The 66,192-nt window shown below is 43.6% G+C and overlaps 3 protein-coding genes and 1 long non-coding RNA gene across 5 annotated transcripts; 2 read left to right on the forward strand and 2 right to left on the reverse strand.

The window, feature by feature from the left end:
* Positions 1 to 11,009: 11,009 nt before the first annotated feature.
* LOC144707080 (uncharacterized) lies at positions 11,010 to 13,792 on the reverse strand. Its single transcript, XR_013582401.1, has 2 exons — positions 12,942 to 13,792; positions 11,010 to 12,330 (listed from the first exon to the last, which is right to left on the reverse strand). It is a non-coding gene; the product is annotated as an uncharacterized LOC144707080 (long non-coding RNA).
* A 1,880-nt stretch (positions 13,793 to 15,672) lies between these two features.
* ASY3 (asynaptic protein) lies at positions 15,673 to 21,908 on the forward strand. Its single transcript, XM_078580088.1, has 9 exons — positions 15,673 to 16,899; positions 17,807 to 17,933; positions 18,010 to 18,076; positions 18,712 to 18,861; positions 18,934 to 18,992; positions 20,659 to 20,793; positions 20,947 to 21,038; positions 21,139 to 21,538; positions 21,625 to 21,908. Exons 1-8 carry the CDS (start codon positions 15,739 to 15,741, stop codon positions 21,208 to 21,210), a joined length of 1,863 nt encoding a protein of 620 aa, XP_078436214.1. The 5' UTR covers positions 15,673 to 15,738; the 3' UTR covers positions 21,211 to 21,538; positions 21,625 to 21,908.
* Positions 21,909 to 37,036: 15,128 nt separating this feature from the next.
* LOC144706299 (putative transcription factor At5g28040) lies at positions 37,037 to 39,895 on the forward strand. Of its 2 annotated transcripts, none has more exons than XM_078579184.1 (2): positions 37,037 to 38,319; positions 39,732 to 39,895. In XM_078579184.1, the coding sequence occupies exon 1, from the start codon at positions 37,463 to 37,465 to the stop codon at positions 38,306 to 38,308; it is 846 nt and encodes a 281-aa protein (XP_078435310.1). In that variant the 5' UTR covers positions 37,037 to 37,462; the 3' UTR covers positions 38,309 to 38,319; positions 39,732 to 39,895. The 2 variants fall into 2 exon arrangements, with proteins under 2 accessions (XP_078435310.1, XP_078435309.1); XM_078579183.1 differs by lacking the exon at positions 39,732 to 39,895 and adding an exon at positions 38,420 to 38,627.
* An 81-nt stretch (positions 39,896 to 39,976) lies between these two features.
* LOC144706301 (Cytidine/deoxycytidylate deaminase family protein) lies at positions 39,977 to 42,774 on the reverse strand. The gene is made up of 5 exons (XM_078579185.1): positions 42,614 to 42,774; positions 41,733 to 41,792; positions 41,473 to 41,663; positions 40,647 to 40,751; positions 39,977 to 40,306 (listed from the first exon to the last, which is right to left on the reverse strand). The coding sequence occupies exons 1-5, from the start codon at positions 42,627 to 42,629 to the stop codon at positions 40,118 to 40,120; spliced, it is 561 nt and encodes a 186-aa protein (XP_078435311.1). The 5' UTR covers positions 42,630 to 42,774; the 3' UTR covers positions 39,977 to 40,117.
* Positions 42,775 to 66,192: the final 23,418 nt, after the last annotated feature.

Genomic DNA, 66,192 nt, shown 5'->3' on the forward strand with positions numbered 1-66,192 from the left:
TATGGGATAACAGGATTCAAAGTTAATGTAAACTCTGAATCCCGTAATCCCACATGGAAGATGTTAGAAAATCCTCTGTATAAATTAAATGAGGCCGATATATTATTTAATGTTTATATCTATTATCGCTAAAATTTTAGAGCGTTATATATATAAATTATTTAATTAATGAGTACACCGTCTAATAAATAGAAACAAAAATTTCTATATCTTTCCATATGGGATAAAGGGATTCCGAGTTTAACACAAAACCCGAATCCTTCTATCCCATATGGAAAAGATTTAAAATCCGCAATTGTATATAATAGTTGAGATGTATGATCAAATAGAAAGCTCTTCTGATTCACCCGTGCCCATGTTATTTATGCAAAATGCAGGATATCTAATAAATAAATTTATTTTATAATAATTCGATGCGGATATCGGTTTTCGATATCCGCATCCAATATCCGATATCGTAATCTGTCTCGTTGAGACGAAGACAGATGCAGTCATCGAGACGGATATCGGTGTCGGATATCGGCACTGTAGCAACCGATATCTGATACCGATATCCGGTATCCGGATATAAAAAAAATGGATACTGGAAAATGCCTTTCCAGTATCGGGACGGATGCTGTATCCGCCCGAAGAATGCGGATAGCATCACCTTCCAGGACCATCTTACCGCCGATCGATAGCACTTGACCATGTCTTAATCCGCTTATAAAAACACTGACAACACTACCCACGCTCTCGCTCCCGCTTTCGCGCCTAAGGGGACTCGAAATGGTTTATCAGTAAGGTCGTGGTAGAGTGGAAGCTTACCAAACCATAAGTGGATTCCGTATCAAGTCAAGAGCTAGCCGAACACCTAGTCTCACTGTTTGCTGAGGTGGTTTTCGTTCAGCTTCCTAGAGACAAGAACAGCCTACCCGATACCGGCATCCAATACCGGTATCGGGACGGGCGAACCCTAAGGGAACAACACGTCCTGGATATGACGGGAGGGATGACAAACGGTGCGGACGGGGACGTGACGTGTATTTCGGTCAGGTCTGCGTCTCAGGTACACATGTTCGTTCATTTTTTTTGTGCTAATTGTTCGTTCTGTCCGGTTTTCAGAACAAAACAAAAACAAATTCAAACAGAACATTGCGCAGACCCGTGTGCAGTTCTTTTATTCGCTTTGTGTGAATTTTGTTCATTTTTTTAAAAAAAGAAAAGACCAAAGAACAAGGCCCTGTGCGATTCTTTTGTGCGAATTTTTTGTTCGTTTAAAATGAATGGAACAGAACGACCATGTCTAGTCCTAGGTTTTTGAAAAGATCTGTCACATTCCCGTCAAGCGTCACCGCACGAGTCGACTCATCACCGGACGGGATCACCGTCACAGGTGATGAAAGTTCAACTCTCTCTCTCTCTCTTAAATAGATAATTTTTAAAGGTTTTTTTGGCCATTTTTAAATGCTTTTACAAATCAGTCACCCGTCCGAGGACCTCCGTCACCGTCACATCACCATCACGGATATTTCATCACTGTCAACGTCACGTCATCTGTCATAGTGTCGTCACCGTGACGTGTGACGTGATGGATGACGATTGTCGATCCCTAATCGCAAAGCTTTTTTTTCGAAAACAAGTCTTCTTCTAGCAGTCATTTTACTGTTTGATTTCAGCACAAACGCGGATGATACAGTTAAATTCTTCTGTGGACGAAACAACTGTTGACGAATGACGAGACGTAGAATTGTCCGCCAGTTTCCTGATGGGACTACTTTTTCGTCCATGGACAAAATAACCATCCCCGTGTGGAGCTTTGGACGACGTGTCACCCTCCGATCACTAACGGGGTTCAACCCGAACCTCCAGGACGATCGGATCTTCCAGGGACCCTCATTTCAGACGAGGACCTAGAGGCACAAGCATACCCACAATCCAATCGTGAGTAAAGACTAGGCAAGGAGGGAACGTAGGCCATTATCTCCTCCCTTCTTCGCCTATAATATTGACCATCGAGGAGAGTGGAGGCAGCCCCATCCGATGTCATTATATCTCTTCTATTTTCTCGTTGAATGATAATTTCTTCTTCATTTTTCTATTTGTTCAATACACTACTTTGGTTATCACATTCTCTGTTGTGAAATGACGGACTTGACAGTTTTTGCATCATGTGGGAGTCAAGTAGAAGCCAAGAGGGAAAGCCGAGCGGGAGCTGCGGGCAGCTGAGAGCCTGAGTGGGAAAGTCAAGGGCATGCATGTAGCGCAAGAGAGATGGCAGAGCATGAGCGAGCGAGAACCAAGAGGGAGTTGAGAGGAAAAGCTGAGCGAGAGACGAGGGCTCATAAGCATGACATATTTTGTTCGTCCCAGGTGTCGGCAAGGGTGAGAATGTCTCGGACAATATAATTTTTGAAGGGAACAGGATGTAATATTTGGGACTGGACAAACTATGGACAGGACGATTCCGAATAACTTCTAAAAAAATTAGAATGCAGGTGATAATCTCAATTGTAGGGGTTTTAATTTCATCGTCAGTTATTGAGATTATTCAATATAAAAATGTATTTAACCGTACTTATTTAAGAATATTTAGTTAATGATGAGTATGGATCATCTCCGCAATGAAGGATGATTATAAGGATTTAATTTTCACACTATAGTGATTATTGGTATTAGAAGAGATAAATACGAGACTAGAATAGGCGAGATAGTGATATCGAAGAAATATAAGTAGAATTACGCGAAGTGTTACAGGAATAAGGTGGATGGTGCGACAGATGCTATAGTGATTGAATGTGTGAACGGTATGGTGATAAAGATGGAGACGAGATAATGGGGTAAGTAAGTGAAACGATAAATGAAAAAAACTATAATTATGGTAATAATGATGTCGGGAGATAAACAACATAAGGCGAGGATACTTACCTTAGATCCTAAGTTCCGCTAGGATCACGGCAATTTGTGAGTGCCAGTAAGCTCTCCCTCTTCTCTTATGCTTCTTCCCACACACCCAAGACATCAAGAACACACTTGATGGATCTCAAAACTCACTATCTTTCAATCAGCTCACACCAGTAGGAAGCAAGTTCAAGATGAATTTCACAATGATCCAGGCCTCTATTTATAGATCAGATGGTATGGATAAAAAGAGGAGGAGAAGACGAAACAATGCTGAAAATTTCCTTCTCTCTTTTCGTCAGCGTCCTCTTTTTTGTGTCCATTAAGAAGTCAAATCGCTTGAGATTTTGCGCTTTTTGTATTCCATGTGGGGGCTTTTTGTATTCCGCGCCCACATGTAACTGAAAAAAGGACAAATAAAAACAAAAGAAAAAAGCTTTAAAAACTCTTTCTTGAGTCTAACGTGGTGGCACGTTAGTGCGTCACGTCACCCTCTTTCTTCTTTCTTCTCTTTTTTTTATTTTGTTTTAAATGAGGGGACACGAGCATGCCACCTCACCCTGCGCCAAAAAACATAAAAAATGTGTTAGTCATTGGTGCAATCATCGCTTCCCGAATCGCAAATCGATGATTGCTTGGTTAATGATTGGCTGGCGCCAATCATCATAGAGCGCTGTGATTCGTCGCCGTTTGACGAATCAAACGGCGACACGTGGCTGCGCGTGTAAAAAAAATCCAAAAATACTTTAAAAATTCATATTAAATAAAATAAAAGCCCAAAATACGTATAAATATATATGTCTACTTAGAAATATCATATCTTTCCAAATTTAATGTAAAAAACTCCAGAAAAATCATATTTTGTCTCAAAAATTATATTCTTTTAGAATTTACTGTCAGAAATTTTCCAAAAACTACACAAAATGTATACAATTTATAAATCCATTCTAAAAATATATTTAATCATTTTAAGGTTGATAACATGCACATATGAGTGATCTGATGCAGATAGACATGTAAATATGATCATATAAATGTACTCGATATGCATGTTATCAGTAGGATCGGATGATCTTTGTCATGTTCCATCCTTCGTCCCCGTCCTAGACAATTGTACACTATAGTTTAATGTAATCAAAGTCATTTGTGATTATTGGATAACTGCTTCATCAAATTTTAGAAATCATATTAATGTAAAGCTTTGAGATGGATGATGGAATAAGGAAAAGGATGGACAAGGCAGTTGGCTCGAGCATTTGATATGATCAAATTTGAACTCTTATCACTCATCAAAAAATCTAGAGAGATTGAGAGAGAAAGAGAACTAGTGAGAGAACAAATAAGAGTGAGAGAGAGATAGGAAAGGACACGGTCCAGTCTCCGTCTAGTCAGGTTGCCTAGCCAGTGAGAAAGTCAATGACAAGTTGACTTGGTCGTCTCATCGCATCTAACTAGACCTCATTTGAATGTCACCTCCAGTGCCAACTAGTGTTTGATAATGAGAGAGGGAGAGAGAAAGAGTGTGTGGGTAGAATTAGAGAATAAGAGTGAAAGAGCAAGAGAGTTAGAGGCGGAGTTGAGAGAATGGGAGAGTGAAAGAGCAGGAGAGTTAGAGGCGAAGAGGAGAGAGTGAGAGAGTGAAAGGGCGAGAGAGTTAGAGGCGGAGGGGAAAGAGTGAGAGAATGAAATAATGAGAGAGTTAAGGGGGGAGAGGAGAGAGTGAGAGAGGGAGAAAATGAGAGAGAAAGGAGAGAGGGAGAGAGTGAGAGAAAGAGATAATGATAATGAGAAAGGGAGAGAGGGAGAGAAGGAGATAATGAGAATGAGAAAGGGAGAGAACGATAGTAAGACAGGGAGGCTGAGAAATAAAGGGGGAGAGAAGGAGAGTGAGACAGGGAATCTGAGTAATCAAGTGGGAGAGGAGAGGGACAGGGAAATAATGAGAAATTGAGAGAATGAAATAGAGAGTGAATGAGAGTGAGAAAATGAGAGAGTGGGATAAAGAGAGAGGGAGAGTGAGAGTGATACAAGGAGAGAGTGGGACAAAGAGAGAGGGAGAGTGAGAGTGATACAAGGAGAGAGTGGGACAAAGAGAGAGGGAGAGTGAGAGTGATACAAGGAGAGAGTGGGAGAGAGAGAGAGGGAGAGTGTGTGTGAGATCGAGATCGTGCAAGATGGAGAGCGTGTGGCAGGGATTTAGGGGGGATGTGAGGGGAGTGAGAGGAGCGAGACTAAGAAGAGAGAGTGCGAGAGGGATGGAATAGGAGAGGTAGAGAGGGAGAAAGAGAGAATGAGATAGGGAGAGAGGGAGCGTGGGAGATAGAGAGAGGAAAAGAGGGATAGAGTGAGCCTTCAAGGCTCAGAGAGAGACTGCGCGAGGGAGAGAGGGAGAGAGGGAGATAGTGTGAGAGGGATAGAGGTAGAGAGGAAGAGAAGGAGAGAGGGAGAGAGTGAGATAAAGAGAGTGTGTGATGGAGAGAATGGGAGAGAGAGAGAGAGAGATGGGACAGAAGGAGAGAGGGAGGGACTCTATGAGAGAGAGAGGGAGAGGGAGCAGACAAGGGGAGAGAGTTAATATAATATAGTATTATATATCATACTTATACAAAAAGTCTGCATTTCGGTTTGACATGCCAACCGGAACGGTTCTGTCAGCACTAGAAAGGCTGATTGACGGTCTAGTTCCATGCGATCTGACAAACTTTGCTCCGATCGTGTCCTTTCCTAGGAAGAGAGAGAAATGAGAGAGAAATAATTACAAAGATAGAGAGAAAGACCTAGAGAGAGAGTGCAAACAAGAAAATGATAGAGAGAGAGAGAGATAAGTAGAGAATGACAAGGAACGAGTAAGTGAGAGTGAACGAGTGAGAGAGAGGCACAGAGCAAGAAAGAGTGAGATAGAATAAACGAGTGATAAAGAGCGAGCAAGAATGCAAGAGAGAGAACAAGTGAGAGAGTCAGAGACAAAATGAGAGAGTTTATGAGTTTGGGATAGAGAAATGAGAGAGAAATAGATGAGAGGAGAGATATTGAGAGAGAGACAAAGTGAAAGAATTCTCATTTTTTCAGAAGTTGTATTTTGATCAATTTTGTAGAATGATCTTGACCTAATTTCTTGTTTGATCTAGTCAGATTAATTTGACTTTTGTTCAAAAGAAACTTTCTATCAATTTTTGAAAGATCTCATTTGATTTGATCACTGATCTCAAGTTACTATTGGGTTCGGTGCCTTGGTTCACCATGGAAAACACGTTCCATGGATGTGGAAGCGTGTCGATCAATTCACAATCTATCTTTAGAATACAACACTGAAAATACCTTTTGGGGAATTCGTTCCACCCATGACTTTGCCACTTCGAGATCATTTTTAAGCCATTCGCGCATCCGGCCTTTAGAAGTATCCACGAGATCACTTGGTGCTTGGATTTCCATGTCTTCTTCTTCAACTCTTCTTGAAAATCTAGAAGATCTCCTCACCATGAAGACACTCTTCGTTGGATGAGTGGAGAAGAGAGTGGAGAAAGGGTAGGGCTCTCAAATCAGGCTTGCATGGGTGCTTAAAATGAGACCCCTTTCCCTCTTTATATATCACTTAAGGTTTTTTTCAAAAATCCTACAAAGTAAAATATATCCACCAATGTCCTCATGATATTGTGCATGTGACCCTCTAGGCCTATGTATCATTCTAGTTAATAACTTTAGTGGCCCAATAATATTTATTTTTCATCCTTATTAATTAACTATATCAACATAAAGATTAATTAAATAATGATTAATTTAACCCAATCGATAGGTTAAGTTTCTAGCCCGTGGGGTGTCAAGCTACACCTCGTGCTCTAGAAGATACTGAGAAATCTAGAACTCTCTCATGGAATCTTTATCGTCATCGATTACCATATATGTATAATCCATCATCCACGCTAGACTCTCAAATGACTTAGGGTATGATTTATCGTCAAACCCTAATCCGTCATTCGATTAGAACTGATGCGTAACGGGGATCATTGGAGAACGCCTTCTCCAATATCCCCACTACCATGGCTAGGGATTTTCTTGCATCATCTTCCTCGAGTTAGTCTCCTCTAATACCGCGGGCGGATGATCCCATCTTGACCACTCAATCATCTTTGTAAGATTCTTACTATGTCAGATCTATAACTAATTTGAATCCCATGATTAGAGGCTTTTATGTCATAGTCAAAATTTAGTCGTCCACTCACGAGATGTCCTTGGTGTCTCAGGTCAGTAGATCACTTATATAACCATGACTTCAATCAACTTGATCGACGTTTAGGTATTATACCATTAAGGGATTCGTACAGATCAATTCAGTGAACTCTTTCTCCAAAGAGCACCCACTATTTGTCCTCCGTGTCGCCACACTAATAGCCACATGATCAGCTACACTTATCATCTGAGTAGGATCAACTAGTGTTATTCTATCCGGATAAGTCGATGGCCCTCTCGACTATCCATCGAATAAGAATATTTAGAATACATGTTTAAAAATTAGTGATAATTGTATAATGATCTCATCATAATTCATTAAGTCATTGCATGTATTCATGGACTTCAGTATAAAAATCACACGGAATAATAATGAACACAAATATTTTATTTAATGAACTTAAATAAACATGGTAGTGCGATTGGCTTGACAGCCACATAATATCCATCACTTACGTGTGCAGAAAATGTCGGTAAATCATGACTAATGATTAAAATTTTAGGATACAGTATTGGGATTACACTTGGGACGTGTTGTGTCTTGTCTTGGGATTGGTACATCTACACGCCAAAGACACATTGTACTTTTTAAGTACAATGTAGCCTCGAAGCCCATTTTTCAAATCACATTAACAAATAATGGCCTAAAATCAATATTCTTCTAGAAGCTGACAAGATCTCCATGAAATTTCCTAGAGATCCAAAAAATAGACACAAACCCAATGCCTTAGTGGCACCGATATCCTAGAAAAATTGCACGATCCTAGGCATCACTATCAACAAGTATCCCCAAAATTCAATGTTACTCTGATCGACTTCTGCAACTGCCCTCAAGAAGCCTACATAAACAAAACCTCTCTTGTTATTGCAACTGTCATCCCTCCGCTTGATCTCGATTTTGCTCGTTGTTGTTTCTCTATTCATCACTTGACTAACCATTGCCCCCTGCAACCAGCCATCTCTTGATAATTTGCTCCAAATTTCAATGATATTATGAATAAAATTAACCAATGAAATTTACATTATTAACTTTCCATTTCCTGTACACGACTCCCAATCATCATTGTTGGTGTCATCATCAAAGAAGCAACATGTCAACGTCCAACTTCACATTGACCATTGTCATTGCTATCTTTGTTGGTGTAGTCACCTGAAAAGAAAATATTCAAATTCATCTAAACAGATAATTCTATGTCAATAAAAATAAAACTCAAATCAAACGAATTAACAATTAAAATGAAGTGCAATGGTGAGTCGAGGTCGAATTCATGAAGAAATAGGTTTTATGTTTAAATTTGTGCATTTGAGCAACAATTCTAGGGAATTGAACAAGGAATTGGGGTGAGAAGCAAAAGTTCACGGTGAAAGCATGAAGAGAGCTCCAATAGCTCTCCAACATATCTAGAATTACACAAATCATATTTGAATTGGAGGAGAAATCGAGAATTGAAATCTCAGATTGAACAATTTTGGGAGAAATTCTGGAATTGAAACCAAGTTTGACTTTAAAACATTATATGAAACCTAATTAAGTGAGGAACTCAAATTGGAAATGAGAAACTAACCTGGATGCATGATTTTGGCAATTCAACACGGCTTGAATTGGTGATTTCATCATCATGAACTGTTGGGTTCTGTTAGCCTATATATGGATGAAGAATCCAAAATGATTCGAAGAAGAAAACTTTAACTGAATCGTAAAGACATCATTAAAATATGAAACAAGTCACCTCGACATAGATCACATCCATGATTCCTTTGATCCTTAAATTAGTCATGTCGAGATGCTCATGTGTGTAACCTTTAGAAGTATTCACGCTATCTTCAGCACATCGAATCACGTCACTCACTTTGATGAGCTCTGTTTAACCTCTAACGTTGTCCCCGTCGCATCGAGAATGGGATGGAGTTCAAGGGAGAAAGGAGAAGAAGGGGAAGTCCCTTAAGAATTTTGGCCTACGTGAATTTTGTTCAGGGAATTGTTCATAAAACTCATATTTATATTAAGTGGGTATTCTTCATAAAACTCCCTAAACTTAAGTATATCTTCCTACATCTAAAGACCATTTGGGTGTGGCCCTTCAGGCCAATGTATCAGTCTAATTAACAACTCTAATGGCCCAATAACCTTTATTGGGCTTCCAAATTAATTAATTATATCATCATATAGATTAATTAATGTCAATTTGATTTAACCCAATCGAAACGTTGAGTGTCCAACCCGTGGGGTGCCAAGCTACACCTCTTGTTTTAGGAGATACAAAGGAGTATGTATCGACTCACTCGTGGAACCTATTCTTCATCGGTTATTGTGTACGTATTGCACCTCATCCACTTGACACACATAAGATGACTTAGGTATGTTCAACTATCAAATCCTAATCGATCATCCGAGTTAGTATTGATGCATCAATAAATCATCGAAGAACTCTTCTTTGATATTCGCTACTTTGGCCAATGACTTCATCGCATCATCTTCCTTTAGCCGTCTCCTCTTATATCGAGGGTGGTTGATACCATCTTAACCACCAATCATCGTCGTGAACTGCTTGATGCATCAAAGTAAGACAGTTTAGAATCCCATGATTATTGACATGTAGGTCATAGACAAAATACAATTGTCCATCCACATGAGGTCTTTGGTATCTTAAGGACGACTTACACAACCATGAAATGAATCATCCTGATTGAAAGTTTGGTATAATATACTTCAAGGACTCTTACGGATCAATTCAATGAACTATTCCTACTAAAGATCAGCTACTATCTATCCTTAATTCCACCACAATAATGGCTATGAGACAAGCCATATTCATCATATAAGTGAGGTTAGATAGTGTTATTCTATCTGGATACTTAGATATCCTTCTCTAGTACTGTTAGAATAAGAATATTTAGTACACATGTTTAAAGACTAGTAATGTATGTATTATGATCTCATAATAATTCACAAAGCTCAAACATATATCAATGGACTTCATTATAAGCATCACTTGTGCACTATAATGAATACATTAATGAACATGGAATAATATATGGAATGTGTGATTAGCTTACCAGCCACATACATCTTGATCACGAACTCCCCCTGTTCAAGCTCCATTCCCAAGTGAAACACCTTGCTACCAGCAATGATTCATGCTTCTCCAAGGAAGTATCTCATCCTCAAGTAAGCTAAAACCGACCAGTGATCCACCCTCCACTATGAACTCACTGAAAAACTACAAAAGCAATCCAATTTCTATTGCAAAAATGGGGGATTGTTTCAATGTTTCGAAGAACAAGGGTTCAGAGATCATGCCCCTCCTAGCCATCCAATTGCCGGTTGAGTGGGGGGATTGGCCAGGATGAAGCCACATCAACCCCTATGAGGAGAGAGAGAGAGAGAGAGCGAGACAGAGCGAGAGAGAGAGATATATAATGAGAGAGAGAGGGAGAGAGAGATAGAACGAGAGAGAGAGGGAGAGAGAGCAAGACAAGGAAAGAGAGAGAGAGAGTGAGACAAAGCAAGAGAGAGAGAGAGATAGAATGAGAGAGAGAGGGAGAGAGAGAGAGTGAAGGACGATGTGAGTCCCATCGGATTGGCCACACCATGGACGTTTGATGGGTATGACACATCACGTGGACAACCATGATTCATTTGCGAATAGAGAGATGAAAAGGGGAAGGTTTATATGATGTGTGCATGTGTGTTGCTGCTGGGGGACCATCCAGCCCGGAAGACATATCTTCTATGTTTTTCTCACATGCACGTGTATCCGTTTATTTTTTCCCTAATTTGGGCCCTCCTATAAACTTTTTGGCCTTCTTCCCCCTTTTTTCTCAAGGGGAAGGCTCATGTTTCCCTATAAGAGAGGGGGATGCCCATTGTGAAAAAACGAGAGCCAAGAGAGAAAAAAGAGTAAAAATGTAGTCTTTTGGGATTTTCTTGTTATTTTTAGTTTAGTTAATTACAAAAATGCCCCTTCGAGAGAGAGGAGTTAGGGTTTGTCGCAGGCCCTCGCCGGAGTGCCGCCGCTGATATTATCGGTGTCGTTGTCCTCGGCCGCCTGCAATCGCCTTGGCCATCTCGGCCGCCCTCGGCCGCTCGATCCAGGCGGCCCAGTCGCCCCTCCGCCGTCTCAGCTGCCCTGGTCGCCCGGCCGCCTTAGGCCACCTCATCCGCCCTCATCAGCCGCCTCGGCCGCCTTGGTTGCCTCTGGCCGCCTCCGGCCGCCTTGGCCGCCTCCGGCCGCCTTGGCCGCCTCGTCTACCTCGGCCGCCCTCGACCGCCCCGGCCGCCTTAGACCACTTCGTCTGCCCTCGTCAACAGCCTTTGCTGCCTCGTCTGCCTCCAGTTGCCTCGGCCGCCTCTGGTCGCCTCGTCCGCCGTCATTAGCTGCCTCGACCGCCTTTGGCCTCTCCGGCCGCTCGGCAGCCTTTGGCCGCCTCCAGCCGCCGTGGCCTCATCCGCCTTCATTCGCCGCTTCGGCCGCCCTCAACCGCCACAGCTGCCTCCGATTGCCGCGGCCTCGTCCGCCCTTGTTCGCCACCTCGGCCGCCCTCGGCTGCCTCAACTGCTAGGGCTGCCTCGGTCACTTTTGCCTCGGCCTCGTCAGCTGCCTCGGCCGCCTCTGGTCGTGCCACCGTGCTCGTGTTTGAGCCGCCACCGTCCTCATCACTATGCTAGCCTCCGAGCCTGTCACCGTGCCTAGTTGCACCACGTCCTTGCTATCGCCCTCGCCTCTAAGCCCGTCACCATGCCTAGCTACATCGTCACCGTCCTCACCATCGAGCTCACCTTCGAGCCCGCTGCCGAGACTAAATGCTCCACACGCATTCCTAGTGTTCCCTAGAATAGTTTTGAGGAGAGCGATCGCCGGATGACCCGCAGCCGCCACTTCATCGCCGCGAAGTACATGCCGCTGCAGAATGAACCGCCGCCGCCGATGCCTACCGTTGTTCGCTGATAGCTAGATTTAGTCAGTCACAACCAACGACATCGTAACGATGCCTAACATCATCATCGTTGAAGATCGATGCCCACCCGGATACTGTTACCTACGCGGCCGCCCTGTGCTGTCGCTCTACTGATCAGCCCTCCTCTCTTTGTGGTGTAACACGAGCCGTTTGATCCCGACACGTCGTGTTACATCAGTTGCTGTGAACGCACGCAGTTTGCTGCTCCTTGCTAGTCTACTGGCATAGTCTTCCTTCCTTCATGTGATGAAATTGCGGTGAATACTGAAATGATCAAAATAAATGATAACGTACATCAAATTAGCGAGTTAGGAGTTTAAATCGGTAATAAACGCCAATAATACATGTCATGATGGGACCTCATCATCACCGTCGTCATAGGCCTCCAATGTAGACGGATGATGTCTACTGACCTAGTCTTCCAGTGATGCAGGACAGCGTCGGGGACGTCGTTCGGTCAACACCGAGTATGATGGCTCGGTGCCAATAAATGATGAAGTATCGGAAAACGACGGTGTTGTCGACCGACGATTAGCCTAACGGCTATGTAACTACGATGCGAGACGATGCCCTACGTGTCGTACGTGCAGGCTCTGACTCGTGGGAGGCGCCGAGCTCCTAGCTTGGACGGGTTGCCGAGTGACGGCGACGATGACCTCTCGAACCTTGTCGGAGCGACGAAGGCGACCACGGCCAAACGGAATTAATACGTAGGGCTCGCACATAACGGACGTACTCGTCTGTGCCGGTAAGACACTCAAAATCATAGTTTCTCTCGTTTAATCTCACTCACCTACCTAGCCCGATCGCGGTGGAGTAGGAACAAAAATACACAGCAAGGAATAAATAAACGAGCAACGGGGAGTACGGCGTACCTCGATGGCGTGGCTCGTAGTGCAGTGAGTCATCAATGGTCGGCGAACGGAGCAGGTTCGATGAAGGGTGCCGGAGAGATCATGGCAGCTCAACATGCAGCGGATGGTGCTGGAGCAATGCAAAGGGCCATGGAGGGAAGGTGGAATCGAAGTGCTTGCGTGCGTCCGTTTCAGCTTGTTCGGCTCGTCTGACGGGACGAGAAGGCTCAGTCGGCTAGTCTGGCCCAGTTGACCGAGTCAGCCAGACCAGCAAACCTGCCTAACGAGGTCAGACTGACCGGCTGGACCAGCCCGATTGGTCGGGTCGATTCGGGCCGGTCGATCGAGTCGATCGGTAGGACCGGCCAATCGAGTCGCCGGTCGATCGGTTGGATCGACTGATCGGTTTGACCAGTCTTTGACTGGTCGACGGGTTGGCTCTGAGTCGTCCGGTCCACGTTGCGGGACTGGTCGGTTCATGGCAGTCAGCATCGGCACAACTCGGCGGCTCGGCGACGGCAGCTGCGGCTCGGCAGCTGTGGCGGCGGTGGCTCGACGGCGACGGGGAGGACGCGTAGACTGCAGGCGGCACAGCAGGGAAACCGGAACGGCGAACGACGGCGGCGACCGGCGGTGGTGGCACGCGCAGAGATCGGCGCGGTGGCGGCTGGCGGCGTGCGGGGCAAGCGACGGCAGATGGGGAGGAGAAAACGCGGCGATAGCGCCCGAAGAGAACGGCGGCGCCCTCTTTCTTCCTTCCCTTCCTTCTCCTTCCTTCTCTTCTCTTCATTCTCTTCTTCTTCTTTCCCTTGTTCACTTCTCACGCATGAGGAAGGGAGACCAGACGGGTGTTCGATGTAATGCCTCAAGGAAAAATTCTGGTCTAAACAGGTTAGGGCACCCTCTCTTCCCTTATAACGGGAAGAAGAGTTGGGCCCTTACATGGGCCTTAGGGAGGTCCATTAGGGGAGCCTCTATAAATGGGCTCCCCCTATTACAAACAAAGAAAGGGGGCATCAGAAAATAGAGGGAAATGAGGGAAATGGGGGGAAAGAAAGGAGATAAAAGGGGAAACAAGGGGGAATGGGTTAGGGAAAGGCCCATCCTCCTCGACGTGAAACGACGGTCGGACGAATGTCGCGAGTGCGACAAAACACGATGAAAGCTAGACAGACGAGAACAGGTTAAAAGCGAAAACATGAGAGAAAGATAGACGAAATGTGGGAAAGATAACCGGAGCAAGATCACCCGGTCTTCAACATCGGGGGCGCGTGGCGCGGATGACGTTGATGACGATCCTCGATGGCGTGCACCATCATCCAGCCTCACCTGATGAAGTTGTGATGAATACTGAAATGATCAAAATAAATGATAACGCGCATCAAATTAGCGAGTTACGAGTTTAAATCGGTAATAAACGGCAATAATACATGTCACGATGACACATTATCATCACCATTGTCATAGGCCTACGATGTAGACGGATGATGTCTGCTAACCCAGTCTCATCCAGCCTCATGGAATGTACATTTTTGTTTCTTGGATGTCTGTTCTGAAGATGACACGTATGTTTCTTGACAATGCTGAACAGAAGTTATGATTTTTGAAAGATCAAAGCATATTATATATGGTACAACATATAGTCATGGTTTTGCCAATAAAAGGGATTCAAACGGATCCAGGCCGAAGTACCCATTGGGCCGGATCCAGGGCGGCCCGGATTCGTTTATAAATTTGAAAAACTGGAGGTTTTGGCGGGGGGCGTTTTGGTCATTTCATGATATTCAATTTCGTCGGAGAACAAACCAATTTCCCGCCAAGCGCCCTCGGCCAACTATTTTCGATTTTTTGGGGAATTCTGCGAGCAGAGGAACGAATCGCCATCGAGGAGGAGAAATTTCGGTGAATTCAGAGCGTTGCGGCGATTCCTTGGTATGATGTTCTCTATCCACGAGATCTTATGGTCTGCGCATAGTGCTGAATTGCTTCTCCGTTCATTCGCCTTTCGGGGAATTCTTCATGCTCTGTTTTTTTTTTATAATTATTCCCGTGATTTAGTTTACATGTTTAGTTTAATCATTGATCTGCCGTCTCGGATTGACATTTGATCCTGGAGGTTGCTCTGTTCTTTAAAATTTGGACTAAATGGCAGAGGAGTTTATGATTTCGTTGGCTTCTTTACTTCGTGTCTAATTACGTTAACTGAATTCTGATTTAAAGGAAGATCATCTCGAAATCTTACGCATTCGGGATAATACGCGCCGGAAAGTAGCGCAGCAGTCCAGATCTGAGGAAATCGGTAACCGCCGGTTTTAGGAATGGACGAAACAAATGCAGATTTGAATTTTCAGAGTTTAGAGTTCTGTGATGTCATTTGATATTGCCTTCTGCATGCATGAATGCTCTAAATCTCATTAATTCCGGTCATTCATCCACTTATTTCAACTCATAACAGTAACTGCCTGGAACGCAGACGTGTACACAGGCATCATGATAGGATTCTCTCCATTTCCATGAATCTCCTTCCTTTTCACTCTTCGAAGTAATCGAACATAGCTGTAATATTTCAATTTTTTCACTCAAATGTTTGCCTCATTCTGGACAGCTCGTCTTTCAAACTCCAGCTAAACAACACTTGAGATAACAATCTCTTTCTAATCTTTTAACGTTCATTGCACCAATCTACTGAAATCACTTGAAGATACCTTTGCTTTGTTTTTTTTCACGGTTGGAACAGGGCATGGAGGGTAGCTGGCAGAGTGGGCGAGTTCTATCTTACCGTAGCTCACAAAAACAACCCAAAGTTTCAATTGGGATTATGGTTGGAGACCCTTCAAAGGCGGGTACTGCAGAAACCGAGGCTACATTCACGATCAAAACAGTCACAAACTGCTCCCCAGCAAAGATTTCAGAAAGAGAAAGCGGATTGGGAGCCAAATTACAAATTCCAGGCAAAGGAAACCTCAGCCCATGGGTCTCTACGAGACCCATTCGCCATGAAACACCACAGAAAGATGATGAATTACTCAAGAAATCGAACAACGTTACAGATGATAATGAAGTTTCCAAAACGAAGATCCCTTCTCTGGGCACTGACTTTAGAAATGGGCGTAGTGAAACGTTAAGGATGAAGCTTTGGGAAGTACTGGGCGATGCCTCGCAGAAGAAACAAGTTCCAACGGATGGAAGAACAGAAAGCTCAAAACGCAAGATCTTGCCCGACACTGACACAATAGAAAGCGATTCAGGAAACAAAAAGAAGCCCGTTGAAAAAGAAAACTTGAGGCGCAGCACTAGAACTTTTGCTCGTTCAGCCGAACAGAAGAAAGAACCGATTAAAACAAGATCCAAGCGTGATCTTGGGAAGAACGCCGAGATCAAATCTGCGGAAAAGAGCATTTTTACGTTTAATGACTGTGAAAAGAAAGTTCAAGGTTCAAAATTTGCGGTCACCGGTTCTTCGCTAAAGAAGATCGATACCAAATGTTCGAGAATTGAACCGCGGAAGATCAGCTTTTCTGGGAGATCAACATCCACGAAGATCTCGCACAGTAGCAAGAGTCTGCAGAGCACAGACAAAAATCAGCCGGTTAACCCAACTACTGAGCCAGAAAACGCCGCGCCCCATCACGATGCCAAGGAAAAGGATGAAGAAAAGCCTCAGAAATATGTTCGTGATTCAGGAGGCAGTTTATCGCCGGTGAATGAATTCATCACTTCTCGAAAGATTCAAAATTTCTCGGTTGATCAAGCGTTCAGCCCAACTTTAAATCCTGATGCCAGCCCAACTTTAAATCCTGGTGAAAGCCCAATGTTTAATCCTGAAAACAGTGCAACTCCTCCATTCCAAAACAGTGGACCTAAAAAATGTGGGTCTCCCGCCCCATCATTATCAGAGAAGAACTCCGCCAGTGATTCTAAGTCCCCGGTTACCTCAGAATGCTCTTCCGATTCATACGAACCGCATGAAGAGCAAACGGTACCCACATTTTTTCCTTTTTTATGTTTTTGTTTTCATTTTTTTATTTTTCATATATTATTCTTTCTGTTTTCAATTATTTCCTATTATCTATTTTTTCGGTTTTCGTTTTTCATTCATCTACTTTCAATTTTTCAAATTAGTTTAATTATATTTCTTGTTTTTTATTTCTTGCGTCTTATTTCTTATTTCTTGCGTCGTATTTATCATTTATTATTTCGTGTCTTATCTCTTGTCTCTTGTTTCTTATTTCTTGTGTCTTATGTATCATTCATTATTTCTTATTTCTTATCTCTTGTTTCTTATTTCTTCCTTCTTATTTATTATTTCTTGTTTCTTATTTCTTGTGTCTTATTTCTTATTTCTTGTGTCTTATTTGTCATTCATTATTTCTTATTTCTTATCTCTTGTTTCTTATTTCTTGTGTCTTATTTGTCATTCATTATTTCTTATTTCTTATCTCTTGTTTCATATTTCTTCCTTCTTATTTATTATTTCTTGTTTCTTATTTCTTGTGTCTTATTTATCATTCATTATTTCTTATTTCTTATCTATTGTCTCTTGTTTCTTATTTCTTGCTTCTTATTTATTATTTCTTGTGTCTTATTTATCATTCATTATTTGTTATTTCTTATCTATTGTCTCTTGTTTTTTATTTCTTGCTTCTTATTTATTATTTCTTGTGTGTTATTTCTAATTTCTCATCTCTATCTCTTATCTCTTGTTTTTTGTTTCTTGTTTCTGGTTTCTTATTTCTTGTTTCTTCCTTATTGTTTATTATTTCTTGTTTCTTATTTATGCTTTTTTTCCTTTTTTTTATTTCCCATTTCGTATTTCTTATTTCTCATTTCTTAATTCTTTTTTTAATTTTTAAATTTTGATTTAATCTAGTTTTTATGGTCTACAGGGCAACGAAAGCAGCTCCAGCGGGTCGCCCCTCCTCCGGCGCAGCGCGAGGCTTCCGATCTTCGAAGAAAGAAAAAAACGGGCGCCACACCCTTCTTTGGAGACTCCCTTCTACAACAGTGAAGCTTGTTGGTTCATGACCTCTGGATTTCTTTTATTGCTTTTCTGCCCCGCTGATTATTTTCCTTTTTTCCAACTTATCAGTGAGTGCGGACTCTGCTAGATCTCCCAGCACGTTGGACCCGTCTCCACAGGACGACAACCTCGGCCGGTACTTTCGTTTCTGTTCTCTGACAGATTCTTCTCCCCAGTTTCACGTTTTATTTTTAGACCCAGACCAACCTGCCTCTTTCTCTCTCTAGTTTTATTTATCTATCTTCAAGTATCTTCTCTCTCTAGCTCTCTCACAGCTCCCTAGTTCTCTCTTTCTTCTTTCGTGGTCTCCCTATCTTCATCTCTTCTCTTTCTAGCGCTTCCACCTCTCTCTTATTCTCTCTCAAATTCTCTCTTTCACCAGTCTTCTCTTTCTAGCTCTCTCACCTCTCTTCCTCTCTCCTCTCTCTCAATCTGCCTCTCTATATCTCTCTATCTCTCTCTATCTCTCTCACCCTTACCTCTCTATCTGTCTTTCTATATTTCTCTAGCTGTCACTCTTCTATCTCTCAATCTGTTCTTATATCTCTCTATAGCTCTCTTCTCTCTCTTGCTCTGTATTTCTTCTCTATCTACATTTCTCGCCTTCTTTCTTCCCTCTCTAGATCTCTAAATCTCCCTCCGACCCTTTCTCCGCTATCTCTCAACCTGCCTTTTCTCTCTTTACACCTCTCTATCTATCATTTACCAATGACAATCCGTCAATCTATCTGATACCTTGGTATTCATCCATCTCTTTGGCTATCTGTGCAGGGCAATCGCACAGCTGGCGCAAGTTCTGGACAAATTCAAAGCAAAGATCAGGTCTTACGCGAGCCGGAAAGGATTTGAGATCCTCTCCGCCGCGCGGGACAGCGTTCATCTACGTCTGCAGGAGGTCGAGCACCTCATCCAGGCGGAAGCGTAAGCCCCTCAAAAAATTACACGCTCCTCCTTCCACAGCAATGCCCTTATCTTTGTGTCCTACTTTTGCAGAGAAAAACTTGCAGGCCATGGCAGATCAAAGAGGAAGCGGCTAGAGGCGGCCTTCTTCGGTCTGTCCCTTCTTCTACTTCTTCTTCTCCTTCTCATCCTCCTCATTATTCTTCTTCTTCTCCTTCTCCCTCTCTTCATCCTCCTTCTCCCCTTCTCCTCCTCCCCTTTTATCTCCTCCTACTTCTCCCCTTCTTCTCCTCCTCCTCCTCTATCTCCTCCTCCTCTTTCTCCTCTTCCTTCTCCTCCTCCTCCTCCTCCTCCTTCTCCTTCTTCTCCTCCTCCTCCTTCTTGTACTTGTTTTCTTCTCTTTCGCCTTCTCCTCCTCCTCCTCCTCTTTCTCCTCCTTCTCCTTCTCCTCCTTCTCCTTCTTCTTCTCCTTCTCCTCATTCTCATTCTTCTTCTCCTTCTCCTTCTCCTTCTTCTCCTTATCCTCTTTCTTCTCCTTCTTCTCCTTCTCCTCCTCTTCCTCCTCCTCATTCTCCTTCTCTTTCTACTCCTCCACCTCCTCCTTCTCTTTCTCCTCCTCTTTCTCCTCCTCCTCCTTATTCTTCTCCTCCTCTTCCTTCTTCTCCTTCTCCTCCTCCTCCCCATTCTCCTCTCCTCCTTCTCGGTCTCTTCCTTTTCTTCTCCTTATATTTCTCCTCCTCCTCCCCATTCTCCTCTCCTCCTTCTCGGTCTCTTCCTTTTCTTCTCCTTATATTTCTCCTCCTCCTCCCCCTTTTCTATTCCTCCCTCTCCCTCTCCTTTCCTTCTCTTTCTCCTTCTCCTTTCCTTCTCCTTCTTCTATTTCTCCTCCTTCTCTTTCTATTTCTCCTCCTCTTTCTCCTTCTCCTTCTCCTTCTCCTCCTCATCTTCATTCTCCTGTTTCTCCTCCTCCTCCTCTTCCTCCTCCTGTTTCTCCTCCTCCTCCTCCTCCTCCTCCTTCTCTTCCTCCTCCTCCTCCTCCTCCTCCTCCTCCTCCTCCTCCTCCTCCTCCTTCTCCTCCTCCTCCTCCTCCTCCTCCTCATCTTCATCCTCCTCCTGTTCCTCCTCCTCCTCCTCCATCCCCTTCTCCTCCTCCTCCTTCTCCTCCTCCTCATCTTCATCCTCCTCCTGTTTCTCCTCCTCCTCCTCCTCTTTCTCCTCCTTCTCCTTCTCCTTCTTCCCTCCTCCTCCTCCTCATCTTCCCCCTCCTCCTCTTTCTCCTTCTCCTCCTCCTCATCTTCATCCTCCTCCTGTTTCTCCTCCTCCCCCTCCTCTTTCTCCTCCTTCTCCTTCTCCTTCTTCCCTCCTCCTTCTCCTTCTCCTTCTTCCCTCCTCCTCCTCCTCCTCCTCATCTTCCCCCTCCTCCTCCTTCTCCTTCACCTCCTCCTCCTCATCTTCCTCTTTTCTTTCTCCTTCTTAACTCATTCTCCTCCTCCTCATCTTCCTCCTTTCTTTCTCCTTCTTAACTCTTGCTCTTCCTCGTCCTCTTTCTCCTCCTCTTCCTTCTCCACCTCCTTCTTCTCCACTTTCTCCTTTTTTTTCTCCTTCTCCACTTTCTCCTTTATTTTCTCCTCCTCCACTTTCTCCTTCTCCTTCTCCTCTTCCTCCTCATTTTTTTCCTTCTCCTTCTCCTCCTGATTCTTATTCTTCTCCTTCTCCTTCCCCTTCCCCACCTCCTAATTCTTATTCTTCTTCTTCTTCTTCTTCTCCTTATTGTAATTATTATTAGTGGTGCTGGTATTCTCATTATTGTTCACGCAGAGCAAGAGGAAAAGCTGAAGGCCGCGTATGACCGGTTCAGGGAGGAGGTTGACCGGCAGCTGGCACATTGCCGAGGTAGCCTGGAAGACCTGGAAACGTACGAGGAGGAGCTCAAAGGGACCATCGACCGTCAGAGTACGTCTCCTTTTTCTTCCTACTTTTACCCAATGAGTAGAGACTAGAGATAGAGAGAGAGAGAGAGAGTGAGACAGACAATCATTGGATTATCTCTGTACGGTTGTACTTTCTTCTGTTTGTTTCTCTTTCTAAATCCCGGTTCTGGGTCAGAGTCTACGCAGAAGAAGCTTATTCAGCAGGTGGAGCTTGCTGTGGAGGCCCAGCTGGCGGACGCCGAGGCCAGCGTTGTTGCTATTCAGAAGGTTCTCTCTCTCTCTCTCTCTTTAGTCGTCTCTTTCTCTCTCTAACTTTCTACGATATCATCGTGCTGCAAACGGCCGTGATATCTCTTTTCGGCTCCAGGCGGCGCGAAGGAAAATGAATGGTTTGAGAGAGGCTCTCAGAGAGTGGATGATGACCAGCGACGATACCTGAAGATTTGACAGCTAGTTCACAGTGGTATTTTATGTTCATATCTCTCTCTCTCTTTCTCTCTCTTGCTTATCCAGTCCCTCAGCTTCAGCCTAATGTGAACATTTAAAAGACCCACATTTGTTTTCTGCTGTACGTCCACCTCTCCACTTTGTTCCTCTCTCTCTCTTCTCTCTATTCTCAAATTTTCTCTTCTCGCTCTCCCACTTCTCTACCTCATTGTTTCCCTCTCCTCTTCTCTCTCTCTGTCCTGCCTATATCTTCTCTCTCTCTCTTCTACTTGTCCCATCCAGTCAACGGCAGAAAACCCAACTCTCGGTCAACAACTCAGGTACGCCTCTCTCTCTCTCTATGACTCTATCTGTTTATCCATCTATCAAACTACGTCTTCTTCACTTTTCTCTCTCTTCAATCTAGAGATGGATGATGATAAGGTAAGCGCGGACTCATCCAATATGTTGCCTGCAAAAACAAAGAGGGCGGCGGTGGCGGCGCCCTTTCTGGGGACTTGGGCTGTCTGCATCTCCCTGGGATCAGCGAAACAACACAACCCCTGCAGCGGCAGCAAGAGAAAATAGCCAAAGCTAGAGAGAGAAAGACAAAACAGAAGTCTGAAGAACAACCCACGGTACCCTCTTTCTCCCCTTGTAACCTGCCTCTGCCTGCTCCCCCCCTTCATCTCTCTAGGGTTTCGGCCATGCCGCTCTCCGAGCTTCTCCCCAAAGCGGTGAAGACGAAGCTGAATTCCTCCTCCGAGCTACCCCCTCTCGAGTAAGCAAAGAAGAATTTCTTCTCTCTGATCTCTTCATCTCTCTTTCTTCTCTCTAACAAGTTTCGGATCCTTGTCGGGTGCGAAAGGCCCGATTCAGAGCTGGCGGAGCTGCTGTGGGAGAACGGGCAGGTAGTGGTGCAGGGCCAGTCCCACCGCGGCTTCAGGTTCTTCTCTTCTTCTTCTTCTTCTTCGAAGGATATTGGGCCGGGCGGGGCGGCCCAATATGAAGAAGACCTCTCTCCTTGGCCCAACTTACCGGTCGACGACTACGGCCTCGAGTTCCTCTCCGACTTCGCCGTCCCGGACGGCGGCGCCGACCCGGCCCGGCCGGCTCGGAGCGAACCGGGCGAGTCGTCCCTCGTCGACCCGGCCGGCTGCCCTTCTCAGGAGGAAGACCATCGCCGGCTGCCCAAGCGGAGGCGCCGCGGTAACTCGGTACGCCCTCTGAAAAAAAATTTAAAAAATAAATTAAAAATGCCGTTTAGTTTCTTTAATTTGGTGAATTTTGCAGGATGGAGAGGACGAGAAGCCGTCGCCGAGCGCCCGGCGTGGCCGCGCTGCCGAGGTGCATAACTTGTCGGAAAGAGTGAGTATGAACTTGGCTTGGGAATGAGTGGGATGCCGTTTGTGACTTTAAAAAAAAAAAAAATTAAAAATGAGGGTGAGTATGAACTCGTATGGTTTTTTTTTTGTGGCAGAGGCGGAGAGACAGGATAAATGAGAAATTGCGAGCGCTGCAGGAGTTGATTCCTAACTGCAGTAAGGTGCGGAAGAGGGTATTTTTGCCTTGTTGCGTCCGTTATCTGATGTGGGAGTGTTCTTTTCAAGGTAGACAAGGCCTCCGTTCTCGACGATGCTATCGAGTACCTGAAGTCCCTCCAAATGCGGGTTCGGGTATATCTCTCTCTCTATCTCTATCTTTCTCTCTCTATTTCTATCTCTATATTTCTGTGTCTATGTTTATATCTATCTCTCTCTATCTTTATCACTCTCTATCTCTATCTCTATATTTCTGTCTCTATGTTTATATCTCTCTCTCTCTTTCTCTATCTTTTTCTCTCTCTATCTCTATGTTTATATATATCTCTATATTTATCTCTCTCTGTCTCTATCTCTATGTTTATATCTATCTCTCTCTCTATCTTTATCTCTCTCTATCTCTATGTTTCTGTCTCTATGTTGATATCTATATATCTTTCTCTATCTCTATCTCTATATTTCTGTCTCCATGTTTATATATCTCTCGCTCTATCTTTATCACTCTCTATCTCTATCTCTATATTTCCGTCTCTATGATTATATCTATCTCTCTCTCTATCTTTATCTCTCTCTATCTCTATCTCTATATTTCTATCTCTATGTTTATATCTATCTCTCTCTCTCTCTCTATCTCTATCTCTATATTTCTGTCTCCATGTTTATATATATCTCTCTCTATCTTTATCTCTCTCTATCTTTATTACTCTCTATCTCTATCTCTATATTTCTATCTCTATGTTTATATCAATCTCTCTCTCTCTCTATCTTTATCACTCTCTATCTCTATCTCTATATTTCTGTCTCTATGTTTATATCTATATCTCTCTCTCTCTATCTGTCTCTGTATTTCTGTCTCCATGTTTATATCTATCTCTCTCTATCTTTATCACTCTCTATCCCTATCTCTATATTTCTGTCTCTATGTTTATATCTATCTCTCTCTCTTCATCTATCTCTATATCTATATTTGTCTCTATGTTTATGTCTATCTCTCTCTCTATCTTTATCACTCTCTATCTCTATCTCTATATTTCTGTCTCTATGTTTATATCTATCTCTCTCCCTCTCTCTATCTGTCTCTATATCTCTACTGTCTCCATCAGTCTCTCTCTCTATCTATACCTCTATTTCTATATCTTTCTCTACTCGTCTCTTTATCTCGACGTCTCCATCAACCTATATATCGGAATGCCTATACCTTTATAAACCGATCTCCATCATAACGTTCTCATTAAAAAGATCTCCCAAGCTTGTTCTCTCTCTCTCTCTATCTTTTGTCTATCTCCATATCCATATCCATAGCCCTACCTCTATCTCTCTTTGTCAATGCCTGTCTTTATCTCCATATCCATCTCCAACCCCATTTTGTCTCTATCTATATCCCAAAATGTATCTTTTTGTCTCTATCTCTGTCCCTTAGACTTTATTTATATCTCCATATCTATCTCATTTTATGTTGTATACCCTCTATTATGTAATCCCTCATCTCTATCTCATCTACTACTCTATGCCGATCCATCATCAAGCTTATCCATCTTGTGAATTGACTAGGTCATGTCCATGGGTGGCGGAATTTACATCCCCCCGATGATGATCCATCCGGGGATGCCACCGAGCCACATGGGCATGGGCATGGGCATGAGGTTTGGCATGGCCATGGTGGACCCCACCAGCTCCCCGCACGTGCCATGGTCATACTCCCCCACTGCCGTACCCTTTGTGGGTGGTCGCCACATGTACGCCTCGCCGCCCATTTCAACTCCTCTTCCGGCGGCAGCGCCGCCGGCGAGGGCCGAAACGGGTACGCGAAATGTATATTCATTTGAATTTTTTGTGGGCCGGTTATTATCTTATCTTATTGGGCCGTCCTCTCAGGTGGGACCCACCCTTGAGAGATCTGAATGGCAAGAGGGTTTTCATAGGAAGACAGAGTTCCTCCCTCTAGTAAGGTGCGCTTTCTTCCTTTTGTCTTACCATTTTGTTTCCTTACTTTACTGGATGGAGCAACATTTCCTCCCTCTCTCTCTCTCTCTCTCTCTCTCTCTGTCTCTCTCCTCCAGTCAAATTCTCTCTCTGTCTGTCTGTTTAGCATGCTTGGAGGAGAGAGAGACCAGACATATGAAGAACAGCAATGAGAAATGTAGAGGAGTGTTATTTCAACGGTCAAATTTTAAAAGGAATTTTGACTGAGTAAATTTATTCGGCCATTGAGTCTTTAACATGTCCTTTGAAGATCAAGGTGGGCATTGCTGTGAGCTTGGAGCACAGCGGTGGAGTTTTTGTTTAGGTAGTGGTTTAGTCATAATGTCAACTATTTGATTATAACTGGAAATCAATGGCCGCTGGTAGTTGACCAGTTGCTACCTCTTTCACGCATTATGTGATTGTCGATCTCCATGTGCGCAGTGCGTGCATGGATGGCCGGGTTTATCATCACATGTGTGGCTCCCAGATTGTCACATCAAAACTTAGGATGTGGCGTTGTCGTGATGCCAAATGGAGTGAATCGACGTCAGTTCAATTGTAGCATTTGCTGATGACTTATATTCTACTTGTCTATTGGATCTAGCAATTGTCACATGTTTCTTATAGCTCCATGAGACCAAATTTTCTCCCAAGTACACCAAATAACCTCTAGTGCATCTCGTATTTATATGCTCCTACCTAGGGGTCGCCATTTTGTACTGGGGACCCGTCATACCAGACCAAACTGGGAATGTGGGTCTGCTATTTTAGGGTGGACCGGCGAAGGGCTGGTCTGGATCTTTTCCAAGGGCCAAACCAGACCCGGACTGGATTTTAGTCTATGACTTTGGGCTCAACTTTATCATTGATAAAATGACAATTGATCTCAATGTGTTATTAATGCACGAGTCTTTTCCAAAATGTGTCTTATTTTTGGTTCAGCTACGCCATTCTGTTGAGGGGGCGTGGGGACATGATATTTCATGGATGATGCCTTGTGCTTTAAAGATACCTTGCAAGACCTGAGTTCAGAAAATCCATGCCATTATTAGTGTCAAAATGTTTAATCAACATACCATGCCTGTGGTTGATCATGTAAGTGAATTCTTGGACAATCATAGGAATATCTGATTTATGCTTCATCAATTGAATCCGTGTAAAACGACTGACATCATTGGTAAGTAATAAATACCAGCGAAAACCATGTAAATCATTAAATGAAGCAGGCCCCCATACATCACAGGGGAGCAGTTCAAAAATATAGTGGCAGACTTGGAATCAGATAAAGGGTAGGTAGTTCATTTATGTTTAGCCAAGTGACACACTGAGCAGAAAAAAATGTACATTCATAAGCCTTGGCAAACATCAGTGAAATAAGTTTTTAACAACTGAAAAGAGGGATGCCCAAGATCCTAATGAAGAAGCCAGACTTCTCCATCTTGTATCCTAGCTAGCCCATGCTTCAGACCTGCAACCTTGTCACAAAGAACAAAGATTAGCTTATATGACGAAAGTTGGGCTCATCTTTGGACGGATATAAGTCTAACCTTTAAGTGAGGGACATGTAGGACATTAGTAACAGTGGCAAGAGATTCAATTTAGATACTACCCTTACCAGCAACACTAAGAAGGGTACCACCTTCCGTTTGAACCTTCTTATTTTTTTGATAGATTTCAGAATGCTTGAAAACTAGTTTCAAAAGGGTCATATGGTCAGTTGCCCCAGAATCTTGGAAGCTGAGTTTGGAGATGATGGACTTATATTTGAAAAATAGTAGTGCTTACCTGAGTGTGCGAGAGGAGTAGAGCCAACAATCTCAGTGGCTTAAGTTTATTGTGAAATTGATGTATCTCTGACCGTAAGACGACCAGCTCAGTTTGTTGTTCAGGATGTTGTTCGCCCATAGTTTCAACTGCACTAGTACTTTTTCTTATAAGTTTATCAGTCCAAGCAGGTCTTCCATGGATCTTCTAACATGTGTCTTTAGTATGGTGATGTTTGCAACAATGGCTACACCATAACTGATCTTTGTCATTGCTTCTCTATCCCATCGGTGGATGCTTCCTTTGAGCTGACTGTTCGGTGTTGGCCGGTGGGAGTGTGGTGTGAGGAGCAGGTTGGGTTAGCCCATTAGGGTGCCGAGGTTAGCCCATGATGAGACATAAGTTTAAAATAGTTGTATGATCAAGCGTCAAATAAAGATGACCCATCTTATTTTAGAATCGTGGCCACCGTATCTTCAAATTGTAGTTTATCCTCCTAGTTGAACAGTTGTGATCAGGTGGTTTCAAATTCAGATTGAAGTCATTTTAGGTAACTATAGACTCGATCACTGAGTACATACTATCAATCTACAGAGTTAGCAGTCAGTGACCTAGAGAACTCGATTTCCTTCCACAAGGTCTACAACTCATTCGCATAGTCCAAGGCAGTCTGGTTCCCGTGAAGTAGCGTCATGGACCGATCGACAAGATCTGCAATGCATGATTCATCCTCCCACGTAGAGTTTCAATGCTGAACAAGATCCCATATTTCTTTGACTAAATCATAATCAGAATATGAGTCATCAATTTTGGAAAGCATGGAGTCGTGGAACCAGGTGAAGAGAATCTCATTTTCACAACACAATTTCATGAAGGTTGGATCATTATCATGAGGGGAGTTAGTCAAGTGATATAGCTGACCCCTAGGGCGAAGTGTAGGTTGGACATATTTTGTCCAATGGTAGAGGTGTAGAGGTTACGACTCGTGAACAGATTCCATTGGGTTGTTGGGGCAAGAGATTATTATACTTGTCCCCCCTATTCATCGATCTATTTCCCATATTGACCCCATAATTAATTTCTTCTTTTGCCATCAAAGAGAGGCCATCCGATCAAACAATAATTGCACTTGTGCCAGGAGAAAGCGACAGACAATCAACTGAAAGGATACCTTCAATACGAAGAGAACTTCAATACCAGCAGTTAATTTCATGAGGGGATTCTACCAGCAGGGTATGTACCAACAGCTTGGAATAGAGTACCAGGTGAGCTTGTGAGTATCACAATGCAACCCAGAAAAAAATAGCAGTGCCGAGGGACAGCTTCGGAATGGAGGTTCATTGTGTTGTTCTCGTCGATGAAAGGAAAAAGAAAGGAAAATGAAAACAAGAAAAACAAAGATGTAAATATTAACAAAAGAACAAGAAGATAAGAAGGAAGGAAGATGAAAAGAAGAAGAAGAGAAGAATATGAAAATTTTAACAAAAGAAGAAGAAGAAGATGAAAAGATTTTCAAAAGAAGAAGAAGATAAGAATAGAGGAAAATGAAAGAAGAAGAGAAGCAGAAAAGAAAAGAGAAGAAGAAAACAAATATGAATTTTTTTTAAAAAGAAGAAGAAGAGAAAGGAGACGAATAAGAAAGGAATAAGACTATTAATAAAATAAGAATAAGGAATAAGAAAGGAGACGAATAAGAAAGGAATAAGACAATATTAATAAAATAAGAATAAGGAATAAGAAAGGAGACGAATAAGAAAGGAATAAGACAATATTAATAAAATAAGAATAAGGAATAAGAAAGGAGACGAATAAGAAAGGAATAAGGAATTTGAAAATATCAAAAAAATAAGAAGAAGAGAAGAATAAGAACGGAATATGAAAAATATTAATAAAATAAGAAGAAAAGAAGAATAAGAAAGGAATTTGAAAATATCAATAAAATATGAAGAAAAGAAGAATAAGAAAGGAATTTGAAAATATCAATAAAAGAATAGGAAGAGGAGGAAAAGAAAAATACAAGAATAAGAAAAATATGAAAATATCAATAAAAGAAGAAGCAATGAAAAATAAGAGAGGAATATAAAAATATCAATGAAAGAAGAAGAAACGAAAATAAAATAGAATAATAAGAGAGGAATATAAAAATATCAATGAAAGAAGAAGAAAACAAATAAAAATATAATAATAAGAGAGGAATATGAAAATATCAATAAAAGAAGAAGAAGAGAAGAAGAAAATAAATGGAGAAGAATAAGAGAGGAAAATGAAAATATCAATAAAAGAAGAAGAAGAGAAGAAAAAAAGAAATGGAGAAGATTAAGAAAGGAATATGAAATATCAATAAAAGAAGAAGAAGATGAGAAGAAGAAAAGAAATGGAGAAGAATAAGAAAGGCATATGAAAATATCAAATAAAAGAAGAAGAAGATGAGAAGAAGAAAAGAAATGGAGAAGAATAAGAAAGGCATATGAAAATATCAATAACAGAAGAAGAAGAGAATAAGAAAATAAATGGAGAAGAATAAGAAAGGGATATGAAGATCAATAAAAGAAGGCAAACAGTAGTAGAAAAGAAGAATGAAATAAGAAGAAGAAAAGGTCGTGTATCCTCCATGTCAACCAAAGGATGCATCCCGATCGTTGGACATGCCAATGGGGATGCATCCGATGGTGCTCATAAATCCACAAAAAAACAACAAAAGGAAAACATACAAATCCATATCCCAACCATTGCCGATGCCACGTGTTGGCATCTCAATGGTTAGGATATGGTGCTGGTGGAACCCATCTCAATGTTTGCACTCGTCCATTTGCCAGTCTTACATGCAAACCAGTCAACTGACAATGTGGATAGTGATGGATATTATGTGGCCATCAAGCCAATTACACTACTATGTTTATTTAAGTCCATTGAATAAAATATTTACGTTCATTATTATTCTGTGTGATGTTTATAATGAAGTCCATGAATACGTGCAATGACTTAGTGAATTATGATGAGATCATATTACAGTGATCACTGGTCTTTAAACATGTATTCTAAATATTCATATTCGAGGATAGTCGAGACGTACATCGAATTATCCCGATAGAATAGCACTAGCTGATCCTACTTATTCGATAAGTATAGCTGATCCTATGGCTATTAGTGTGGCGACACTAAGGACAGATAGTGGGTGCTCTTTGGAGAAAGAGTTCACTGAATTGATCCCTATGAATCCCTGAATGGTATTATACCTAAACGTCAATCAGGTTGATTCAAGTCATGGTTGTATAAGTGATCCACTGACATGAGACACCAAGGACATCTCATAAGTGGACGACTACATTTTGACTATGACTTATGAGCCTCTAATCATGGGATTCAAATAAGTTATAGATCGGATGTAGTAAAGAAACTTACAGAGATGATTGAGCGGTAAAGAAACTTTCTTGTTTCCCCCATCCTCGGATCATGTGCTGCCATGTGGTTGTCCGCGTCCACCATCGGCAATCATTGGAGAATAATGCGTCTCCTTGAACGGCTATAAAGAAGCCACGCCACTTTCTTTTATTTAATTTTTTTCTAATAACAGAAAAGGACAAAGTTAGCCGCATTATTTGACCTGCATCATTTAAAAAAAAAATGGTGGTAAGCTTACCATTTTGCCTTTTATGTTTTACGACATCGATTTCCGCGTGCATTTAATGCACGCGGCGAATCAACGTCGTAAAGCGTTGATTTCTTTAAAAAAATATGTCAGCTAGCACATGCATTAAATGCACGCGCTAACGAATTTTTTAAAAAAATACAATAAGCAATGCACGTCCATGTAGGTTAGCGCATGCATTAAATGCACGCGCTAACGACTAAGATAAATTATAAATGCACGCGGAGAATCTCCGCACGCATTTATTGCATGAAGATTAAAAAAAACAATTTTTTTTCCTTTTCATCGCCTTGTGCGCCACATAGACTTATTATTGAGCTAATGATTGGCTCGTTATGGCATCGCGATTTGCGATGCCATAATGAGCCAATAATGCCCATTTTCTCTCTCTATTGTTATTTAAATAAAATAAATCCATTTATTTGCCCGAATTTTGGGTGAATGACGTGGATGCCCCTTGATAAATATATAAATATATTATAAATGCCAAATAAATTAAATATGTATTATTTAAATATATAAAAATCATTTCTTGGCTATATAATAGTCAAAAAATTATATAAAAATATGGAAAAATTCCAGAAAAATCAATAAAGCCCTTACCAACCTTTAGCCAATATTTAAGGCCATGTAAAAAATATTTCTTCACTGAAATGAGGTTAAATTCCATGTAAAAATGATAAAAAATTAGAAATAATAATAAAATTAAATTATAAATCATTTATCTTTATTTTTATATGAGAACATGCAAATGTAGTCATTAAAACACATAAATATAATGTAAAATTCATCAATTAATGATCTTAATTTGCAAGTTATCAATGAACAGTCAACACAGCGCCTGGAAGGCAGCTTCAGAGGTGAGATTTGGAAAGGGAGATACTGGAATTTGTAAATATATAAATTTAGAAACTAGAGATGAAATTTGCCTTCTAGAGAGCTAAAGTGACTCGGAAATGGAGAGAAAATGAATGTAAAATGTGTTAATGGATAAGACTGATGGAAAATGTGTACATGTATAATCCTTCATCCACAGAAGACTCCCCGATGACTTAGGGTATGGTTACCCATCAAACCCTAATCCATCAATCTAGTTAGTATAGATGTGTAATGGGGATCATCAGAGAACGTCTTATCCAATATATCCACTGCCCCAACCAGGGATTTAACGCATCTTCTTGACCACTCAACTGCCTTCGTGTTCTTATTGTTATATCTGAGATAAGACTTTTTTGAATACTTTTTTATTAGGGACGCATAAGTCAAGTCAAGATATAATCATTCATCCAAAACATGCCTTTGTGTCTAAGATCTAAGGACCACTTATACAACCGTGGAATGAATAAACCTTGTTGACATTTAAGTATAATACCTTTTAGGGGTTCTACAGAACAGTTTAATGAACTACTTCCCCAAAGAGCACCCAAAAACTATCCTTTGTGTCTCTAGACTAATGGTCACGAAATTAGACTTACTTATTATATAACTAGGATAAGATAGTGTAAATATTTTAGGATAGTTTGATGTCAATTTGATTATCCCTTGAATATAAATATTTCAAAAAATGTTTAGTGACTAGTGATCTCAACAATGACATGGAAGAGTGATTGGCTTGACAAGTACATAATATCCATCATGATGTCCTTCCATATACTCTATAAATGCTAATGCTTACATATTACTTCATTACACTTGTTGAATTATACGTGTGAGTGAGATTGTAAGATTGTGACATCATGGTTTCAGTTCCATGTAAAGGACTAGATAATCCTGTATTGGCATTGCTTCTGCTGAATTTCTATTTTGAGCACAATAAAAATATTAAAAATATAATGTTCCCTATATGGTCAGGTAAGATACCACCCTTCCTGCTAGTCTTGGGTTCAACTTGGCCGCCTTTTTCACATTGAGCTTGAATGACCTAAGGTACAATAGGTGCCATTTTGAAACCTAAATTCTGGTCATGGTTATAGTTTATCAGATCAATATTCCCCATGGTCTGATGCACACATTTCGGATGATATATGCATGGAGGGTGACACATGGCATTGTGCCCTCTTAACCATTACTTATCTCATTGCTTAACCTCATTAACATTCATTGGTTTTCTTGGAAAACAAGAAGAAAAATTTCCCTAATGTAAGAAATATTGTTATAATGTAAGAAATATTCCATAGATTGTTGTGGTGGAAAAAAATATAATACTCAAATCCATAAGTTGTTAGTTGGAGGGACATGTGTGTGATGTTAGCATGACTAGCTGAAGGGTTTCCACTAGCTAAGAGTTATTACACATTTGGAGCTAAAGTCTTTACCAATTTTGGTTTTACTTTGGAACTTTGATTTCAAACATTTGACATTCCCATTCACTGTATTTTATTGATATGAAGAGGGTTTATGGCAAACCCATGGTCTTCCTACACCTTACATGTTTATTTTGTAGCATGTCTTGGACATCTTTGGGGTGCCTGATAGATAAATATGATATTCGGGTTAAATACATTGTTTAAGATTTTTTATTCATATAACACTATATATATTTCTGAGCAAAGCGCAAGCAAGGGTTGAATCCAAAGAGTGCAAGTATTAAAAAAAGTGAATTTTTGGTTTTTTAATGCAGGATTTTATATTTAATTTTTTATTAATAAATATAATTTACATAAACAACTAGTAAAGAGCTCAAATAACTCCAAGAATATGATAAAATATTTATGATGTTTGAATTAGTTTATCCTAATTAACTAAAATATTTATAGTGGTTTTATCAAAAATTATATTAGGAAATGATAATTACTTCTAAATTGATTACTTTAACTAATGCTACTCTAGAACTAGGTGACAGGGATATGGATATCGGGGTGTGTGAAGTGAGTAGGGAAGACTGGTTTTGCCACCACCAGTAGCAGTTGATATGGGGACACATACGATGGTGGCATATGTAAAGGTGAAAATACTAGGCTATCAAGGATGATATTCTAGAAACAAATGACCAAGAAATGAATCTAAAAAAGATAGAGGATCGCATTAACCTCATTAGCATGGGCCCAACAGGCCAAGTGGTGATCTTTCTTCATAATTCTTGATCAGATCACTGCTCCTTCAATCCTTCACTTTGAATGTCAAGAATGGACCCAAACGAGACTTTTAATGAGCAAACCATTCCATTAAGTGTAATTAGGAACAAAATCTAAAGGTGAATATTTTAGATAAATGGGGGTCTATTTAGATAGTCAATACCATGGAGGTAAAGATGGAACTACCCTCAAAATGTAATCACAAAACTGCTTTAGATCATTAGATAGTATGATTATTTCTCTTCCCTCCTCGATCTTCATCACGGATTGGCAACATGGCACATAATCCTCATGTTTCCCAAAGATTATGTAAAAAAATCCACATTTTAAATGAGTTTGAATTATGTGCTAACAGGTGCCGTTAATTTCAGAAAAAGCAGCAATGATTGGTTTATAAATGCCAGTTTAAGTCACACATCAGACTCATTCTACTATAATATACTTGAAAAGGTAATAACCTAAAAGTATTTATGGCGCTATTAATGCATTTTTTTCATCTTTAAACGGCGTTATGCCACCTGTATGGGAACATTTTAAAAAAATTAGGTGCATTCATTGAAAAATAAATTAATGAATTTTATCTGTCCGCCGCATGTCTCATACTTCAGTCGACATTTATTACTAAATAAATCTAATGCCATTTTACTAGCAACACATTCTCCTATGTAGAAATTAGAAAAAAAATTTGAGAAAGGAAATACAAGTCGTTGGCCTCAACCAATGATTGGTAGACACAAATCATTTGTCGTTACTATAGTGCACAAATGCAGACGTGACAGTAATTTTGTCGGTGGATGAAAAAATCGTCTCGTTTGGGAGTTTGGATAATTGACTGAAAGAAGAATCGTCCGCTGGTTTATAGATAGGATGATTATTTCATCCATGGACAAAATAACCATCCCGTCTGAGGCCTTGGACGGCAGACGGGATGGTTTCTGCATCGTGCGGGTGTCTTGTTGATGGCGCGATGCAGCCCGAGCCCTAGGAACGTCTTCGGAGACGCTACCAACGTCATTGACATCACCGCCGGCTCACATTCAATCTGCCCGGCATGCCAAGGCGATCGTGCGCACACCCGGATTCAGATATCCTGGGTAAATGGCGTATTGACCATTTTTGTTTCGTCATTTTCGTCTGTACCTTTGAGTCGTGTTTTCATCCATGTCGTCTTGCATTTCCCATCATCAGTTTTCATCTGCAATGGGGAGAGAAGCGTCGAGCTTAGCTGTCATTTTATCGCCCCCCAGCTTTCTCCACACAATTGCAGTTCTTTCCCTTGACTTTCTTTATTTTCTCTCTTTTTCTGTCTTGGTGTAGTGTGGGGGGGGAAGTCCATTCCAGCGGGCCTTAATCTTCTTTTCTTTTCTTTTCTTTTGACCACGAGGGGCCCATTCACGTCCTTCCCTATAAAAGGAAAGGATGGGTGCCCTAGTTCAGACGGAGTTGTTGTTTTTCTTGTGAAAGATCATTGTGTGAGAAGTTGAACAGGTCCCGATCAGCAGGAGGGGAAGATTGGAGGAAGAAGAATCAGCAGAAGAGGATCTAGAAGGAAGGAGGAAGGACGGTGTTCCTGGACGTCGCCTTACCCTCTCCCTCGTGGACCTCCCCCGCCACCGCCTGGTGCAACCGGGAGTTGATTGTCAGTCGTCGCCACGTCCCCGACGGTGGTTTTCTGCGCCACGGGAAGGTAGCATAATGGCTCTACGGCTCTCGATCCTGCCGACTCAGTGAAAGCTCCCACTGGCACTCGATCGCTCCTAGGTGTTCTCTCACCGACGTCGTCCTGCGGCCACCCGCCCTCACTCCCGGAACACGTCGGGCTTGATTGGGGGGGTGTTGACCCCCCCCCCCCTCCTCCTCCACCCCTGCACACTCTAGCCTTGGCTGTCACACCACGCCAGCTTCTCTTCCGGCGCCCCTCGCCACCAATATGATTCTCCCCGCTCGGATCAGTTGCACAACGCAGAAAGGATGATTCGCAGGCATCGACGGGGTATGTCTCCCCAGCCCGCCCGTCTCTTATTTTCTGTAGTGCACTTTCGAATTGCCTCCTCCGCACTCGGGTGAGATATAGGTGAGAGGGACATGTTGAGCGTGAACTACGTCTTGCTTGAGCGTCTGTTCTTGGTATGAGTCGGGTCCACCCGTCACGTGTGGGCAACATCCGGTGGAGCTACTCCGTTCGGCGCCATAGTTGTTCTCGTCCCTTCAGACGAGGCTCGAGAGGTCTACCCTTCCACCGCCGGGCAACTCCGTTAGTCCCGGGCGTCGGTATTCCTAGCTAGTCAGCACTTGCACGGACCAAATACCTCGCACACCGAACCATCACATTGGGTGACGACTGGACAACATCCTAGATGACATCAGGCATCCCTTGTATTTGGTAGAGAGTTCCAGCTTGAATTCGACACCTGCTATGCCACATGTCATATTCTGAGTGGCCTAATGCACTGCATCATCCTGGACGTGGGATGGGACGAGAATGGCTTGAACGGGACGGGATGTGGACGAAAATAGTTGGAACATGACGAACTCTGGACGGGATGATTCAGACGAACTTCTAAAAATATGGACCAGGACGATATTCGTCCCATCTCGTCCATCCCCTCGTTCTGGACGATCATGCACTATAGCCGTAGCCAATGATTGGCCGATGCAAATCCAAATGAATCAGATGTGAGATATGGCAGAGAGGATTAAATCAAACAAAATTCCTAAAAATATATCAACAAAATAAAAATTGGTTACATATTTTCTCACCTTTCTTGAATTATTTTAAAAATTGTTTTATTAGTTTCATTTTATTTCATTTAATTTCTAAAAAAATGTAAAATCCTAAAAAATATATTAATAAAATAAAGTTTCATTTTTTCAATATTTTTTCTATGTGGATTTGACACTTACTCGTTCTGTGCTAGTACCAAAATTCTAAAGAGTATTTTATATATAATTTATAGAAAATTATTAATAGTAAATATTTAAGCCCAATTTCTGGTTGATCATGAGCCCCAGGTATCATTTATATATATATGTGCTTGTAGAATTACTTCAGGGTATTTATGACCTAGGATGACCTCAAAGTCATTCATGTAGATGTCATATTTGAACCAAATGTCTGGATTATCTCAAACCCCATGCATCGTTAATATATATGTGCTCGAGGAATAACTTCAAGGTATTTGAGACCTAAAACGACCTCCAAATCTTTCATGTAGATGACAAGAAATTTAAGCTACCCAAGAAAAGTTCCAACTTGTCCGAAGCATCCTACATAAAACTTGAGATTTGGCCCAAAATCTTAGTTTGCCATTTCTCGTTGAAAAATCATATGATGCCAACATATTATCAATAAATATGCGCTTTTAGAATAACCTCAAGGTACTCAAAAATTAGAATCACGTAAAAAACACTCATGGAGGTGCCCAGAAATTCGAGCCACCCAAGACAAGGTCCCAAATTCCCTAAAATATGCTACATAAATACTTGAAATTGGCTTGGAATCATAGTTCTTTTATCATTTCACATGATGCCAATGTAAGCTTTTATCTACTTGCATAGTTCATTTGAATAAATTAAAAACCCTTAATGCATAAGTTTCAATCTCCCAAAATGCATTCATTTTAGGAATGTCTACCATGGAACTGTTTCAAGCTCCAAATCTTCCCTTCATCTAGTTTCATCCTTGTAAAATATCAAGGGAAGAAAACCAATACATTCACATCCTATCCCAAAGTTAAGACCATATTTAAATCAACAAAAAAAATAATATCTTTCTTGCCGCGGTACCATCACCGCCGAGGGGGAAGCGGTGACCGTAACACCCCGCAAAAGGTGGCAGCGAGATTTAGCCCTAAAATCTCTAGTAGAAATCTTCGATTCAGCAATTTCGATCTCGATCTCTACTTTCTGCAGTGATTTCTTCATCTTCCTCTGTAGATCAATCGCTCCGTTGCAGATCGACCTTCCACAGATTTCTTACTCGCTTCAATCGATCTACGGATTTTCCGAATCGCTTCCTCGATTCACAGATCTCCAAATCCCTAGAAGAAATCTCCGATTCAGCAATTTCGATCTCGATCTCTGCTTTCCAGCAGTGATTTCTTCATCTTCCTCTGAAGATCAACCTCTCCGTTGCAGATCGACCTTCCACAGATTTCTTCCTCGCTTCAATTGATCTCCAGATTCACCAAATTGATCATTCTCCGGCAATTTCCAGCGATTGATTCACCGATCGAGCAGTCTCTGAGTCGAGATCCGTTCTTCGCCGCTACCATGGCGGCGCCGGCGGCTGAAGTCGAAGCGGAGGCGGCCGCGGGGACGGCCTACGTCCCCGAAGACGACGATCTCGACTCCACCGAGGAAGAAGACGAAGAAGAACTAGAAGAAGAAGAAGAAGAATCCGACGAGGAGAAGAAGCCGGAACCAGCCCCGATCCAACCGCCCACAGACAACGGCGAGCGGAAGCGGCAGCGGATCGAGATCGCGGAGAAGAAACCAGCAGCGATCGCGGACGACTCCCGGCGATTGTTCCAGCGGCTCTTCTCCGACGAGGACGAGATCGCGATCTTGCAAGGCTTCCTGGACTTCAACTCCCAGCGAAGCGGCCATCACCACCACCACCACGACACCGCGCCCTTCTACGAGCAGATCAAGACCCGCCTGCAGCTCGATTTCAACAAGAACCAGCTCGTCGAGAAGCTCCGCAGATTGAAGAAGAAGTACCGCAACATCGCGAACAAGAAGGAGTACGCGTTCAAGACCCCCCACGAGCAGGCCACGTTCGATCTCTCGCGGCGGATTTGGGGGGCGAGCGTCTTCGCCAGAGACGACGAGGAAGAGGACGAGCCGCCGGCGGCGGCGCCGCCGCCGCCGGCGGAGCGCCGGCGGGGGAAGGCGAGGCCGCCGGCGGCGATGGCGGAGGCGGCGGCGTTGAAGGAGATGCTGTACAGCGCGGTGGGCGGGCCGCTCGGCCATCTCCAGCCCGTTCCTCTTGGGAACCCCGCCATGGACGACAAGTGGAGGAAGCAGCAGATTTTGGAGCTCGAAGTCTACTCCAAACGGATCGAACTCGTTCAGGATCAGGTCAAGATCATTCTCGAGGAGCTCCGCAAGGGTTGATTCTTGATTCGGTTTGATGCTCTCCATCTCTTCTGTATTTGTTTCTTTGGTTTTTTTTTTAATTTAGTGTATGATTTATTGCGGCTCTGATGTTTTTCTTGTTGTGTTTAGGGGATGTCTCAAGATGAATCTGAATGTTACGGAGTCAATTTATTGGGATCAGGATGAATCTGAATGTTACCGAGTCAATTTATTGGGATCAGGATGAATCTGAATGTTACGAAGTCAGTTTATTGGGATCAGGGTGAATCTGAATGTTACGGAGTCAATTTATTGGGATCAGGATGAATCTGAATGTTACGAAGTCAATTTGTTGGAATCTGAACGTGTTTTGATGGTATCAAGATGAATGCGAATGGTATGAGGTCAATTTATTAGGATCCGGAGTCTTGGGACCGACATGTTTTGATGGTCTCAAGATGAATCTGAATGTTACGAAGTTAATTTTTTGGGATCTGGAATCTTGGGACTGACGTGCTATGATGGTCTCAAGATGAATTTGAATGTTACAAAGTCAATTTACTTGGAGCCGGAGTCACGGAACTGACGTGTTTTGATGGTCTCAAGATGAATCTGAATGTCACGAAGTCAATCATTAGGATCCAAAGTCTTGGGACTGACATGTTTTGATGGTCTCAAGATGAATGTGAATGTTACTAAGTCAATTCATTTGGATCTGAAGTCATGGGACCGGCATGTCTTGATGGTCTCACCATTCCATTTGTGTCAAGATGAATGTGAATGTTACTAAGCCAATTCATTTGGATCTGAAGTCATGGGACCGACATGTTTTGATGGTCTCACCATTCCATTAGTGTCAAGATGAATGTGAATGTTACAAAGTCAATTCATTTGGATCGGGAGTCATGGGACCGACATGTTTTGATGGTCTCAAGATGAATCTGAATGTTACGAAGCCAATTTGTTTGGATCCGGAGTCTTGGGTCCGACGTGTTTTGATGGTCTCAAGATGAATCTGAATCTTACAAAGTCAATTCATTGGGATCCGAAGCGTTGGGACCGACTCGATTCGATGGCTTTCGTCCCGTCCTACGTCCCATTTTTTTTGGGTTGGCTGAAACCGTCGCGTAACCATCTGATCCAGAAACTTCTTAGCCAAAAAATAGGCCCACCTCATTCTGTCCTTCGCCAATGCATGCAGACGGGACGATTTTAAATCCCAAAATAAAAGACCGTCCCATCCTTCTGGTGGATGAATCTCCACGCAGTGTAGGTCGCGGCCTGGCTTTAGCGAAACCCAGAACTTAGACATGAAGTTTGGTCCTCTCTTGGTTCGGCCAGGTTGACTAGCTAATGTAAAAGCCAAAGTTAAATTAAAAGCTCCAAGTTAATATTAAAAGATTAACCTGCAATTTTGCTCATAGTTAACAATTTTTTTTCGCCCTTGTCGTTAACTTTCAAGATGCCCTTGTCGGATGACGTCCGATGACCGAGTGGAGCCAAGGCGAGCAAGGAAGCAGCATCTGACACAGACCACTTGCAGTGGAATCCTTGTATTGAGAGCCTTTTGTTTTCCAAGATGTAGTTTACAGATTAGTTTATAATACATTATTCCTTGTACAGAAAGTCCACGTCGAGAGAGTTGATGTTTGGACTTTTCTTCTTAGACTTTGGCGTTGACTAGACGAAGAGCAAATCAGAACAAACTTTAGGTAAGGTTTAGATCTTTGCTAAAAAGCAGAGTGGGACCGGCACAGACCACCCCTAATCAAGTGAAGTTTGCAGGTGAGGACAGGGAAGGAATTTAATGTTGTTTGAGCAAATAAAAACAGAGAGGGAAATGATGGATCAGTAAAGCTGGAATTTTTCCTTGGTTTTCTGGAATACCTCTTCGGCAATGATGGCGCCGGTGCCGTCGGCTTTCTTGATCTCCAGCTGAGCCTTTTGGTAGAAGCCGGTGCCGCGTAGCGCGTCGGCGATGAAGTCGTCGAAGCCAATGGCTATGGCGGCCTCCGCCTTGGCGCCATACACCAGCCTCTGCCCACAAAAAAATTAATTTTTTTTTCACAAAAAAAAATTAGAACTAGACATGGTTGTTCTGTTCTGTTAGTTTGAAATGCACAAAATAATCACACCGGGCCTTTGTTCTTTGTTCTGTTCTTTTTTTTCCCAAAAGCGAACAAAATTCACACATTCGCCCAAAATTAGACTAAAATTCGCACAAGCGAACAAAAGAACGGCACACGGGTCTGTGTGATGTTTTGTTCGAATTCGTTTTTGTTCTGTTCTGAAAACCGAACAATTCGCACAAAAAGAACAGAACGACCGCGTCTAATTTAGAACCTATCTGAAAAAATCCCAAAGATCAAATAAAAACCTTGATTCTGGAGAGATGGATGGCTCCGAAGCACATCGGGCAGGGCTCACAGGAGGCATAGATCTCGCAGTCGGAGAGCTCAATCTGGCCTAGTTTCTTGCATGCCTTTGGATTAAAGAAGAAACAATAAAAAATTCACACGGAATTGAGAATTTAGTTGTGATTTTTTTACCACAGCTGAACTGGAGAATTTATGAGACAGATAGAAAATGTGTAAATTTCTTGAGACTTGAGGTTTTTTTTATCAAATTTTCACTTCTCCTTAACGGAAGAATAGGTAGGACAAATAAAAGTTGAGAGATTTTTTAGATTTATGATATTTATTGCGATTTAGAAGAGCAAGAAATGAGGAATGTTCTTTGGGATTGAAATTCTCTTGAACAAGATGCGATTTTTATGCCTCCTGAACGATAGATTCGACGGGAAAAGCAGAAAACGGGAAACTCTCAAGGGATTTGAGATTTTTACTATGATTTAATCTCTCTTGGATAGAATAAATGATGAGACAGACAGAAAAAAATGGGGAATTTTTTGGTGCGATTTAGTCTCTCAAACACGAGAGCAGATGAGTCGAACAGAAAACAAGGAATTTTATTGAAATTTTGATGGGATCTTTACTTTTCTTGAACATGAAAATAGACGAGTCGAACAGAAAAGGTTGGATTCTCGGCAGATGAGGATTTTTATCGCGATGAAAAAGAGGAATTTTCTCGAGATGCGGGCATCTGTTGCGATTTTACTTCTCTTTTGCAGGAGAATCATCCATAAAACGAAGGAAAATGAGGAATGTTCGAGCGATTCGGGAAATTTTCGTTGCGATTCGTACCTCTCTGATCGCTGTCACTTCGGCGTGAGCTGTGGGATCGGTGTTTTTCAAGACCATATTGTGGCAGCTGACGACGATTTCGTCGTTACGGACGACTACAGCGCCGAACGGCCCTCCATCTCCGACTTCGACGCCGTGATAAGCTTCTCCGACGGCCTCGGACAGGAATTTGTGATCACGATCGAGCACAGCTGCGAAAGGAATGAATCAGATTCAAGTTTGAGGAGCAATTTGATCCGAAAATTCTATTTTTTTGTTACCTTCGTGATGCCCCGGGAATGCGGACGCGACGGAGATTGTCCCGGCCTTGGATTCCACCACTGCGATGATTTTTGTTCGATTACAGAGAAGAAGATTATGATAATTGATTTTGATGTTCTAGTTCATACGATGGATAATTGGAAATCTTCGGTTTTTTTATGGTTTCTGAATCCTGTGTCGTAGAGAAAATCTTTCGGGAATCTTGGAGAAAGAACTAAAGGATGGAGAATAAAGAATGTGTCTGATTTGGTAGGCCAGTTCTGCTGTGGCCAAGGATTCCGAGATCTGGTATGATATCTCGAGTAAAGTGAGAAATGTGGATACAATTTGCGACAATATCTCGATACAATTGTAGACGTCGGAACTCTAGTTCTAATTTCTGATGCAAGTTCCGTGGATGAAACAAAATGCGTCGGATCTGAATGCCAGATCCGCTACGGCATTCGGTCAACGACATCTCTTCGGCCAAGGATTCCGGATCTGGTCAGAAATCTCGAGTGGAAAGAAGAATTCGGCACGAATTTCCTGCTCTGATTCAAATCCTATCAGAGTTCGTGTCGATTGGCGACTGCTTTCTCCAATTACAGATCATTCTCGATGAAAATCGACAGGAATGATGGATGAAACCCTAGCGAGCCGATCAACGAATCCAGATCGGTTGCAACAATCGAGCACCGGAAAATTCTGCAGGAATGGCGCGGAAATCGAAGTCGGAACAGAAGCAGCTGCAAAAGCGAATGGAACGAGAAAAAGATCGGGAAACGGAATTCCGAAAGGACAACGCGAACATGCAGAATGATTGCTGATCAGCGAACGAGATCAGAACGTAGATCGAAGCAAGAACGAAGCGAAGAAGAAGGAGATAAATTCAAGCGAGCACCTAAGGCCTCCTCCATTATCGACAAATTTCAGACGATCTTCACAACTAGGATTCTCCTCTCCTCTCTGTTCTTCCGCTGCTCTTCTCAGCACCGAGAAGTTCGCTGGAACTGGCAGCCCGAAGAAGATGAAGACGATGAACAAGGAAAGAGAAGTGCCGTGCGGTTTAAATCCTCCCGCATACCATAAGAGAGAGAGATAGGTAGATAGAGATTCAGACATAGATTAAGAGAGAGAGATGGACATAGATAGTTGTAGAGAGTTATTGAGAGAGAGATGAAGGTAGAGAGTTAGAGAGAGATGAAGTTAGAGTTTTATAGAGAGATGAAGACAGAGTTATAGAGAGAGATGAAGACAGAGTTATAGAGAGAGATGAAGACAGAGTTATAGAGAGCGAGCTGAAGATAGAGAGTTGTAGAGAGAGAGATGGAGATAGAGAGTTATAGTGAGAGAGATGAAGATAGAGGGTTGCAGTGAGAGAGATGAATATAGTGAGTTATAGAGAGATGATGAGAGTTATGGAGAGATGACGATAGAGAGTTATAGAGAGATGACGATAGAGAGTTATAGAGAGATGATGAGAGTTATGTAGAGATGACGGTAGAGATTTTTAGAGAGAAAAAGGAGGACAGAGAGTTTTAGAAAGACAAATGAAGATAGAGAGATACAGAAACAGGTGGAGATAGAGAGTTCACTAGAGAGAGAAAGATGATCGAGAGATTAAGATAGTGCTAGAGCGAGAGAGACGAAGATCAAGAGTAAGAGAGAGAGAGATTAATGAAGATGGAGAGTTAGAGAGAGAGATGCAGATCGAGAATTATAGAGAGATAGATAGAGATAGATGAAGATAGAGAAAGGGAGAGGTCCAGGTATTCCCACGAATGGGGGAAGGGAATCCATTCGACAGCCACGAAAACTCGAACCATTGCGCCACGTCATCCATCATCCCCTTTCTCTCTCTACCTTTTGCGCTTTACCCCCTTTCCGTTAAATCTTTTGCAACGGCCCCACTCCAACGGCCACAAATCTGACGGCTAAGACTTCGCCAGATCGGACGGCGGCGATGTAACCGACCGAGTCCTATACCGTTTCGCGGAGGGGACGAGACGGGACGAGCGTAGGACGGACGAGGTGACGCTGGGTCGCGTCACTCATATGAAATTCCTAGTTACATAGACTACAAAAATAATAACATATATATGTACGCTCAGATGTCGCGTCATCCGTTCAAAGAAAATTAGTTCAATTTATATCAAATGCTATAAAGTAGATATATGTACATTGCCCTTTGTTGGATGTTGCTTCATTCATCTCATCCACAATTATTGGATGCATGGCTGATGAAAGAGATCATAAATGGCTTAATGTCATCTATCCCATATCATTGCACCCTGTGCGGCAAATAAATCATTTATTTTTTATAAGATTTCCAGTTAATATTGACTTCAAAGTTAGTGTCTCATATGAAGCACATCATCCATCTTATTCACTATCATTGGATGAAAGACTGCTGACATAGTATATGAATGCATTAATGCCGGCCATTCCATAGCATCATGTTGGCTCATGTCACCATGTCATCCATGAATGAACCTGACAAGCATGCCACAATTGTTCTACTATCATTATGCTATGCTCTTATTGGATTAGATGCTTCCGTCCATGTGTTTTGACCAATATCTGTTGATGGATATGTAAACATGTGTTCCCCTATTCCCAAGTAATTAAATACTATAATGTTACTTAATAAGACAAGGCAATTATACTTCATGGTGTGCGGAAATATTGGAAGCATTATCCACCAAGAACAAGACTGATTTAAAGAAACGCTCTTACTAGGGTGATGGGCACAAGTCTTTGCCCTATTTGACTACTTTCATACCATTTGGCAGGTGAACGATTCTCTAAATAAAGCTTTGTGGGAAAACCTAAAAAGTAATTGCGGTGGTTACACACTTTGAGATGACTGTTCATAATTTATTTGTTTTACAATTTGCATAAATAAGGAATATACTGTACAACATTGTCAAATTCTTCCTATCGATCCTCTCCCTCACAGTAACAGTGCATCATGGTCAATTAAGTGAGCACTCAACCCACCATCATGTCCTCTCTAAGTCTAGGTAAAGTTATTCAAGTCCAATAGTAACTTCTGCTCTCCAAGTTGCATGAACAGTCTTATGCACCAACTTTACCATGTCTTTATTCATTCTCTACTATTTCTATATAGGATTCTACCAAAAATTCCAGAGCTAATATTTCTCTTTATAATATTCTAATTCTAAAATTTCAAAGTTTTCGTTTCATCCAGCATATGGGTGCCAGCAGGTTAATATGTACTTAAGGGCATCTCTTTACAATGTATCATCCATTTCATCTTCTTGTTATTTGTCTTTGTAAAACACAATACAAATTGTGACTCATGGTGGGATGTGACACTTTGGCCTGGACATCACCTTACTAGACGCCTTATTTGTTCCTAAACTTCTTTTGGGGCTATGACTGATAAGAATGATGACATGTTATTCACTCATTCCCAAATTTTTTTCAAGAGTATTATTCCCAAAAGATGATTGGTACGGCTGAAAAAGTGTGATATATATTATCTTTTCCCCAGTATGGATTTCCCTTCATTGTATTAAAATCATATCCATACTTATTGGTGCATGTGTCATGCACCACATGGCACAATCATCTTGGCCATCCTCCCAAATCAGTAGTGTAAACATATGGGATCCAACTGAATGTATCAGGCAGCACCTTGTCCCATCCATGCCATGTATACTATTAGACTAAAAGAAAAAGGCTGCATTTTCCTGTTATAGGGAATATTTCTGATAATCTCTTTGCTATTACTCATTTCTGATCATCTTTAAGAGGATATATTATGTGACTAGCAATGTAGGTCATTGTTATTTTCTCATCATCGTCAACAGTGCCACACGCTTCATGTGGACTTTCTTATGAGGAAAAAACCTCATTACCAATACATCATAGTAGCTTTTATTTCTCTCGTGAACACGTAATTTATAGTGAAGGTTAAACATTTTAGTTTGGATAATGCAAATGAACTCCAGTTCAGGGATTCTTCTGCCGCACATTGATTTTCATGCATGAAGAATCCCTTGAACAATTATGTCATTCAAGACAAGCACCTTTACTTATTAAATGTGTCTTGAGTATTATTATTTCAAGAAAATATCATGCTCAAGTCATGGTTTGAGTTTGTACTAATGAACACAGTATGGTTGGGGTTTTCACCCTATTTTTAACATTATTAAATGTGCCATCACATTCTTGGGTGATCATACACCATTTGTGAATTATATAAAACACTATGGACTACTCCATACTTGCGGTTGGATGCTTGGCCTTGGTATCCATGATACAAGGGAATATCATAATCTCAATTTTAGGGTTTTAACTCGTCGTTGGTAATTGAGATTATCCAATAAATATATACTAGTACTTAGGAAAATTTAGATAGTGACAAGAAAGATCCTCTCCACGGGGAACGATGATTAAGGATTCAACTTTCTTACTATAGTGATTATCAAAATGCAAAGAGATAAATACAAAAAGATAATTGGTGAGATAGTGATTTTGATGTCCGACGTCGTTCGTGGTGTCGTCCGACGGGTAATAACTTACGGAGATGTAACTACATGATGAGGTGAATCCTAGGTGGATGTACGTGCAGGCCCCCGACCCGTGGGGGATTCGCCGAGCTCCAGGATCCGGATGGAAGAACGGTGACAGTGACGGTGACCTTCCATGCCTCGTCGGAGCGACGATGGTGACTACGGTGTTGAACGGAAGAATTATGTTGGCGCTCGTACATAACGGACGGGCTCGTCTCGTACTAAAGAACTCACTTGTATCATAGTTTCGTCGATATATTCTCTCACCTATTCTAATCCGAGTGTGGTGGAGTGCAGCCAAAAATATACTATAAGACGTAATATAACTGACGAGCAAGGGAAACGGCATACCTCGTAGGTGGAGGCATTCGTCGTCAATGTCTTCGTCGGTGCGAGGGACTGGTCTGGGGAGAGGAGGGGGAAACATGCCAGGGTAGCACGGAGCGGCTCGACAGTCGGCGTAGGCACATTGCTGGAGCGGATGTCGAAGAGCTGAGACGTAGAGAGGTGTGTGGTGGTGACTCAGATTGGCTGTTCGGCCGAACTCGATGGGCGTGACCTTAAGGCGGGTCGGCGACAGAGTCAAGCGGCAGATACATGCAGAGAACGAAGGCTCAAGGCGAAGGAGATGCAATGGTGCTTCAAGCGGTGCGATCGGAGAGGGGCACACAGAGCATGCAATGCACAAACAGCAACGCCACGGGACTAAGACACGTTGTCGACTTCCGGGTGCAACCAAAGTGTCACGGACAACACGAACGCCGCAATACAAATATCAGTTGAATTCTCAGCGATCATGCACGCCATGAAGACGATCAATGGGGAAGGTCACCTTGGACCTCAAATGACCGTATGTCCAGCACAAAGATGCAAGCTGAGTCAACCAAATATCCACGGCTAGGGATTGACAGCCGCAGTTGCGCTCAATGAGAGGACGCGCGAGGGAGATCCGACACTCGAAAGAGAGGGTGGGTGTGGGTCAACCCTGATACAGGACGTACGCCCAGGACGTCGTCCCGTCGTCACCGAGTATGATGGCTCGACGACGATAAAGGATATGTATCGAAAGTGACAATGTGTCGTCCGACGATACCCTAACGGGTATGTAACTACGGGGATGAATGCCCTACATGTCGTACGTGCAGGCTCCGACTTGAGGGAGGCGCCGAGCTCCAAGCTTGGACGGGAGTCGCCGGGTGACGGCAACGGGGGCCACTCGACCCCGTCAGAGAGACGTAGGCGACTACGGCCGAACGGACTCAGTCCGTAGGGCTCGCACGTGACGGACAAACTCGTCCGCACCGCTAAGACACTCAAGTTCGTAGTTTTTTCTCTCGTTCTACCACACTCACCAACCTAGCCCGAGCGCGGTGGAGTTGAAACGAAAATAAACTGCAAGGAATAAATAGACGAGCGTCGGAGAAATGCAGCGTACCTCGGCAGCGAGCTCGAAGTGCAGTATTCGGCGGCGGCGATGTCGGGCGGGTTGGGTGATGGCGCGGAGAGGTCACGGCGGCTCGGCGAACAGCGGCGGTGCCAGAGCGGCTGGCAAAGTTCGGTCGTCGAGGTCTAGGCGTCGGAGCGCCTATCTAGCGGAGTGGTGGTGACGCGCGGACGGCGCGGAGCGGTGGGACGACGGCGCGAACACGGCGGCGATGTGGCCGCGATCGGGTGATGGCGGTCACGGTGGGCGCAGCACGGGCAACGGCTCGGCGTGGGGGGGGAGTGGAGCGGCGGCACGGCGGTGCAGCGGTAGGCGGTGGCGCACAGGCGGCGCGGTGGCGCGTGGCGGTGCGCGAGTAACGCGCGGCGGGCGCCGCAGCGGCGCCGCGGACGCAGCGCGCAGGCGGCTCGCGATCGGCGGCGGCACGCGGGGCGGCGCTCGAACGGCGGCGGCACTCGGAGCGGCGGCGCGAGCGCTGACTGCGTGAGGGGCGGCGCACGACGGCGGCGGCGGCGACCCTCCTCCTTCCTCTCCTTCCTCTTCCTCCTTCCCTCTTCTTCCTCTTCTTTCTGTTCTTCTCACACGAGGAATTGAGACCCACAACCTGTTTGATAAAATGCATTACTGAAAGAAAATGGGTCTAAACCCTTAGGGCGCCCACTCTTTCCCTTATAAGGGGGGAAAGATGGGCCCCAAGTGGGCCAAATGGGTCTGTCTTGGGGGGCCCTTGTAAATGGGCTCCCCTTACACACTAAGGTCGAAAATAAAAGGGGAAAGTAGAGGGAAATAGGGGGGAAAATGGGGACGGGGTCAAGGGGTAGGCAGAGGTTCACCCCCTTGATGGTCAAAAACTACGGATGAAAACACGACGAAACACAACGAAAATGACACGAACTAAAACACGCGAGAAGGCGGATGCAGCGGAGCGATGGTGGGTGTTGACGTCGAGGGCGCGCTGTGCGGTTGACGCCGATGACGATATTTGATGGCGTGCGCCATCAAACCCCATACAAACTCTTGTGAGTCAACATAGGGTTGGTGGGCCCGGCAGAGATGCCCGTTTCAAGCGACGATGATTCCGGTCAGGTGGCCTTCAACACCTCAGCGATGATGTACATGCAGTAGAGGTGTCGCTTGATGGTGAAACTGCAAGCAGATCCCGAGTCAGTGTCGTTGACACGCACAGGTGGTCAATCTGACACTGTGTAGATGATCTACACGAGGGATACAAGCCGTCATGCACCAAGGTGGAGTGCTGTCAGCGCCGACTCCGAGTGTGGTCTTGACCATCGCTGCTTTGACCATGCAATTGGAGAAGGGGAAGACGACGTTCCCTTTATTCCCCTTTCCCTATTTCCTTCTTCCTCCTTTCCTTCCATCACTATTTCCCTCTCTTCTTCTTCCTCTATTCTTCTTCTTCTTCCTAATTGTTCCTACATGAGATCTTAACACAGAAAATAACTTCCACGACTGCTCCAGATCTGAATCTGGGGATGCCCAACATGGCCTTATATAGGGCCATGATGGGCCCCTTTTACACATGGTTCAACAAGGGGCCCAAAAAGGGAACCCCTTTTACAACAAAACAACAACAAAATAAAATACTGGACATTAATGACACGAAGATAAACGACGGTGCAAAAGACGACGATACGGATGTGACACTATGAGAACAAACATGGTAAAATGAGGAATCGAACAAGCACAAACCGATGAAGATCAAAACGTGAGAATTACGAACATGCTTTAACCCGGGCATCTTCGTTAACGCTTTGGCATGCTGGTTGGGCTGGACGCGGACCAACGGGAATGTTGATGACGCCGAGGGTAGCTCTAAAACGTCTTCTTCGTGGCGGGTTGTCGTGCTCCATCAGATTTTTAGTTCAATATTGTGAATAGTTATAAATTAAACTTGAAGTTAGCAAAGAAAAGAAGAAATGAAATTAAGATGACGCAAAGCGTTATGTGAGTGAAGTAGAGAACATGTCGGATATGATAATGATCAAGTGCATGAACAGAATGATGATAGAGAGATGAGATTATGGGGATGTAAATAGGTGGTATGATAGTAGAATCTGATTAAGCTATTGACAATGCCCAGAAAGAGCAACGTAAGGCAAAGACACTTATCTTAGATCCTTACATTCCACTAGGATCACTGCAATTTACGACTGCCGGTAAGCTCTCCCTCTTCTCTAATGCTTCTTCCCATACACACAACACACCAAGAACACATATGATGGATCTCAAGATGAATTTCATAATGGTCCAGGCCTCTATTTGTAGGCCAGAGGGTACGGATAGAGATAGGAGGTTAGATGAAGCAATGTTGAAAATTTCAGCTTAATCGGATTTGTGGATCTTCAGATATCACAGTTTGAATTTGGAGAAATCCTGCACTTGATTTTTTCCCCTCTCCTTATCATCGCTGCTAACGCATCCTCTTTTTCCGTTTCGGTTGATTTGTCAAATCATTGAGATTCCTAGTCCTCTCGTCTTCTGTGCTCATGCGTTTTGGATTAGCCAAGTGTACCTACAAGGGAAAAATAAAAGGGTATAACTGTATTTTAATTCAATATAAAATTAATATCTTTTGTCGCAGCAGATGTGGAGGCGCATCAATGTGCACCATGTCAGCCATTTGCTCTTTTTTATCCAATAAAAAGGTGACATGTGAGTGCCCCATGTACACGTGGCACAATGTGGTGCTGACACGTCATCAACTATCATTGTTGACCATTCTAAGGAGAGAGATGGAGAAGAGAAATATTAATATTTTAATTAGATCTTTATTGAGGAAAAAACAGTTCTTTTTTCTGATTCATCTACGTCACCCGAGGCAGGAAAAGACAAAAAGAGATTTCATTAGCCATTCAATGTAATCATGGCATCTCTAATTGGGATGCCATAACTGCTTAGTTAGCTGATTGAATGATGCCAATCATTAACTGAGCTCAATGATTGCTGGTTGCCAATCATTATACTCAATCTTGATTCATCATCATTCAATCCGTCAAACAGCGACGCGTGGTGATAAGCTCGATTTTGGTGGTTATTTAACAGTTAAGTGTGTGAGGATTGAGCCTAGCAACAACATTTATAACCTCACAGCCTTAGGGCAAGTAAGGGTCGATCCACAGGGAGCAAGGAAAACGATATTGATTCTCTCCTTCTTATCAGTTTATCTCAGAAAATATATGGTTCAGTCTTTTTAATCAAAAATATTATCTTGAGTAGAATTCTTTAATTTCCTCAGAAAGAGTTCATAAAATAATTTTCTTGATACGAAACAACTTCTCCTTCCAAATCATGCATAAAAACTAACAAGATATTTCAGTTCACCATTCTACAGGCCCATGCCTGTAAGTTTGGCAAATCACCAAACAGTTGGTGGGCGAGCCTGCAGTTGTTTCTGCGCACGGCCTAGCTGGGTGCAGAGACACCTGCAGGGCATTCTTGCTCTGCAAGAACCCACGCAGGTGCAGCTGCGTGTGGCAGTTGCGGCGTGCGGCGCAACTGCGCCGCGCGACTTCTTCTTTGCGCGCGCTACTGCCGGCGTGGTCGCTAGCAGCGTGCGCTGCTGGCGGCTTGGCTGCCCGCGGCAAGCGCTGATGGCTGCCTTTGGTTGCTAGCAGCGTCCGCTGCTGGCGGCCTGGCTGCCCGCAGCGAGCGCTGTTGGCGGCCTTAGGTCGTTGGCAGTAGGTGCTGCTGCCGACTGGACTGCTAGCGCCCTAGGTGACTGGCAGCTTGGGTTGCTGGAAGCTTGGGTTGCTGGAAGCCTAGGGTGCTCCCTGGGTTGCTGGCTACCTGGTCTGCTGATGGCTGGAAATTTCAAGAGAATGTGCAGTAGATAATGGACGATTTGAGGAGAAACAAAAGGGAAAACGAATTCAACAGCAAACAATTTGAACTTAAACTAAAACAAGAACAATCTGGTCTGGATTTGACTGAGAAGCACTGGGTGACTCTCAGTCCCAAATTCGATTGTCTAGAAGGGAGGAGAAGAAAATGCTGAAACTAGATCAATCACACCTCCTCGTGTCACTTCCTCTCGGCAAGGCGGTGATCTTCTTGGTCTAGCTATGCCTCAGCTTGTCTTCCTCCCTGCTCCAATGCTCAGCAGCTCTTGGAGGGTCTGCAGAAAACCTTCTTCTCCAAGCCCTAGCTTCCTTAGAGAAAATTCTGGACAACCCAAAGTGATCTCTCAAGAGAGTATTTATAGGTTTCTCTTAACACATGCCCAGGGGCATTTTCGGAATTTTCTTCTTCTTTGAGATTTCGCCAGCTCCTGTTGATCCTTGATGTCCTCCTTGGTTGTCTTAACCTGTTTCTGAACTTACTAACCAAAAAATGTCAAATATAATCCACTTGATTCGAAGAATCAAGTGGGGTTAGTAATTTTATGAAATAATGCATATGCATGACAACTCACATGAATTAACTAGATATCCTTGATGCTTTAATGCTTAAAAGTCTAAATATTTGATGACTTATTGAGAGTCATCAAACACCCCCCAACTTAGATCATTACTAGTCCCTTAGTAATGAACTGCAAGTGAGAATAAATGATGATCTCTAGTTGACTTTCGACTTTTGATAACTTTGACTCATGCTCGTTTCAAGGAGTGTCTTCACCAATTGAACTTGACCAACTTAGGAGAAAACTTAGGATCTATTTCAGCCCTTCTACCTCAACTAAGTGCACTTCTGATTTACGGAGTACATATAGTAAATACATAGTATATGGAGTAAGGTTGAGTCAACACCCCAAGCGCACTACTGAACGAGGCGTAGAGAGCGGTGCTAGTGCTAGCTCAATACTATGGCTATAGTAGCATCGGCTCAAACACATGGGAGACAACTTTTCCACCTTTATTTTCACTAACATTTGCTGCTTGTTTGTCATGTATCTCTTCTTTCCTTTAAAATTGGTGTGGACGAGTGGGATCCGAGTGTAATTGGGATATATATACTCGCTCCACGCCTAAAAAAAATGAAAAACACTCCACTTTATAAATAAAAACCCCCTGGGTGGCGTGCATGGCACGGATGGATCGGTCTGCGGGCACAACCCTAGGGTTGGCCGTACCCGGCACCGTGTTTTTTGCCATTAAAAAAAAAACAACAATATTTGTAAAAATTTCCACTTAAAACACTCTATAATTAATATAGGGGCAAGTAAGGGGTCGATCCACAGGGAGGCCAAATTTTAATTTCAGAATTTTTCTCAAGCTAGGAATGAGGGAAATGAGTTTAAAGTGAGAAATATAATTTCTGGAATTTTCCTGGATTTTTAGTTAATTTATATAATTTCCTATGATTTAAATTGAAGCAGAAATACAAAGAAAAACACTAAAAGTATTTTCCACATTTCCAATTTTAATCAACACCAGTAATCTAAAATATTTTTTTAAGAATATTATGGAATTTAATTTACACCAAAAACCACAAGAAATATTAAAAACAAGAGTTAGGAATTTTTAAAGAATTTTTTAGATGTTAAAATCACTAGAAATTGATTATACTAATTTTATAGATTTTTTGGAATATTTAAATGCATAAAATATTTTATCTTAATTTTTCTTATTTTTCCTGATTTTTAATGTATATTTTTAAATGCCATAAACACAAAAATTACCTACTACGGCAATTGCCGGGAGCAGCGGCGGCAGAGCGGCGGTGGAGTGTGCTTTGGGCTTTCGGGTTGGCGGGTCTGATCTTGCCCGTTTAGGAAACCTATTGGGTCAGCCCAATTGGGTTAGTCCAATGGGGTCAGCCCAATTGGGTGAGCCGAATGGGTTCAACCCGAATGGGTCAGCCCAATTGGGCTTGGCTCAATAGGGTCAGTACTTAGCCGATTTGGCTAACTCTTGCACAGGGAACTCCTGTGACCTACGGTCCCGCGGGCTGCCCGTGCACAGACCAGTGGGCAGAGAGGTGTCCCTGCCGCACAAGCGCTGCATGGCACCGCGCAATAGTACACATTGGCGGGGACAAGGGGGGGGAATGAGTTTTTTAAATGATAAAACTGTTTTTTTAATGGGATTTTTTTTGGGATTTTAAATGGAAATGATAGAAGATCTAGGGTGAGATAGGAAGATTTTAGAGAGAGGAATAAATGAGTTTAGAGGGAGAAAATGACTGAAATGAAGAGATAAAGAGAAAATGAAGGGAGAGTGTAGGAGTTTGAGATGGAATTTCAAGGTGTAAATGAAGGATATTTTTTATGAATTTTGAGGGAATTAAGTTCTAGAGAGAGAAAGAATCAATTCTAGAGAGAAAGTAGGCAAAATGAGTGTTTATACATAGGAATAATTGCCTCTTGGCGCAATTGGGCTTGGCGCGTTTTCTGTTATCTTTATTGCAATTTTGCCTCTTTTTCTCCATGGGTTGTGAGCTTCTCCTTGTGATAGTCAGCTTCATTCTTGTAAGGCTTTTGAGAGCCCAATGGGCAGGTCAGGTAGTGGCCGATCTTCCTCAGGTTTCTCTTTCGAAGGTCCATGACTCCACTTGATCCTTTCAAGCCCCTTTGTAGAATCACTAAGCTCCCAAACATTCTCCAATTCCCTTAGAATTGTGTCTTCTCATTCCTGTAAATTCCTGCACATTTGGAACTATAAAATACTCATCAGTAATCAAATTGATTGACTTCACAGAAGTCAATGAAATTAGTGAAAAATAACCACAACGTGAAAAATTGGAGTGCATAAATATTTGTTTAATTCAAGTATTAACATGATAAATTCTATATTAATAATACCATAGTCATCTACAATGTTTCTAAATATCCATGAATTTATCATGTTATTTAATATCAATGTACAAATTATTGTCCTCTTCATAAACAGAAAAAATACCTAATCCTAGAGAAATATGAGGATCCAAGTTGAGGAAGAGGCCCCTAGGGCCTTAAGGCACAATTTTCAGCATTTTATGAGCTTAGATCCACATTTTCTCTATCATCCCCAGCCATTTTCTCTACTATTCATCTCTTTTTCCTCACTTTCGATCGATCCACTCCATGGCATCTTATTTATATATAATCAACCATATTCTCTTTTCAAACCTCATATTGGCTAAAGTTTCATAAAAATCGATCTGTTTTTCCATCAAAATCTCATTCCATCATGGACCGATGCTTCTCACTTGTACGTCATGTGAGCTCACTGCCCACAATCATATGCGTAATGCTGTATTTTGACACCTGCTTATCAACCAAGGACTTGGTCAAAGGTCTTTGATTTTATGTTGTCTTCTCTAGGTTTGAAAGATCCATGAACCTTGTGATCTCCCTAACTTGGCCACCCATAACTGTGTGCACCAACGGTTGGCGTGACACTTGCTGCAGCCACCTATCAGTCATGAAATAGTTATTTACTTTATTTAGTTAAAATATTAAATATATTTTAAAATACTATTACAAATTATTCGTCCTATAAATTCATCAATACCACAGTTTTCTCATAAAAATCATGAAAAAATTATTATAATAATGTATTTCTGATTTGTAATAGTAGTCTAACCGTTTATAAAATTTGAAATGTTAATTAAAATTATAAATTAATTAAATTGTATTTATTCATATTTTCTCCTTTTTATTGTATATAAATCATATATATATATTAAAATATATTAAATACAAAATACTAAAATTTATTTCTCACTCCTAGACCTATATGTACCCTTTCTGAGCCCAGGAAAAATTAATAAATTATAATATGACCTGCTTGTGATTGACTCCTATACCTGAAATAGATTAGGTACTGTCTGCATACATATTATTCTTATCCTAAATTAAAAAAGGCATAAAAATCATAAATTTTTATTAATCAATGAGAACGAACATGCTTATCAGATTAGAAATTCAGCAATATTGTGGCCCAATATCACATTACTTATCCTATCCCAGCCTTTGAGGGATATATTAATCTATCTTGTGACAATCAAGACTATTGAACATATATTTTATATTGGAATACATAAAGAAGGGGGAGATATTTGCTTTGCTTGAGTCAAACTCAATATGGTAGTTTATAAAAAGGAAAGTTTCGCATAGGATGCAGGTCGATATACAAAGAGAAGTATACTCCATATTACTAAGTTCAGAAGTACACTGCTCTCTTCGTAGCTGAAGGATACCACGATGAGAAGGAATCAAGTTTTTAGACCTTATCTCTAGTGGCTAAAATGACTATGATCAGGCTTATCCTCACCATTTTAGTTGTGCAAAATTGCATCTATTCCAACTTGATATCAATGCTGCATTCTTTAATGATGATCTTGACAAGGAGGTATAAAAGGAAGTACCCTTGGCAATGATCTGACACATGCATCCAATATGAGTTTGAATCTGTGTTGTCTCCCACATATCCAACAATGGGCTGCATCAAGCATCTCAGTAGTCAAACTCAAAACTATCATTATATCTAGGATTCATTCAATCAAAATAAAGCTACTCATTCATTGAGAGAACAAATGGCTTGATGCGGAACAACGGGTCAATTGGGCAGATGAAATGCAAATGAATGCTGATGCTAATGCAACAATATAATCAATGAGAAGTACAAACACGCCGTCAAAGGGCACTGGCAACCACTAAGTCATGGCACGAGAGGCACGAGAAAGCCACCAGGTTCCCAATGACCCGACCATCGGGTTGAAGACTGACAGTGTGAGCATGGCTGCTGCCGCTAATGCATACACCCTCGACAAGTCCAACAAGGAACATAGAGATAGAAACCCTTGCTCTCAGAGTGATATCCCTATCTACCTCTAACCTAACCCTAGCGGTGGAGACGGGTTTGAGAGGTATTGACGGAGATAAAGAACAAATAAATAGTAAGATATGTGAGTGTACCAGACCAAATGCGACCAAGTCGTCCATGACAATGACAACAAGAACTGAACTACGGCTCATCTGTGATGTGGATGGTAGCGGAGTGGGCGGCGATGGCGCATGAGGTGCGCAGGCTGATGTACGCGGCAGCACAAACAACACAACTATCATTGGTGGTTGCGCGGACAAATTGTGGCTTGAGGATGGACGCAAGTGACAGTAAGGCAGCACGGTAGGCAAGGCATCAATCAAGACTATAGAGGAGACAGTGACGGTGGCAGTGGTGATTGCACGAACAGCTTCCGCATCGGTGGCATCGGCAGTGGTAGAGGCGTAGTGAGGTAGCGATAACACACTGCAGTAGATCAGCGCGAGCTGAATGGACAAGTTGGCGTGGTGCAGGTCAAACAGCGTAGGATGCGGCACGTGAACGGGTGTGCGCATGCGGCGTGCAGAACTACGGTGGTGAAAGCATACGACATGGGTGGTGCGTGACTTGGGTGGCATGGCAGTGGCAATGCCAAGCAGCAGAGCGGGGAGGCGTGCGGCCAGGGCAGAGCATGGCGCTACAGCAGTGGTGGCACGTGGCAGGGCCGCAGTCGCAACAAACATGACACATGGCGAGTGCGTTGTAGGGCTAACACGATGTGGGGTGAGCGTGGGCGAGTGCGGGCTGAGCAAGGGGTGAGCGTGAGTCGAGCGCAGACTGAGGCAGCGCGAGCCACCTTGGCATTGGGTGAGCGTTGACTGAGGCGGTGTGGGCGAGCTCGGCGCGGGTGATCGCAGTCATAGCCGAGGATAGGCAGGGTGATGACACGATCACGATGACGACGGCTGTGGCTGGCACGGCAGCACAGATTAGGGTTTCAACAAGGTGCCAAGTCATGGTGGCATTTTCATAAATATGTGGAAAGATAAAGAAAACAATAAAAATAAAAAGAAAACAAAATTTTTTCTCCCCCAATGAGGGATACCCCCCCCCTCGCCCCTTAGAAATAAAGGATAAAGGCCCACATGTTGGGTCCTATGGGCCTCTCTAGAAACGAGAGGTCCACACATAGGCCCACACACATACTAAAATATGGGCCAGACACAAGGCCCGACCATACGAACACGTAGGCCCACATACAAAGCCTTCAAAACAAAAAAGAAACCATAAGAACATGAACGAAGATAACATCAACCCCCCGAGACCTGTTGACTAGGTCGAATACTGGAAGGCCAGGTCTCTCCTTCAGCCCATGCCCCTCGAGCTAACTGAGAGCGGTCTTCAGTGCTAGTTTGTCCCCATCATGACTCCATAATAGGTTTCCTTGTCCATGTGGATGTCATAAACATTTATGGATCTAGTCTATCTATGATGCATTTGAAAAATGATTACTTAATATCCAAATTCAAACTTGAGGACCTCGGACCAGTTAGATACTTCTTGGGATCGGAGATCGCTCAATCTCAATTTTGGATTATCCTATGAAAGCATAATAATTTACAACTACTTGATGATTTGGACTTTTTGGAGCCAAGCTGAGTAAAATTCCTATGTATCCAAGGTAATAAATATATTAAGACACATTATAGAATTTTATTAAACTAGCTGCCTTTATTTAAACATGCAATGGATGACTAATGTATTTTAAAAAATCTTGCTCATATATTACTTATTTTTTTAAGAAGGATAGGAGAGATAAAAAAAAATCGGTAACCCTCCCAAAAATATTACTTTTATTGTGAACAAGCTTACCCACAAAATGGATAAGTGAGTTGATGTGCACTGATAACACCCTAAATTTGGTTTTTATTTCAAGCAACTTCACACAATTTTATGCATTTAATGAGATTAAAAGGGGTTGTTATCATATATTTACACGAAATTAATGTTTTCAAGTGATTTCTGTTTTTCCCCTAATTTTCTGTTAATTTTATGAATTTTTAGGGATTTATTTGAACTTGAAATAATTATTTTTAAATGAAAATGGCAGGTTTAATATTTAATTTCGAGGTTAATTAGTATGGGATGAATTTCTGAATTTTCTAGAATTTTCTGGAATTTTTAAGGATTTTTAAGATTTTATTGGAATTTTCTGCAATTTATTTGAGGAAGAAATAAATTTTTAATGAGGAAAAAGATATATTTATGAGGGAAAAATGAGAGTTAAAGTAATTTTCAAATTTCGGGGGAGCTTTCTTAAATTGGTGTTGCAATTACGCCCTTAAAAACAGCTCTCGATTGTGCGTGCAGGTGTAAATATATTATTTAAATAGTTACAGGGTTTTATTGCAATACATCAGTAATTTTTAATGATTTTATGAGAAGGAGGAGAGAGAGAGAGAATAGGATATATATGTAAATTTTTTTGGGCAGCGTCCTTTTGCATGTCTGCATTAAATGAGGGACTTGATTGCAAAATTCCAGGCCACTGTCTCTGGGAGGTAAGCTCACCTCCTGTGCTATGTATGCTAAGTGCATGCACGGAAGGTGACGTGGCATCTTATGAATGGCTTACGTTATAAAAAACATAGAGGTACATGCAAATCACTAAGTATTATATCGTTTTTATTATTATTTTCTTTATTTTTGATTCCAGGCCAAGGGGTATGTGGCGCAATGAGAATGAACCCGGCGCTTGAAGTTCAAAAGTCGTCAGCCAATGAGAAATCGACATGTCATTGTGTGTTATAAAAGAAAATAATTAAATAAATAGATTTAAATCCAATGGTTAAAATCGGTTTAAATTCATTTGTTCATTACTTTTGATCCTGAGGTCCGATTGAGATGATTTTTTATGGATTTGCTCGTCTTGATCCCCTCTTTCTATCTGTATGTTGGATTATTCAGATCAATCATATATTGATAGATAAAAATTAATTACTAAATGGGGGTAAAATGGTGATTTTCACCATGTAACCTAAGTATAAAAGCTGGATTTTGAGAGGGGGAGCTCATTCCTAATGGTGCGCTATCACAGCTGTAAGACTGAGAGGAGCTCCAGCTTGGATCAACCTATTTGGTACTTTTTCCTTCTTTGTATTTGAATTGGTTGTGTATTTTGGATGATGTTAGTTTAATTTCTTGATTGTTTTTCGTGATTCTGGTCTAAAATTCTAAATCGCTTGGCTTGAGTGGCATGTACAAGCACTTACTAGGATTGAGACGAGAAATTGAGAGATTTACCTAGCTATTCCAAGTGCACATTATGCCAAAAATATAAAAAATTCAATTTCTAGGAGATTAAATTCTCCTTTTTATTATCCAATAGAGTAGTTATGTTTGAATTATCAAGCCTACAAAACCAACCAAAACAAATCAAAATTTTCTCCTCTCAGCCTCTCTAATTGACCCCTTTGACCCTTTTCTTTGGATCAAAGAAGCCAATTTAGAGCCCCATATTCTTCTATTCCTCTCATCTCTCCTTCCTCCCTTTCTAAATTTCTCATTTAATCAGGGTGATTTGATCTTCATTGAAGATCAAATTAACTTTAATTAGTGTCAAATTATTTAATTAGATCATCAATTGATTTAACTTACTAGCTTCCCTTGGATGATACCCTTTACTTATTAATACACATCTTAAGTAGGGTTTTTATAAATTTTTTTGTATAAGCTGAAATTGACAACGATAAGGGATTAAAATTTAGTAAAACTTACCCCTATATTTGGCTTATCATGCACTTACATACACCCTATCATGTTGCCTAGTACATTAAACCTGATCGAAATATATGTGGCTAGCAAGCCAATCACACATTCCACATCTCGTTCTATTTCATTAATAGAACATATTCATTATAGTGCACGTGTGATGTTTATAATGAAGTCTATGAATATATGATCAGACCTAGTGAATTATCATGAGATCGTAATACGGAGATCACTAGTCATTAAGCATGTGCCCTAAATATTCCTATTTAGAGGATACACAAGTACGACATTGAAGTATCTAGATATAATAACACTATATACCCTCGTATGATGACTATGGCCGGTCTTGTAGCCATTAGTGTGGAGACGATAAGGATAGATAGTGGGTGCTCTTTAGTGGAAAGAGGTCACTGAATTGATCTGTACAAATCCCTGAATGGTATCATACCATACTGTCAATCAAGTCAATTTACGTCACGGTTGTGTAAGTGGTCCTTAGACCTGAGACACCAAAGACGTCTTGTGGACGGATAGTTGTACTTTGACTATGACCAATGTGTTTGTAATCATGGGATTCTAAATAGTCTTAGGTCGGGTGCATCATGAAGTTCATGATTAAGTTGTCAAGATGGGATCGTCCACCATCTATAAGAGGTGACAACTCAAGGAAGACGATGCGATGAAGTCCTTGGCCAAGGCAGTGAAATATCGGGAGAAGAGTTCTCCGATGATTTCCAAATGCATCACCACTACTCAGATGACCGATTAGGGTTTGACAGTTGACAGTACCCTAATTCTTCCTTGGAGTGTCAAGTATATGAGGGACTATACATACACGGTAACCGATGACGAACAAGTTCTGACACAACACGGACGGCCGGGATCGACGGCGTGCAGTGCACCACAGGGCGACGAAGAGTAACACGTAGTTTGACGGGGAATGCAGGATGTATGTTTATGAAGAAAATAACGAGAAGTACGGCTGTAACTGAAATAGGTCGGTGCACTGAAAGAGTTCCGTACGCGTCACGTACGATCCGACTCCCAATGACCCAATAGATCAATCGATGGACACCGGGTTGGAGGGCATCCTTGATCCAACTACCTATCCCAGAAACGAGGGGGGTGGGTAGGGAAAACAAGAAGAGTTTCTACCCCACAACACGGTATGCGGGTAAGACGAAGGCGTGGTCCGAGGGTAAAGCACGTGAATAAAGTATGTCAAGAAATAATGACGTGCGAGATGCGGATAGCGGCGTGACCTGCGGACGGGAGTCCGGTAGTCGCGGTGGTCGAAGCCGAGTTTTGATTGGCGTAGCGGACCCAACCGGCGGGGCGAGGAGTTGAGCTGGGGCGGGGCCGTCTGTGGCGCGAGAACACCGAGCAGGCACGATCGGCGACGGACGACGGGCAGGCACCCCAGTAGCGTCGACAGCGGGTGGCGGCAGCCGAGGTACTCTACGACGCCGAAGTGAGCGCCGAGTAAGTGATATCGGCAGCGGAGGCAGGCGTGCATGCTGGGAAGCGAGGCTAGCGGGCGGTGGCCGCCGCGGCATCTGGCAGTACTGAAGAGGGCGCCGGGCGGGCGCACCCGACGGTGCCAGGCGGGTGGACGCACCGAGTACCGGCGGGTGTTGCACTCGGAGGCGCCGAAGAGGGAACCGAACGAGCGCGTTGGCTGCAAGTGGCAGGCTGGCGGCACCGGGTGTCGATGCTCGGTGGGCGGCGGTGGCGGCGTGTCGATGGCGCGAAGAAGTCGTCGGCGAGCGCGTCCGGCGGTTGGAAGCTGGTGGGCACGGCCGGCAAAGGCGGCTGCGAGCGGCTGACGGCGGCCGAGTCGGCGGCCGTAGTGGGGCAGCGACGGCGTCGGCCACGGCGAGCGGCAGTGGCAGCACCGGCGACAGCGGCGGCGTCGGCGGCTGAAGGCCGAAGCCCTAAGGCCTCTTCGATGGACGAAACTGCCCCTTCGAAAAGGCGTTTTTACCTTCGATGCCCCCACTTAAATCCGAGTCACACGGAGTTAACTCAGTGTGACTCATCGGACTTAGATCCGGGTTGGACTGAGTTGACTCAGCGCCCGAAATCGGTCAGGCGCGCCGAGTCAACTCAGCGTCTAACCCGGCTCGATCGTGCCCCGCGCCTAGGTCGTTGGGCGGCGGCGGCGGCAGGCAGGACAGGCGGAGCGGCGGCCTGGCAGCCTGAAGGGCACCCTGTCGAGCGTCGGGGAAGGTTCTGTAGGCCGTCAACGGGCGGTCGGCTGGCCGGAAGCTTGGTTCCGGCGTTGGTCAGCAGCGGGCGACCGGTGGTAGACGACAAGCAACGATGACCGACGACGAGGTGCGGCGTTGGATGCTCTGAACGATGACGGAGATGGACGAGGGTGACGACAGTGGCGGTCTGCAGGCGACGAGGCGGGCGCTCTCTCCCCCTCTTTAAGGAAACTCCATGCTAACAACTATGAAAACTCGTTCATCTTCAAAAATTCTCCCCCTCTCCTCTAGGGCTGGCTTCTCTTCTCCTTTTATAGTGGGAGAGAGGGGACCCTAGGGGAGACCTGTAATTAGGGACACCCCCCTAATCGGGCCGTAAACGACAGGTCAGAGTACGACGGAAGGGCCGAAACACAGAGGCCCTCCCCAAACAAAACACAACGAAAAGAGTTCACAAAAGTGCAAGGAAAATAGAATTGGGGACGCCTTCTCGTCACGCCGTGTACTTGAAATCTAGGTTCTTCTCGTCAACTCGAGCTTCGTGACGTGGCTGCTGACGTGCTGGCGCGGGTTGACTTGGCGGTTCCGGTTGCGGATGGTCCCCCATCATCCTCCCCCGGTGGGGGGGAACTCGGCTCCAATCAGTTTGAGCCGATGATACTGTCCAAGGGCTGGATGAGATCCGGGCAAAGCCACCGTAGGTCCTCCTCCGAGATCTTTCCCGATAGCCCGTGTGATAAACGAGAATGCTTATGTTGTGGGCATCCCCTCTGACTGGGGGATCAGTTCCACCTTTAACGTAAGTGACCTAACCCCATATCTCCCTATGCCAGAGAGTCTGAGAGACCTAGAGCCTCACACCCCCACTGGCCTGTCGAATGATGCAAGTGAGGGACCCCACCCTTCACCACCAGTTTTACCCCCTTCCGTACCAACCCCCCCGAGGCATGAGCATGTCGAATTTGTATTGCAAGAAGTAATTAACGCTGCAAGGGGGCAAGGTGGATCGCAAGTTCCTTGTTCATTGGCAGGGCCAACCGTCGAGCGAGGATGCGTGGGTTTTGAAGGACGATTTACGGCGGCTGCGGCCGGAGCTCGTCCAGCCCTTGGACGAGATCATCGGCCCAAACTCGTCGGAGTCGAGTTCCTCCCACCCGGGGAGGATGATGGGGGACCATCCACCAGCCGAAGCTCAAGATCGACCCGTTGCGACCCGCGAGCGACCACTGCGTGAAGCTCGAGCCGACGCGAAGGACGCGGAATTCAAATATACGGCTTGAGGAGGGAGTTCCCCCGATCATTTCCTTTTTTTGCCTTTTGGATTTTCATTATCGTGTTTTTGGGAGGGCCTCCGTGTTTTGGCCCTTCCGTTACGTTTTAAGCTGTATTTTGTTTTACGGCTCGATTATGGGTTTTCTCCCCCTAATTACGAGCCGACCCCTAGGGTTCTCCACTCTCCTCCTATAAAAGGGAGAAGGGGTGCCCTAGAGGAAGTCGTTGTCGTTATTGTTTTGTTGAAGAAAAGAGAATGAGTGTTGTTGTTGACGTTGATCGTGAGTTGGTCGCAGATCGTTAGGGAGGAATCCTCCCATTGGAGAAGGCCTGGAACATAGGAGGGGAGACAAGGGAGCGCCGCCGCCGGCCAGACCGCCAGCCCTCTGAACGAACGGGCGAGTTGCTAGCGTCGGCCGTCGCCATTGACTCACCTCCGTCGACGCCCTTGGCTGAGCCCCGCCGTGGACGACGGCTGGGCGCTCTTCCGGTGCCTGCTCTGTTTCCCTCTCAAGCGTTGCCCCGAGCCGCGGGCGCCTCCACGTCCTGTGGCCGCCCGAACGTCACCAGCTGCCCCGAAACTGCCAGGGCGAGGGGTCCGCCGCCATCGGAGGCCTTCGTCAAGGGCGGTGGCGACGATTCGCGCGCCGAAACAACTCGGCGCGCCAAACCGATTTGGCCGACCGAGTCGCGACCGGGTCACGACTCGGCCGTCCTGACTCTACCAGAACCGAGTCAACTCGGTTTTAAAAGAAAAGGGCAGTCTCTGAAAATAGTGGTCGTGGACAGGGGCATTTCCGTCATTGCGCCTCGAGAGCGAGCTAGGCCTCACCGACGAGCCGCCGCCACCGACGCCGTTCCCGGCCGCCTCCCCGCCGGCCGCCGCCACCATCGTGACCGGCCACCACCCTCCCTGAACGCCACCCTCACAGCCACGCCCTCGCCTCTGGCCGCCACCCCGACTGCCGCCATCCCCTCGCCCGCCACCGACGCAGCCCGTTCACGGTGACTATCGAGGCCCCCATCGCCATTGGCCGCCGCCGTCCCGTCCCGTTGCCACTACGGCCACTCCACTCTCCAGTGCCGCTATCCCGCCACCCTTCCTGACGCCGCCCTCTCAGCCCACACCCCACCTCCACCCGCCGCTCCGGCCGCCGATGCCACCCGCTCACGGGTCCGTCGAGCCCGCCCTCCCCCTGCCTCTGGTCTCCGCCGCCCACGTCGCCCTTGCGGCCTCACTGCCCGCCGGTGCCGCTGTCCCGCTGCTCGCCCGCGCCGCCCCCACGCGTTGCCGTCACGACCGCGCCGCTCGCCAGTGCCGTCGTCGTGTCGCCCGCCAGTGCCGTTGCCGCAGCATTCGCCACCATCGGCGCCGCCCTGCCCGTTGTCGACGCTGCCCACCGCTATCCGCTGCCTACGCTGCCCTCCACCGACGACGCCGTTCGCCCTAACCAGTTTGCGCCAATCGCACGGCTTCGATCCACCGCGGCCTCCCGAACTACAGTCCCGTAGGTCAACTCGCTACCCCCCTTTTGAGTATCATTACTTCTTCCTATACTTTCTCGTGTGTTCCTCTGCCGAGGGCTACCCGTCGTAACCTACCTGCTCCGTGGGATTGGGGAGGGACCCATCGTGCCATCCCAATTCGCCCCCTTAGCCCGGGAATATACAGTCTGATCAGGGATACCCGCACCGTCGGTGTTCCTCGTGATCAAACGGGTCATTGGGAGTCCGACCATACGCAGCGCGTACGGAACACTGCCCGGCCCTCGCCCTACTCGATTGTGGGATGTGCTTCTCATTGTTTTCTCGATTTGCATCATCTTGCATCATCCATTGAAATTATCCCGTGCTGACCGTCCCCTCGCCCTACTCGGTTGTGGGATGTACTTCTCATTGTTTTCTCGATTTGCATCATCTTGTATCATCCATTGAAATTACCCCGTGCCGACCGTCCGCTCGCCTTATGCTGCAATGCGAGCCGCCGATCCCGGCTGAGCGTGTTGCATCAGGTTCCATGAATGAGTCGATACACTTTCTTTTGTATCTTCTAGAGCACGAGGTGTAGCTTGGCACTCCATGTGTTGGAGAATCAATCTATCGATTGGGTTAAATTGATCCGACATAAGGCGATGTATCTATATGTTAATCAAGGTAATTGATTTGAAAGGCCAATAAAGGTTATTAGGTTGCTAGAGTTATTTTTTAGACTGATACATGGGCCTAGACGGTCACATGGAAATGGTATTTTGGACGTCGAAAGATATACTTAAGTTTTGGGGGGTTTTATGAAAAATGTCCACTCAGTATAAATAGGGGAAGGCCTTGAATGAAATGCACCTAGGCCAGAATTGTTCAGGGGTCGTTCCCCTTATTCTCCCTTCTTCCCACACACCCCCTCCACTTCCGATGTGATCGGGACGGCGTAATGACGACAATTTGCAAGTGCCAGTAAGCTCCCCTTCTTCTCCAATGCTTCTCCCCACACACCCAAGACATCACGAACACACTTGATGGATCTCAAAACTCACTATCTT

Source organism: Wolffia australiana, chromosome 8 (assembly GCF_029677425.1).
Source record: "Wolffia australiana isolate 7733 chromosome 8, ASM2967742v1".
Taxonomy (NCBI): domain Eukaryota; kingdom Viridiplantae; phylum Streptophyta; class Magnoliopsida; order Alismatales; family Araceae; genus Wolffia; species Wolffia australiana.

Bases quoted from the DNA above. Each gene is read 5' to 3' on its own strand.
- ASY3 (XM_078580088.1), top strand. From the start codon at position 15,739: ATGGTTGGAGACCCTTCAAAGGCGGGTACTGCAGAAACCGAGGCTACA. The intron at 16,900-17,806 runs GTACCCACATTT...TATGGTCTACAG, and splicing joins AACCGCATGAAGAGCAAACG to GGCAACGAAAGCAGCTCCAG. The intron at 18,077-18,711 runs GTACTTTCGTTT...CTATCTGTGCAG, and splicing joins CAGGACGACAACCTCGGCCG to GGCAATCGCACAGCTGGCGC.
- LOC144706299 (XM_078579184.1), top strand. From the start codon at position 37,463: ATGGCGGCGCCGGCGGCTGAAGTCGAAGCGGAGGCGGCCGCGGGGACG.
- LOC144706301 (XM_078579185.1), bottom strand. The intron at 40,752-41,472 runs GTACGAATCGCA...TTTAATCCAAAG, and splicing joins AAGTGACAGCGATCAGAGAG to GCATGCAAGAAACTAGGCCA. The intron at 40,307-40,646 runs GTTTTTATTTGA...TTTTGTGGGCAG, and splicing joins TCCATCTCTCCAGAATCAAG to AGGCTGGTGTATGGCGCCAA.